The sequence below is a fragment of the Leuresthes tenuis genome, unplaced genomic scaffold (genome assembly GCF_036924035.1).
Source record: "Leuresthes tenuis unplaced genomic scaffold, fLeuTen1.0.hap1 SCAF_47, whole genome shotgun sequence".
Taxonomy (NCBI): domain Eukaryota; kingdom Metazoa; phylum Chordata; class Actinopteri; order Atheriniformes; family Atherinopsidae; genus Leuresthes; species Leuresthes tenuis.
The window spans coordinates 624,869-694,161 of NW_027325401.1; the positions used below are offsets into that span (position 1 = coordinate 624,869).

The 69,293-nt window shown below is 43.2% G+C and overlaps 8 non-coding genes across 8 annotated transcripts; 6 read left to right on the forward strand and 2 right to left on the reverse strand.

The window, feature by feature from the left end:
* Positions 1-33,591: 33,591 nt before the first annotated feature.
* On the forward strand, positions 33,592-33,705 carry LOC140285519 (U5 spliceosomal RNA). The gene has a single exon (XR_011910538.1). It is a non-coding gene; the product is annotated as a U5 spliceosomal RNA (small nuclear RNA).
* Positions 33,706-34,013: 308 nt separating this feature from the next.
* Positions 34,014-34,197, forward strand: LOC140285552 (U2 spliceosomal RNA). The gene has a single exon (XR_011910567.1). It is a non-coding gene; the product is annotated as a U2 spliceosomal RNA (small nuclear RNA).
* Positions 34,198-38,754: 4,557 nt separating this feature from the next.
* On the reverse strand, positions 38,755-38,939 carry LOC140285560 (U2 spliceosomal RNA). Its single transcript, XR_011910574.1, has one exon. It is a non-coding gene; the product is annotated as a U2 spliceosomal RNA (small nuclear RNA).
* A 308-nt stretch (positions 38,940-39,247) lies between these two features.
* Positions 39,248-39,361, reverse strand: LOC140285520 (U5 spliceosomal RNA). The gene has a single exon (XR_011910539.1). It is a non-coding gene; the product is annotated as a U5 spliceosomal RNA (small nuclear RNA).
* Positions 39,362-51,513: 12,152 nt separating this feature from the next.
* Positions 51,514-51,627, forward strand: LOC140285576 (U5 spliceosomal RNA). The gene has a single exon (XR_011910589.1). It is a non-coding gene; the product is annotated as a U5 spliceosomal RNA (small nuclear RNA).
* A 308-nt stretch (positions 51,628-51,935) lies between these two features.
* On the forward strand, positions 51,936-52,119 carry LOC140285553 (U2 spliceosomal RNA). Its single transcript, XR_011910568.1, has one exon. It is a non-coding gene; the product is annotated as a U2 spliceosomal RNA (small nuclear RNA).
* Positions 52,120-54,401: 2,282 nt separating this feature from the next.
* Positions 54,402-54,515, forward strand: LOC140285522 (U5 spliceosomal RNA). Its single transcript, XR_011910541.1, has one exon. It is a non-coding gene; the product is annotated as a U5 spliceosomal RNA (small nuclear RNA).
* A 316-nt stretch (positions 54,516-54,831) lies between these two features.
* Positions 54,832-55,022, forward strand: LOC140285538 (U2 spliceosomal RNA). Its single transcript, XR_011910554.1, has one exon. It is a non-coding gene; the product is annotated as a U2 spliceosomal RNA (small nuclear RNA).
* Positions 55,023-69,293: the final 14,271 nt, after the last annotated feature.

Genomic DNA, 69,293 nt, shown 5'->3' on the forward strand with positions numbered 1-69,293 from the left:
AATCCAAACAAATATGTTGAAAAAGATACACTGGCTTAGGGAATTATCTTCGTTTTGGTCTTAGATTGCCCTGTGGAATGTATTTTGCACATATTTGACCTGCTAGACAAAACTTTATTCATTTATTTATTCTAAAAAAAAAAATTCAATAATTAGTAAAACCATATGCTGTAAAAACCTTGTTCATTATTGCTTCCATCCCTCCTGTTGAGACATGACATGGTCCGTGGCTCAATACTGCAGCATATTTAAACAAATTCTTTGGCAGTATGGTTTTCCTTCCGGTCATTCATACGAGTCTATTGTAGATGGCAATTGAATAACATCTAATAATGCTAAAATATTTGTAGTTTATACATTTAGCTGTGGATGTCAACATACCTGTTTTTCCAATGCTGTGTTAACACATGTACAGTTGAGAAGGCATACTGACTGTCAGTGTAAACGTTAACAACCTTTTTGTTATTTAATTTACAAGCTTCAGTTAAAGCTACCAATTTGACTGCTTGAACAGAGTAATTTTTTGGTAGTGGTTGTTTTAAGAAAACTTCAGTTTCTGTTACTACTGCAAATCCTGTAGCATTTGTGCCATCAGGGTTTTTTGCTTGACCTGTTGAATAAATATAGTTATTTCTGCATTTTCATAACGTATATCAGTTAAGTCTGGCCTGGGTAAAACACTGATGGTTATTTCTGACATGCAATCATGAGGCTTTCCATCTGTGGGGTAGGTAGCAGTGTGGATGGATTAAGTGTAGCACATCTCTCGACAACAAGGTGTGGCTGTGAAAGAAGAACTGTTATGTAGGAGAGATGTCTGGTAAAGATATTTTGTTAAGTAACCATATCACAGCCACTGCATGAGGTACCTTAAGTGTTAATGGGTGAAATAACACCATTATTGTTGATGCCTGCACTGCCAATGGCTTCTGGCCATTGATTCAAAAGTACGATCTCGTCCCTGTTTCCCCCTTTCAGTGGACACTGGCCCCTAATTACCGCAATTCAGCAGGGGGTCTTTCATTAGGAGTACTGGACTCCCCCGTGCACGGTTTCAGCTCCGACCCTGGAAAGCGGAAAAAACGTTGAGATCTGGTTTGAGGACCCAATTGTTGAGAAAAGTCTCTCAATGAGACTCAGAGTTGCTGGAGTCAGTTAATGCAAATGTTTAATCTTGCAGCAAGTTCAAGAATGTGTGTGTGTATGGGTGTATGTGTGCGAACGTGTGTGAGTTTGTGTGTGTGAGAGTTTAAAGAACCTGTTATCCACAGGCAGGTCTTAACTAGTATGGCACAGGTCCAGCCTGTCTCATCTTTTTTGGAAGGTCCAGCGCTCGGCCGTAACCCTTCTGTCTGTTTGGACTCTCACATACATTCAGTTAATCATAGAAAAACGAGAACAAAACTTTTTAGCCCCTTAAATTCATAAAACAGACATGGTGCAGTTATTTCCATTCTAGAAAATAAGAGTAATCACCACCATTCCTATAAATTCTGGATATTCTAACAATCTGAATCTTTTTTAAATGTTCGATGAAGCCCTTTGCTGTTCTGTTTAGAGACTCAGCTGATCATAAACCAAGTTTTGCTCTTGAACCAAGCTTCTAAACTCTTCACCTTTTTCATTTCTCAGTTAGTATTCACTTTAAAACTGATTAAAAGAAAAATTAAATGAATGCCTATCAACAAATGTGGGATCTAAACTCTAGTGCTTTCTCTAAAATAATTTCCTTTCTCAATTCAGAAATGTGTGTGTGTAAGTCACAACACCCGTGACACCAAAACGGCTTTCTTTTCTCTCTTTTCTCTACACTCTGCACTGTGAGCACACACACCAAATCAGAAAGGCTTTTTTCTCTCTTTTCTACATTATGGACTGTGGGGACACAAAACCGCTCTCTCTCTATTTTTTTTTTGATTGTGTGCCAGGGCGTTGTCTCACGTATTAGATTATGCTTAAGATACGAATGGGTTTATCAGTCACATCAGAATCCATACATACTGATCCTCCCGTAATAAAATGGTCGGATCTTATCAAACACACTTTGTTTCTTGTGACAAGTCAGCGAAACAGCGTATACACGTCAAGACACTGAATCAAGTTTGCCACAAGAACTCATAAGTTTGGCAGTATTGCTCTGCCGTCAGCAATCATACACCCATTTTATTTTCATGAGACATGTGCACAAAGCCTGTTCAGCTGCAAGAAGGTCTAAATGTCCATCAATAATTGCTAGAAAACATGAAAGAAAATTTTCGAAAATCAAACCACACATGATCATAAGTGGGAGAGGAGGTGTTCAGCTGCAAGAAGGTGTGAATGTCCACCCATAATACCTGAAAAATGGGTAAAAAAAAGGTGCGAATGCCCAACCATACATCATCAAAAGCAGGAGTGCATGTGTTCGGCTACAAGAAGGTGTGAACGTCCAACCAAAGTTTGTAAAAAGCAGTTAAGAAAAGGTTCGAATATCCAACCATACATAATCAAAAGAGGGAGCGGAGTTGTTCAGCTAAGAGAAGGTGTGAAAGTCCGACCTTGGTTTGTAAAAAGCGGGTAAGAAAAGGTTCGTATGCCCGAATATACACCATCAAAAGCGGAAGCGGAGGTGTTCGGCTGCAAGATATTGTGAACGTCCGACCAAAGTTTGTAAAAAGCAGTTAAGAAAAGGTTCGAATATCTAACCAAACATAATCAAAAGCGGGAGCAGAGCTGTTTGACTGGAAGTAGGTGTGAATGTCAGATCATAATTTGCAAAAAGCTGATGAGAAAGGGTGAGAATGCCCGACTATACACCATCAAATGCGGTAGCGGAGTTGTTCGGCTGTGAGTAGGTGTGAATCTCCAACCATAATTGCTGAAAAATGTGTTAGAAAAGGTAAAAATGCCGGTCCATACATAATCAAAATCGGGAGAGGTGGTGTTCAGCTGCAAGAAGGTCTAACTGTCCATCAATAATTGCTAGAAAACATGAAAGAAAATTTTCGAAAATCAAACCACACATGATCATAAGTGGGAGAGGAGGTGTTCAGCTGCAAGAAGGTGTGAATGTCCACCCATAATACCTGAAAAATGGGTAAAAAAAAAGGTGCAAATGCCCAACCATACATCATCAAAAGCAGGAGTGCATGTGTTCGGCTACAAGAAGGTGTGAACGTCCAACCAAAGTTTGTAAAAAGCAGTTAAGAAAAGGTTCGAATATCCAACCATACATAATCAAAAGCGGGAGCAGAGCTGTTCGACTGCAAGTAGGTGTGAATGTCAGATCATAATTTGCAAAAAGCTGATGAGAAAGGGTGAGAATGCCCGACTATACACCATTAAATGCGGTAGCGGAGTTGTTCGGCTGTGAGTAGGTGTGAATCTCCAACCATAATTGCTGAAAAATGTGTTAGAAAAGGTAAAAATGCCGGTCCATACATAATCAAAATCGGGAGAGGTGGTGTTCAGCTGCAAGAAGGTCTAAATGTCCATCAATAATTGCTAGAAAACATGAAAGAAAATTTTCGAAAATCAAACCACACATGATCATAAGTGGGAGAGGAGGTGTTCAGCTGCAAGAAGGTGTGAATGTCCACCCATAATACCTGAAAAATGGGTAAAAAAAAAGGTGCGAATGCCCAACCATACATCATCAAAAGCAGGAGTGCATGTGTTCGGCTACAAGAAGGTGTGAACGTCCAACCAAAGTTTGTAAAAAGCAGTTAAGAAAAGGTTCGAATATCCAACCATACATAATCAAAAGCGGGAGCAGAGCTGTTCGACTGCAAGTAGGTGTGAATGTCAGATCATAATTTGCAAAAAGCTGATGAGAAAGGGTGAGAATGCCCGACTATACACCATCAAATGCGGGAGCGGAGTTGTTCGGCTGTGAGTAGGTGTGAATCTCCGACCATAATTGCTGAAAAATGTGTTAGAAAAGGTAAGAATGCCGGTCCATACATCATCAAAAGCGAGAGAGGTTGTGTTCGGCTGCAAGTAGGTGTGAATGTCCAGCCATAATTACTCACAAACGGGTAAGAAAAGGTAGTATTGCCAGACCATATATGATCAAAACAGGGAGCGGAGGTGGTTCAGCTGCAAGAAGGTTTGAATGTCCGACTAAAGTTCAAATATATTAACAAAAGCGGGAGGAGAGGTCTTCGGATGAGAGTGGTTGAAAATTTCCAACCATAATGTATAAAATGCGGTGAAAAAAAGGTGTGATAGAACACTAAAAGGTGGAGCGGAAGTGTTCGGCTGCAAGAAGGTGTGAATGTCCGACTATATTTGGTGAAAAGCAGGTGAAGCAAGGTCTGAATGCCCAACCTTACATCATCAAAAGCGAGATCAGAGGTGTTTGGCTGCAAGAAGGCCATAGTTTTCCAAAAGCGGGTAAGGTGCGAATGTCCGACTAAATATCAACAAAATTTTGGGCGGAGGTCTTCGGATGCAAGTGGGTGTGAATGTCCGACTATATTTGGTGAAAAGCAGGTGAAGCAAGGTCTGAAAGCCCAACCTTACATCATCAAAAGCGAGATCAGAGGTGTTTGGCTGCAAGAAGGCCATAGTTTGCCAAAAGCGGGTAAGGTGCGAATGACCGACTAAATATCAACAAAAGTGGGGGCGGAGGTCTTCGGATGCAGGTGGGTGTGAATATCCCACCATACAAGTATGGTGGAGAGGAAGCTGTGAATGGCCGACCATAGTAAAAGGCGGGTGAGAGAAGGTGCGAATGTCAAACCATACATAATCAAAACAGGGAGCGGAGGTGTTCTGCTGTAAGAAGGTGTGAATGTCCAACCATAGTTGGTAAAAAGCGGGTAAGAAAAGGTTAAAATACCCGACTGTACACAATCAATAGCGGGAGCGGAGTTGTTCGGCTACTAAAAGGTGTGAAAGTCCGACCATGGTTTGTAAAAAGCTGGTAAGAAAAGGTGCAAATGCCCGACAATGTATGATCAAAAGAGGGAGTGGAGGTTTTCGGCTGCAAGAAGGTCTGAATGTCCAACCATAATTTGTAAAAACCGGGGAAGAAAAGGCTCGAAAGCCCGACTATACACCATCAAAAGTGGGAGCGGAGGTGTTCAGCTGCAAGACGGTCTGAATGTCCATCAATAATTGCTAGAAAACATGAAAGAAAATTTTCGAATATCAAACTGCACATGATCATAAGCGGGAGAGGAGGTGTTCAGCTGCAAGAAGGTGTGAATGTCTACCCATAATTACTGAAAAATGGGTAAGAAAAGGTGCGAATGCCTAACCATACATCATCAAAAGAGGGAGCGGAGGTGTTCCGCTGTAAGACGGTGTGAATGTCCGACCATAGATGGTAAAAAGCGGGTAAGAAAAGGTTAAATTACCCGACTGTACACAATCAAAAGAGGGAGCGGAGTTGTTCAGCTAAGAGAAGGTGTGAAAGTCTGACCTTGGTTTGTAAAAAGCGGGTAAGAAAAGGTTCGTATGCCCGAATATACACCATCAAAAGCGGAAGCGGAGTTGTTCGGCTGTGAGTAGGTGTGAATCTCCAACGATAATTGCTGAAAAATGTGTTAGAAAAGGTAAAAATGCCGGTCCATACATAATCAAAATCGGGAGAGGTGGTGTTCAGCTGCAAGAAGGTGTGAATGTCCACCCATACATCATCAAAAGCAGGAGTGCATGTGTTCGGCTACAAGAAGGTGTGAACGTCCAACCAAAGTTTGTAAAAAGCAGTTAAGAAAAGGTTCGAATATCCAACCATACATAATCAAAAGCGGGAGCAGAGCTGTTCGACTGCAAGTAGGTGTGAATGTCAGATCATAATTTGCAAAAAGCTGATGAGAAAGGGTGAGAATGCCCGACTATACACCATCAAATGCGGGAGCGGAGTTGTTCGGCTGTGAGTAGGTGTGAATCTCCGACCATAATTGCTGAAAAATGTGTTAGAAAAGGTAAGAATGCCGGTCCATACATCATCAAAAGCGAGAGAGGTTGTGTTCGGCTGCAAGTAGGTGTGAATGTCCAGCCATAATTACTCACAAACGGGTAAGAAAAGGTAGTATTGCCAGACCATATATGATCAAAACAGGGAGCGGAGGTGGTTCAGCTGCAAGAAGGTTTGAATGCCCGACTAAAGTTCAAATATATTAACAAAAGCGGGAGGAGAGGTCTTCGGATGAGAGTGGTTGAAAATTTCCAACCATAATGTATAAAATGCGGTGAAAAAAAGGTGTGATAGAACACTAAAAGGTGGAGCGGAAGTGTTCGGCTGCAAGAAGGTGTGAATGTCCGACTATATTTGGTGAAAAGCAGGTGAAGCAAGGTCTGAATGCCCAACCTTACATCATCAAAAGCGAGATCAGAGGTGTTTGGCTGCAAGAAGGCCATAGTTTGCCAAAAGCGGGTAAGGTGCGAATGTCCGACTAAATATCAACAAAATTTTGGGCGGAGGTCTTCGGATGCAAGTGGGTGTGAATGTCCGACTATATTTGGTGAAAAGCAGGTGAAGCAAGGTCTGAAAGCCCAACCTTACATCATCAAAAGCGAGATCAGAGGTGTTTGGCTGCAAGAAGGCCATAGTTTGCCAAAAGCGGGTAAGGTGCGAATGACCGACTAAATATCAACAAAAGTGGGGGCGGAGGTCTTCGGATGCAGGTGGGTGTGAATATCCCACCATACAAGTATGGTGGAGAGGAAGCTGTGAATGGCCGACCATAGTAAAAGGCGGGTGAGAGAAGGTGCGAATGTCAAACCATACATAATCAAAACAGGGAGCGGAGGTGTTCTGCTGTAAGAAGGTGTGAATGTCCAACCATAGTTGGTAAAAAGCGGGTAAGAAAAGGTTAAAATACCCGACTGTACACAATCAATAGCGGGAGCGGAGTTGTTCGGCTACTAAAAGGTGTGAAAGTCCGACCATGGTTTGTAAAAAGCTGGTAAGAAAAGGTGCAAATGCCCGACAATGTATGATCAAAAGAGGGAGTGGAGGTTTTCGGCTGCAAGAAGGTCTGAATGTCCAACCATAATTTGTAAAAACCGGGGAAGAAAAGGCTCGAAAGCCCGACTATACACCATCAAAAGTGGGAGCGGAGGTGTTCAGCTGCAAGACGGTCTGAATGTCCATCAATAATTGCTAGAAAACATGAAAGAAAATTTTCGAATATCAAACTGCACATGATCATAAGCGGGAGAGGAGGTGTTCAGCTGCAAGAAGGTGTGAATGTCTACCCATAATTACTGAAAAATGGGTAAGAAAAGGTGCGAATGCCTAACCATACATCATCAAAAGAGGGAGCGGAGGTGTTCCGCTGTAAGACGGTGTGAATGTCCGACCATAGATGGTAAAAAGCGGGTAAGAAAAGGTTAAATTACCCGACTGTACACAATCAAAAGAGGGAGCGGAGTTGTTCAGCTAAGAGAAGGTGTGAAAGTCTGACCTTGGTTTGTAAAAAGCGGGTAAGAAAAGGTTCGTATGCCCGAATATACACCATCAAAAGCGGAAGCGGAGTTGTTCGGCTGTGAGTAGGTGTGAATCTCCAACCATAATTGCTGAAAAATGTGTTAGAAAAGGTAAAAATGCCGGTCCATACATAATCAAAATCGGGAGAGGTGGTGTTCAGCTGCAAGAAGGTGTGAATGTCCACCCATACATCATCAAAAGCAGGAGTGCATGTGTTCGGCTACAAGAAGGTGTGAACGTCCAACCAAAGTTTGTAAAAAGCAGTTAAGAAAAGGTTCGAATATCCAACCATACATAATCAAAAGCGGGAGCAGAGCTGTTCGACTGCAAGTAGGTGTGAATGTCAGATCATAATTTGCAAAAAGCTGATGAGAAAGGGTGAGAATGCCCGACTATACACCATCAAATGCGGGAGCGGAGTTGTTCGGCTGTGAGTAGGTGTGAATCTCCGACCATAATTGCTGAAAAATGTGTTAGAAAAGGTAAGAATGCCGGTCCATACATCATCAAAAGCGAGAGAGGTTGTGTTCGGCTGCAAGTAGGTGTGAATGTCCAGCCATAATTACTCACAAACGGGTAAGAAAAGGTAGTATTGCCAGACCATATATGATCAAAACAGGGAGCGGAGGTGGTTCAGCTGCAAGAAGGTTTGAATGCCCGACTAAAGTTCAAATATATTAACAAAAGCGGGAGGAGAGGTCTTCGGATGAGAGTGGTTGAAAATTTCCAACCATAATGTATAAAATGCGGTGAAAAAAAGGTGTGATAGAACACTAAAAGGTGGAGCGGAAGTGTTCGGCTGCAAGAAGGTGTGAATGTCCGACTATATTTGGTGAAAAGCAGGTGAAGCAAGGTCTGAATGCCCAACCTTACATCATCAAAAGCGAGATCAGAGGTGTTTGGCTGCAAGAAGGCCATAGTTTGCCAAAAGCGGGTAAGGTGCGAATGTCCGACTAAATATCAACAAAATTTGGGGCGGAGGTCTTCGGATGCAAGTGGGTGTGAATGTCCGACTATATTTGGTGAAAAGCAGGTGAAGCAAGGTCTGAATGCCCAACCTTACATCATCAAAAGCGAGATCAGAGGTGTTTGGCTGCAAGAAGGCCATAGTTTGCCAAAAGCGGGTAAGGTGCGAATGACCGACTAAATATCAACAAAAGTGGGGGCGGAGGTCTTCGGATGCAGGTGGGTGTGAATATCCCACCATACAAGTATGGTGGAGAGGAAGCTGTGAATGGCCGACCATAGTAAAAGGCGGGTGAGAGAAGGTGCGAATGTCAAACCATACATAATCAAAACAGGGAGCGGAGGTGTTCTGGTGTAAGAAGGTGTGAATGTCCAACCATAGTTGGTAAAAAGCGGGTAAGAAAAGGTTAAAATACCCGACTGTACACAATCAATAGCGGGAGCGGAGTTGTTCGGCTACTAAAAGGTGTGAAAGTCCGACCATGGTTTGTAAAAAGCGGGTAAGAAAAGGTGCGAATGCCCGACAATGTATGATCAAAAGAGGGAGTGGAGGTTTTCGGCTGCAAGAAGGTCTGAATGTCCAACCATAATTTGTAAAAACCGGGGAAGAAAAGGCTCGAAAGCCCGACTATACACCATCAAAAGTGGGAGCGGAGGTGTTCAGCTGCAGGACGGTGGTCTGAATGTCCATCAATAATTGCTAGAAAACATGAAAGAAAATGTTCGAATATCAAACTGCACATGATCATAAGCGGGAGAGGAGGTGTTCAGCTGCAAGAAGGTGTGAATGTCTACCCATAATTACTGAAAAATGGGTAAGAAAAGGTGCGAATGCCTAACCATACATCATCAAAAGAGGGAGCGGAGGTGTTCGGCTACAAGAAGGTGTGAACGTCCAACCAAAGTTTGTAAAAAGCAGTTAAGAAAAGGTTCGAATATCCAACCATACATAATCAAAAGCGGGAGCAGAGCTGTTCGACTGCAAGTAGGTGTGAATGTCAGATCATAATTTGCAAAAAGCTGATGAGAAAGGGTGAGAATGCCCGACTATACACCATCAAATGCGGGAGCGGAGTTGTTCGGCTGTGAGTAGGTGTGAATCTCCGACCATAATTGCTGAAAAATGTGTTAGAAAAGGTAAGAATGCCGGTCCATACATCATCAAAAGCGAGAGAGGTTGTGTTCGGCTGCAAGTAGGTGTGAATGTCCAGCCATAATTACTCACAAACGGGTAAGAAAAGGTAGTATTGCCAGACCATATATGATCAAAACAGGGAGCGGAGGTGGTTCAGCTGCAAGAAGGTTTGAATGTCCGACTAAAGTTCAAATATATTAACAAAAGCGGGAGGAGAGGTCTTCGGATGAGAGTGGTTGAAAATTTCCAACCATAATGTATAAAATGCGGTGAAAAAAAGGTGTGATAGAACACTAAAAGGTGGAGCGGAAGTGTTCGGCTGCAAGAAGGTGTGAATGTCCGACTATATTTGGTGAAAAGCAGGTGAAGCAAGGTCTGAATGCCCAACCTTACATCATCAAAAGCGAGATCAGAGGTGTTTGGCTGCAAGAAGGCCATAGTTTGCCAAAAGCGGGTAAGGTGCGAATGTCCGACTAAATATCAACAAAATTTTGGGCGGAGGTCTTCGGATGCAAGTGGGTGTGAATGTCCGACTATATTTGGTGAAAAGCAGGTGAAGCAAGGTCTGAAAGCCCAACCTTACATCATCAAAAGCGAGATCAGAGGTGTTTGGCTGCAAGAAGGCCATAGTTTGCCAAAAGCGGGTAAGGTGCGAATGACCGACTAAATATCAACAAAAGTGGGGGCGGAGGTCTTCGGATGCAGGTGGGTGTGAATATCCCACCATACAAGTATGGTGGAGAGGAAGCTGTGAATGGCCGACCATAGTAAAAGGCGGGTGAGAGAAGATGCGAATGTCAAACCATACATAATCAAAACAGGGAGCGGAGGTGTTCTGCTGTAAGAAGGTGTGAATGTCCAACCATAGTTGGTAAAAAGCGGGTAAGAAAAGGTTAAAATACCTGACTGTACACAATCAATAGCGGGAGCGGAGTTGTTCGGCTACTAAAAGGTGTGAAAGTCCGACCATGGTTTGTAAAAAGCTGGTAAGAAAAGGTGCAAATGCCCGACAATGTATGATCAAAAGAGGGAGTGGAGGTTTTCGGCTGCAAGAAGGTCTGAATGTCCAACCATAATTTGTAAAAACCGGGGAAGAAAAGGCTCGAAAGCCCGACTATACACCATCAAAAGTGGGAGCGGAGGTGTTCAGCTGCAAGACGGTCTGAATGTCCATCAATAATTGCTAGAAAACATGAAAGAAAATTTTCGAATATCAAACTGCACATGATCATAAGCGGGAGAGGAGGTGTTCAGCTGCAAGAAGGTGTGAATGTCTACCCATAATTACTGAAAAATGGGTAAGAAAAGGTGCGAATGCCTAACCATACATCATCAAAAGAGGGAGCGGAGGTGTTCCGCTGTAAGACGGTGTGAATGTCCGACCATAGATGGTAAAAAGCGGGTAAGAAAAGGTTAAATTACCCGACTGTACACAATCAAAAGAGGGAGCGGAGTTGTTCAGCTAAGAGAAGGTGTGAAAGTCTGACCTTGGTTTGTAAAAAGCGGGTAAGAAAAGGTTCGTATGCCCGAATATACACCATCAAAAGCGGAAGCGGAGTTGTTCGGCTGTGAGTAGGTGTGAATCTCCAACCATAATTGCTGAAAAATGTGTTAGAAAAGGTAAAAATGCCGGTCCATACATAATCAAAATCGGGAGAGGTGGTGTTCAGCTGCAAGAAGGTGTGAATGTCCACCCATACATCATCAAAAGCAGGAGTGCATGTGTTCGGCTACAAGAAGGTGTGAACGTCCAACCAAAGTTTGTAAAAAGCAGTTAAGAAAAGGTTCGAATATCCAACCATACATAATCAAAAGCGGGAGCAGAGCTGTTCGACTGCAAGTAGGTGTGAATGTCAGATCATAATTTGCAAAAAGCTGATGAGAAAGGGTGAGAATGCCCGACTATACACCATCAAATGCGGGAGCGGAGTTGTTCGGCTGTGAGTAGGTGTGAATCTCCGACCATAATTGCTGAAAAATGTGTTAGAAAAGGTAAGAATGCCGGTCCATACATCATCAAAAGCGAGAGAGGTTGTGTTCGGCTGCAAGTAGGTGTGAATGTCCAGCCATAATTACTCACAAACGGGTAAGAAAAGGTAGTATTGCCAGACCATATATGATCAAAACAGGGAGCGGAGGTGGTTCAGCTGCAAGAAGGTTTGAATGCCCGACTAAAGTTCAAATATATTAACAAAAGCGGGAGGAGAGGTCTTCGGATGAGAGTGGTTGAAAATTTCCAACCATAATGTATAAAATGCGGTGAAAAAAAGGTGTGATAGAACACTAAAAGGTGGAGCGGAAGTGTTCGGCTGCAAGAAGGTGTGAATGTCCGACTATATTTGGTGAAAAGCAGGTGAAGCAAGGTCTGAATGCCCAACCTTACATCATCAAAAGCGAGATCAGAGGTGTTTGGCTGCAAGAAGGCCATAGTTTGCCAAAAGCGGGTAAGGTGCGAATGTCCGACTAAATATCAACAAAATTTGGGGCGGAGGTCTTCGGATGCAAGTGGGTGTGAATGTCCGACTATATTTGGTGAAAAGCAGGTGAAGCAAGGTCTGAATGCCCAACCTTACATCATCAAAAGCGAGATCAGAGGTGTTTGGCTGCAAGAAGGCCATAGTTTGCCAAAAGCGGGTAAGGTGCGAATGACCGACTAAATATCAACAAAAGTGGGGGCGGAGGTCTTCGGATGCAGGTGGGTGTGAATATCCCACCATACAAGTATGGTGGAGAGGAAGCTGTGAATGGCCGACCATAGTAAAAGGCGGGTGAGAGAAGGTGCGAATGTCAAACCATACATAATCAAAACAGGGAGCGGAGGTGTTCTGGTGTAAGAAGGTGTGAATGTCCAACCATAGTTGGTAAAAAGCGGGTAAGAAAAGGTTAAAATACCCGACTGTACACAATCAATAGCGGGAGCGGAGTTGTTCGGCTACTAAAAGGTGTGAAAGTCCGACCATGGTTTGTAAAAAGCGGGTAAGAAAAGGTGCGAATGCCCGACAATGTATGATCAAAAGAGGGAGTGGAGGTTTTCGGCTGCAAGAAGGTCTGAATGTCCAACCATAATTTGTAAAAACCGGGGAAGAAAAGGCTCGAAAGCCCGACTATACACCATCAAAAGTGGGAGCGGAGGTGTTCAGCTGCAGGACGGTGGTCTGAATGTCCATCAATAATTGCTAGAAAACATGAAAGAAAATGTTCGAATATCAAACTGCACATGATCATAAGCGGGAGAGGAGGTGTTCAGCTGCAAGAAGGTGTGAATGTCTACCCATAATTACTGAAAAATGGGTAAGAAAAGGTGCGAATGCCTAACCATACATCATCAAAAGAGGGAGCGGAGGTGTTCGGCTACAAGAAGGTGTGAACGTCCAACCAAAGTTTGTAAAAAGCAGTTAAGAAAAGGTTCGAATATCCAACCATACATAATCAAAAGCGGGAGCAGAGCTGTTCGACTGCAAGTAGGTGTGAATGTCAGATCATAATTTGCAAAAAGCTGATGAGAAAGGGTGAGAATGCCCGACTATACACCTTCAAATGCGGGAGCGGAGTTGTTCGGCTGTGAGTAGGTGTGAATCTCCGACCATAATTGCTGAAAAATGTGTTAGAAAAGGTAAGAATGCCGGTCCATACATCATCAAAAGCGAGAGAGGTTGTGTTCGGCTGCAAGTAGGTGTGACTGTTCGACTAAAGTTTGTAAAAAGTGGGTAAGACAAGGTGCGAATGCCTGACAATGTATGATCAAAAGCGGGAGCGGAGGTGTTCAGCTGCAAGAAGGTCTACATGTCCATCAATAATTGCTAGAAAACATGAAAGAAACTTTTCGAAAATCAAACCGCACATGATCATAAGTGGGACAGGAGGTGTTCAGCTGCAAGGTGTGAATGTCCACCCATAATTCCTAAAAAATGGGCAAAAAAAAGGTGTGAATGCCCAACCATACATCATCAAAAGCAGGAGTGGAAGTGTTCGGCAACAAGAAGGTGTGAACGTCCAACCAAAATATGTAAAACGAAGTCAAGAAAAGGTTCGAATATCCAACCAAACATAATCAAAAGCGGGAGCAGAGCTGTTCGACTGGAAGTAGGTGTGAATGTCAGATCATAATTTGCAAAAAGCTGATGAGAAAGGGTGAGAATGCCCGACTATACACCTTCAAATGCGGGAGCGGAGTTGTTCGGCTGTGAGTAGGTGTGAATCTCCGACCATAATTGCTGAAAAATGTGTTAGAAAAGGTAAGAATGCCGGTCCATACATCATCAAAAGCGAGAGAGGTTGTGTTCGGCTGCAAGTAGGTGTGAATGTCCAGCCATAATTACTCACAAACGGGTAAGAAAAGGTAGTATTGCCAGACCATATATGATCAAAACAGGGAGCGGAGGTGGTTCAGCTGCAAGAAGGTTTGAATGTCCGACTAAAGTTCAAATATATTAACAAAAGCGGGAGGAGAGGTCTTCGGATGAGAGTGGTTGAAAATTTCCAACCATAATGTATAAAATGCGGTGAAAAAAAGGTGTGATAGAACACTAAAAGGTGGAGCGGAAGTGTTCGGCTGCAAGAAGGTGTGAATGTCCGACTATATTTGGTGAAAAGCAGGTGAAGCAAGGTCTGAATGCCCAACCTTACATCATCAAAAGCGAGATCAGAGGTGTTTGGCTGCAAGAAGGCCATAGTTTGCCAAAAGCGGGTAAGGTGCGAATGTCCGACTAAATATCAACAAAATTTTGGGCGGAGGTCTTCGGATGCAAGTGGGTGTGAATGTCCGACTATATTTGGTGAAAAGCAGGTGAAGCAAGGTCTGAAAGCCCAACCTTACATCATCAAAAGCGAGATCAGAGGTGTTTGGCTGCAAGAAGGCCATAGTTTGCCAAAAGCGGGTAAGGTGCGAATGACCGACTAAATATCAACAAAAGTGGGGGCGGAGGTCTTCGGATGCAGGTGGGTGTGAATATCCCACCATACAAGTATGGTGGAGAGGAAGCTGTGAATGGCCGACCATAGTAAAAGGCGGGTGAGAGAAGATGCGAATGTCAAACCATACATAATCAAAACAGGGAGCGGAGGTGTTCTGCTGTAAGAAGGTGTGAATGTCCAACCATAGTTGGTAAAAAGCGGGTAAGAAAAGGTTAAAATACCTGACTGTACACAATCAATAGCGGGAGCGGAGTTGTTCGGCTACTAAAAGGTGTGAAAGTCCGACCATGGTTTGTAAAAAGCTGGTAAGAAAAGGTGCAAATGCCCGACAATGTATGATCAAAAGAGGGAGTGGAGGTTTTCGGCTGCAAGAAGGTCTGAATGTCCAACCATAATTTGTAAAAACCGGGGAAGAAAAGGCTCGAAAGCCCGACTATACACCATCAAAAGTGGGAGCGGAGGTGTTCAGCTGCAAGACGGTCTGAATGTCCATCAATAATTGCTAGAAAACATGAAAGAAAATTTTCGAATATCAAACTGCACATGATCATAAGCGGGAGAGGAGGTGTTCAGCTGCAAGAAGGTGTGAATGTCTACCCATAATTACTGAAAAATGGGTAAGAAAAGGTGCGAATGCCTAACCATACATCATCAAAAGAGGGAGCGGAGGTGTTCCGCTGTAAGACGGTGTGAATGTCCGACCATAGATGGTAAAAAGCGGGTAAGAAAAGGTTAAATTACCCGACTGTACACAATCAAAAGAGGGAGCGGAGTTGTTCAGCTAAGAGAAGGTGTGAAAGTCTGACCTTGGTTTGTAAAAAGCGGGTAAGAAAAGGTTCGTATGCCCGAATATACACCATCAAAAGCGGAAGCGGAGTTGTTCGGCTGTGAGTAGGTGTGAATCTCCAACCATTATTGCTGAAAAATGTGTTAGAAAAGGTAAAAATGCCGGTCCATACATAATCAAAATCGGGAGAGGTGGTGTTCAGCTGCAAGAAGGTGTGAATGTCCACCCATACATCATCAAAAGCAGGAGTGCATGTGTTCGGCTACAAGAAGGTGTGAACGTCCAACCAAAGTTTGTAAAAAGCAGTTAAGAAAAGGTTCGAATATCCAACCATACATAATCAAAAGCGGGAGCAGAGCTGTTCGACTGCAAGTAGGTGTGAATGTCAGATCATAATTTGCAAAAAGCTGATGAGAAAGGGTGAGAATGCCCGACTATACACCATCAAATGCGGGAGCGGAGTTGTTCGGCTGTGAGTAGGTGTGAATCTCCGACCATAATTGCTGAAAAATGTGTTAGAAAAGGTAAGAATGCCGGTCCATACATCATCAAAAGCGAGAGAGGTTGTGTTCGGCTGCAAGTAGGTGTGAATGTCCAGCCATAATTACTCACAAACGGGTAAGAAAAGGTAGTATTGCCAGACCATATATGATCAAAACAGGGAGCGGAGGTGGTTCAGCTGCAAGAAGGTTTGAATGCCCGACTAAAGTTCAAATATATTAACAAAAGCGGGAGGAGAGGTCTTCGGATGAGAGTGGTTGAAAATTTCCAACCATAATGTATAAAATGCGGTGAAAAAAAGGTGTGATAGAACACTAAAAGGTGGAGCGGAAGTGTTCGGCTGCAAGAAGGTGTGAATGTCCGACTATATTTGGTGAAAAGCAGGTGAAGCAAGGTCTGAATGCCCAACCTTACATCATCAAAAGCGAGATCAGAGGTGTTTGGCTGCAAGAAGGCCATAGTTTGCCAAAAGCGGGTAAGGTGCGAATGTCCGACTAAATATCAACAAAATTTGGGGCGGAGGTCTTCGGATGCAAGTGGGTGTGAATGTCCGACTATATTTGGTGAAAAGCAGGTGAAGCAAGGTCTGAATGCCCAACCTTACATCATCAAAAGCGAGATCAGAGGTGTTTGGCTGCAAGAAGGCCATAGTTTGCCAAAAGCGGGTAAGGTGCGAATGACCGACTAAATATCAACAAAAGTGGGGGCGGAGGTCTTCGGATGCAGGTGGGTGTGAATATCCCACCATACAAGTATGGTGGAGAGGAAGCTGTGAATGGCCGACCATAGTAAAAGGCGGGTGAGAGAAGGTGCGAATGTCAAACCATACATAATCAAAACAGGGAGCGGAGGTGTTCTGGTGTAAGAAGGTGTGAATGTCCAACCATAGTTGGTAAAAAGCGGGTAAGAAAAGGTTAAAATACCCGACTGTACACAATCAATAGCGGGAGCGGAGTTGTTCGGCTACTAAAAGGTGTGAAAGTCCGACCATGGTTTGTAAAAAGCGGGTAAGAAAAGGTGCGAATGCCCGACAATGTATGATCAAAAGAGGGAGTGGAGGTTTTCGGCTGCAAGAAGGTCTGAATGTCCAACCATAATTTGTAAAAACCGGGGAAGAAAAGGCTCGAAAGCCCGACTATACACCATCAAAAGTGGGAGCGGAGGTGTTCAGCTGCAGGACGGTGGTCTGAATGTCCATCAATAATTGCTAGAAAACATGAAAGAAAATGTTCGAATATCAAACTGCACATGATCATAAGCGGGAGAGGAGGTGTTCAGCTGCAAGAAGGTGTGAATGTCTACCCATAATTACTGAAAAATGGGTAAGAAAAGGTGCGAATGCCTAACCATACATCATCAAAAGAGGGAGCGGAGGTGTTCGGCTACAAGAAGGTGTGAACGTCCAACCAAAGTTTGTAAAAAGCAGTTAAGAAAAGGTTCGAATATCCAACCATACATAATCAAAAGCGGGAGCAGAGCTGTTCGACTGCAAGTAGGTGTGAATGTCAGATCATAATTTGCAAAAAGCTGATGAGAAAGGGTGAGAATGCCAGACTATACACCATCAAATGCGGGAGCGGAGTTGTTCGGCTGTGAGTAGGTGTGAATCTCCGACCATAATTGCTGAAAAATGTGTTAGAAAAGGTAAGAATGCCGGTCTATACATCATCAAAAGCGAGAGAGGTTGTGTTCGGCTGCAAGTAGGTGTGAATGTCCAGCCATAATTACTCACAAACGGGTAAGAAAAGGTAGTATTGCCAGACCATATATGATCAAAACAGGGAGCGGAGGTGGTTCAGCTGCAAGAAGGTTTGAATGTCCGACTAAAGTTCAAATATATTAACAAAAGCGGGAGGAGAGGTCTTCGGATGAGAGTGGTTGAAAATTTCCAACCATAATGTATAAAATGCGGTGAAAAAAAGGTGTGATAGAACACTAAAAGGTGGAGCGGAAGTGTTCGGCTGCAAGAAGGTGTGAATGTCCGACTATATTTGGTGAAAAGCAGGTGAAGCAAGGTCTGAATGCCCAACCTTACATCATCAAAAGCGAGATCAGAGGTGTTTGGCTGCAAGAAGGCCATAGTTTGCCAAAAGCGGGTAAGGTGCGAATGTCCGACTAAATATCAACAAAATTTTGGGCGGAGGTCTTCGGATGCAAGTGGGTGTGAATGTCCGACTATATTTGGTGAAAAGCAGGTGAAGCAAGGTCTGAAAGCCCAACCTTACATCATCAAAAGCGAGATCAGAGGTGTTTGGCTGCAAGAAGGCCATAGTTTGCCAAAAGCGGGTAAGGTGCGAATGACCGACTAAATATCAACAAAAGTGGGGGCGGAGGTCTTCGGATGCAGGTGGGTGTGAATATCCCACCATACAAGTATGGTGGAGAGGAAGCTGTGAATGGCCGACCATAGTAAAAGGCGGGTGAGAGAAGATGCGAATGTCAAACCATACATAATCAAAACAGGGAGCGGAGGTGTTCTGCTGTAAGAAGGTGTGAATGTCCAACCATAGTTGGTAAAAAGCGGGTAAGAAAAGGTTAAAATACCTGACTGTACACAATCAATAGCGGGAGCGGAGTTGTTCGGCTACTAAAAGGTGTGAAAGTCCGACCATGGTTTGTAAAAAGCTGGTAAGAAAAGGTGCAAATGCCCGACAATGTATGATCAAAAGAGGGAGTGGAGGTTTTCGGCTGCAAGAAGGTCTGAATGTCCAACCATAATTTGTAAAAACCGGGGAAGAAAAGGCTCGAAAGCCCGACTATACACCATCAAAAGTGGGAGCGGAGGTGTTCAGCTGCAAGACGGTCTGAATGTCCATCAATAATTGCTAGAAAACATGAAAGAAAATTTTCGAATATCAAACTGCACATGATCATAAGCGGGAGAGGAGGTGTTCAGCTGCAAGAAGGTGTGAATGTCTACCCATAATTACTGAAAAATGGGTAAGAAAAGGTGCGAATGCCTAACCATACATCATCAAAAGAGGGAGCGGAGGTGTTCCGCTGTAAGACGGTGTGAATGTCCGACCATAGATGGTAAAAAGCGGGTAAGAAAAGGTTAAATTACCCGACTGTACACAATCAAAAGAGGGAGCGGAGTTGTTCAGCTAAGAGAAGGTGTGAAAGTCTGACCTTGGTTTGTAAAAAGCGGGTAAGAAAAGGTTCGTATGCCCGAATATACACCATCAAAAGCGGAAGCGGAGTTGTTCGGCTGTGAGTAGGTGTGAATCTCCAACCATAATTGCTGAAAAATGTGTTAGAAAAGGTAAAAATGCCGGTCCATACATAATCAAAATCGGGAGAGGTGGTGTTCAGCTGCAAGAAGGTGTGAATGTCCACCCATACATCATCAAAAGCAGGAGTGCATGTGTTCGGCTACAAGAAGGTGTGAACGTCCAACCAAAGTTTGTAAAAAGCAGTTAAGAAAAGGTTCGAATATCCAACCATACATAATCAAAAGCGGGAGCAGAGCTGTTCGACTGCAAGTAGGTGTGAATGTCAGATCATAATTTGCAAAAAGCTGATGAGAAAGGGTGAGAATGCCCGACTATACACCATCAAATGCGGGAGCGGAGTTGTTCGGCTGTGAGTAGGTGTGAATCTCCGACCATAATTGCTGAAAAATGTGTTAGAAAAGGTAAGAATGCCGGTCCATACATCATCAAAAGCGAGAGAGGTTGTGTTCGGCTGCAAGTAGGTGTGAATGTCCAGCCATAATTACTCACAAACGGGTAAGAAAAGGTAGTATTGCCAGACCATATATGATCAAAACAGGGAGCGGAGGTGGTTCAGCTGCAAGAAGGTTTGAATGCCCGACTAAAGTTCAAATATATTAACAAAAGCGGGAGGAGAGGTCTTCGGATGAGAGTGGTTGAAAATTTCCAACCATAATGTATAAAATGCGGTGAAAAAAAGGTGTGATAGAACACTAAAAGGTGGAGCGGAAGTGTTCGGCTGCAAGAAGGTGTGAATGTCCGACTATATTTGGTGAAAAGCAGGTGAAGCAAGGTCTGAATGCCCAACCTTACATCATCAAAAGCGAGATCAGAGGTGTTTGGCTGCAAGAAGGCCATAGTTTGCCAAAAGCGGGTAAGGTGCGAATGTCCGACTAAATATCAACAAAATTTGGGGCGGAGGTCTTCGGATGCAAGTGGGTGTGAATGTCCGACTATATTTGGTGAAAAGCAGGTGAAGCAAGGTCTGAATGCCCAACCTTACATCATCAAAAGCGAGATCAGAGGTGTTTGGCTGCAAGAAGGCCATAGTTTGCCAAAAGCGGGTAAGGTGCGAATGACCGACTAAATATCAACAAAAGTGGGGGCGGAGGTCTTCGGATGCAGGTGGGTGTGAATATCCCACCATACAAGTATGGTGGAGAGGAAGCTGTGAATGGCCGACCATAGTAAAAGGCGGGTGAGAGAAGGTGCGAATGTCAAACCATACATAATCAAAACAGGGAGCGGAGGTGTTCTGCTGTAAGAAGGTGTGAATGTCCAACCATAGTTGGTAAAAAGCGGGTAAGAAAAGGTTAAAATACCCGACTGTACACAATCAATAGCGGGAGCGGAGTTGTTCGGCTACTAAAAGGTGTGAAAGTCCGACCATGGTTTGTAAAAAGCGGGTAAGAAAAGGTGCGAATGCCCGACAATGTATGATCAAAAGAGGGAGTGGAGGTTTTCGGCTGCAAGAAGGTCTGAATGTCCAACCATAATTTGTAAAAACCGGGGAAGAAAAGGCTCGAAAGCCCGACTATACACCATCAAAAGTGGGAGCGGAGGTGTTCAGCTGCAGGACGGTGGTCTGAATGTCCATCAATAATTGCTAGAAAACATGAAAGAAAATGTTCGAATATCAAACTGCACATGATCATAAGCGGGAGAGGAGGTGTTCAGCTGCAAGAAGGTGTGAATGTCTACCCATAATTACTGAAAAATGGGTAAGAAAAGGTGCGAATGCCTAACCATACATCATCAAAAGAGGGAGCGGAGGTGTTCCGCTGTAAGACGGTGTGAATGTCCGACCATAGATGGTAAAAAGCGGGTAAGAAAAGGTTAAATTACCCGACTGTACACAATCAAAAGAGGGAGCGGAGTTGTTCAGCTAAGAGAAGGTGTGAAAGTCCGACCTTGGTTTGTAAAAAGCGGGTAAGAAAAGGTTCGTATGCCCAAATATACACCATCAAAAGCGGAAGCGGAGGTGTTCGGCTGCAAGATATTGTGAACGTCCGACCAAAGTTTGTAAAAAGCAGTTAAGAAAAGGTTCGAATATCTAACCAAACATAATCAAAAGCGGGAGCAGAGCTGTTCGACTGGAAGTAGGTGTGAATGTCAGATCATAATTTGCAAAAAGCTGATGAGAAAGGGTGAGAATGCCCGACTATACACCATCAAATGCGGGAGCGGAGTTGTTCGGCTGTGAGTAGGTGTGAATCTCCAACCATAATTGCTGAAAAATGTGTTAGAAAAGGTAAAAATGCCGGTCCATACATCATCGAAATCGGGAGAGGTGGTGTTCAGCTGCAAGAAGGTCTAAATGTCCATCAATAATTGCTAGAAAACATGAAAGAAAATTTTCGAAAATCAAACCACACATGATCATAAGTGGGAGAGGAGGTGTTCAGCTGCAAGAAGGTGTGAATGTCCACCCATAATACCTGAAAAATGGGTAAAAAAAAGGTGCGAATGCCCAACCATACATCATCAAAAGCAGGAGTGCATGTGTTCGGCTACAAGAAGGTGTGAACGTCCAACCAAAGTTTGTAAAAAGCAGTTAAGAAAAGGTTCGAATATCCAACCAAACATAATCAAAAGCAGGAGCAGAGCTGTTCGACTGCAAGTAGGTGTGAATGTCAGATCATAATTTGCAAAAAGCTGATGAGAAAGGGTGAGAATGCCCGACTATACACCTTCAAATGCGGGAGCGGAGTTGTTCGGCTGTGAGTAGGTGTGAATCTCCGACCATAATTGCTGAAAAATGTGTTAGAAAAGGTAAGAATGCCGGTCCATACATCATCAAAAGCGAGAGAGGTTGTGTTCGGCTGCAAGTAGGTGTGACTGTTCGACTAAAGTTTGTAAAAAGTGGGTAAGACAAGGTGCGAATGCCTGACAATGTATGATCAAAAGCGGGAGCGGAGGTGTTCAGCTGCAAGAAGGTCTACATGTCCATCAATAATTGCTAGAAAACATGAAAGAAACTTTTCGAAAATCAAACCGCACATGATCATAAGTGGGACAGGAGGTGTTCAGCTGCAAGGTGTGAATGTCCACCCATAATTCCTAAAAAATGGGCAAAAAAAAGGTGTGAATGCCCAACCATACATCATCAAAAGCAGGAGTGGAAGTGTTCGGCAACAAGAAGGTGTGAACGTCCAACCAAAATATGTAAAACGAAGTTAAGAAAAGGTTCGAATATCCAACCAAACATAATCAAAAGCGGGAGCAGAGCTGTTCGACTGGAAGTAGGTGTGAATGTCAGATCATAATTTGCAAAAAGCTGATGAGAAAGGGTGAGAATGCCCGACTATACACCTTCAAATGCGGGAGCGGAGTTGTTCGGCTGTGAGTAGGTGTGAATCTCTGACCATAATTGCTGAAAAATGTGTTAGAAAAGGTAAGAATGCCGGTCCATACATCATCAAAAGCGAGAGAGGTTGTGTTCGGCTGCAAGTAGGTGTGACTGTTCGACTAAAGTTTGTAAAAAGTGGGTAAGACAAGGTGCGAATGCCTGACAATGTATGATCAAAAGCAGGAGCGGAGGTGTTCAGCTGCAAGAAGGTCTACATGTCCATCAATAATTGCTAGAAAACATGAAAGAAACTTTTCGAAAATCAAACCGCACATGATCATAAGTGGGATAGGAGGTGTTCAGCTGCAAGGTGTGAATGTCCACCCATAATTCCTAAAAAATGGGCAAAAAAAAGGTGTGAATGCCCAACCATACATCATCAAAAGCAGGAGTGGAAGTGTTCGGCTACAAGAAGGTGTGAACGTCCAACCAAAATATGTAAAAAGAAGTTAAGAAAAGGTTCGAATATCCAACCAAACATAATCAAAAGCGGGAGCAGAGCTGTTCGACTGCAAGTAGGTGTGAATGTCAGATCATAATTTGCAAAAAGCTGATGAGAAAGGGTGAGAATGCCCGACTATACATCATCAAATGCGGGAGCGGAGTTGTTCGGCTGTGAGTAGGTGTGAATCTCCGACCATAATTGCTGAAAAATGTGTTAGAAAAGGTAAAAATGCCGGTCCATACATCATCAAAAGCGAGAGGGGTTGTGTTCGGCTGCAAGTAGGTGTGAATGTCCAGCCATAATTACTCACAAACGGGTAAGAAAAGGTAGTATTGCCAGACCATAATATGATCAAAACAGGGAGCGGAGGTGGTTCAGCTGCAAGAAGGTTTGAATGTCCGACTAAAGTTCAAATATATTAAAGAAAGCGGGAGGAGAGGTCTTCGGATGAGAGTGGTTGAAAATTTCCGACCATAATGTATAAAATGCGGTGAAAAAAAGGTGTGATAGAACACTAAAAGGTGGAGCGGAAGTGTTCGGCTGCAAGAAGGTGTGAATGTCCGACTATATTTGGTGAAAAGCAGGTGAAGCAAGGTCTGAATGCCAAACCTTACATCATCAAATGCGAGATCAGAGGTGTTTGGCTGCAAGAAGGCCATAGTTTGCCAAAAGCGGGTAAGGTGCGAATGTCCGACTAAATATCAAAAAAATTTGGGGCAGAGGTCTTCGGATGCAAGTGGGTGTGAATATCCAACCATACAAGTATGGTGGAGAGGAAGCTGTGAATAGCCGACCATAGTTTGGAAAAAGCGGGTAAGAAAAGGTTTGAATACCCGAACATACACCATCAAAAGAGGGAGCGGAGGTGTTCCGCTGTACGAAGGTGTGAATGTCCGACCATAGTTGGTAAAAAGCGGGTAAGAAAAGGTTAAAATACCCGACTGTACACAATCAATAGCGGGAGCGGATGTGTTCGGCTACAAGAAGGTGTGAAAGTCCGACCATGGTTTGTAAAAAGCGGGTAAGAAAAGGTGCGAATGTCCGACAATGTATGATCAAAAGAGAGAGCGGAGGTTTTCGGATACAAGAAGGTTTGAATGTCCCACCATAGTTTGTAAAAAGCGGGTAAGAAAAGGTTCGAATGCCCGACTATACACCATCAAAAGCGGGAGCAGAGGTGTTCCGCTGTAAGACGGTGTGAATGTCCGACCATAGTTGGTAAAAAGCGGGTAAGAAAAGGTTAAAATACCCCACTGTACACAATCAATAGCAGGAGCGGAGTTGTTCGGCTACAAGAAGGTGTGAAAGTCCGACCATGGTTTGTAAAAACCGGGAAGAAAAGGCTCGAAAGCCCGACTATACACCATCAAAAAGAAGGTTTGAATGTCCATCAATAATTGCTTTAAAACAAGAAAGTAAATTTTCGAATATCAAACCGTACATGATCATAAGCGGGAGAGGAGGTGTTCCGCTGTAAGACGGTGTGAATGTCCGACCATAGTTGTTAAAAAGCGGGTAAGAAAAGGTTAAAATACCCGACTGTACACAATCAATAGCGGGAGCGGAGTTGTTCGGCTACTAAAAGGTGTGAAAGTCCGACCCTGGTTTGTAAAAAGCGGGTAAGAAAAGGTTCGAATGCCCAAACATACACCATCAAAAGAGGGAGCGGAGGTGTTCCGCTGTAAGACGGTGTGAATGTCCGATCATAGTTGGTAAAAAGCAGGTAAGAAAAGGTTAAAATACCCGACTGTACACAATCAAAAGAGGGAGCGGAGTTGTTCAGCTAAGAGAAGGTGTGAAAGTCCGACCATGGTTTGTAAAAAGCGGGTAAGAAAAGGTTCGTATGCCCTAATATACACTATCAAAACCGGAAGTGTAGGTGTTCGGCTGCAAGAAGGTGTGAACGTCCGACCAAAGTTTGTAAAAAAGCAGTTAAGAAAATGTTCGAATATCTAACCAAACATAATCAAAAGCGGGAGCAGAGCTGTTCGACTGGAAGTAGGTGTGAATGTCAGAGAATAATTTGCAAAAAGCTGATGAGAAAGGGTGAGAAATCCCGACTATACACCATCAAATGCGGTAGCGGAGTTGTTCGGCTGTGAGTAGGTGTGATTCTCCAACCATAATTGCTGAAAAATGTGTTAGAAAAGGTAAGAATGCCGGTCCATACATCATCAAAAGCGGGAGAGGTGATGTTCGGCTGCAAGTAGGTGTGAATGTCCATTAATAATTGCTTTAAAACATGAAAGAAAATTTTCGAATATCAAACCTTACATGATCATTAGCGGGAGAGGAGGTGTTCAGCTGCAAGAAGATGTGAATATCCACCTATAATTACTGAAAAATGGGTAGGAAAAGATGCAAATGTCCAACCATAAATCATCAAAAGCAGGAGTGGAGTTGTTCAGCTACAAGAAGGTATGAAAGTCCAACCATGGTTTGTAAAAAGCGGGTAAGAGAAGGTTCGAATACCCGAATATATACCATCAAAAGCGGAAGCGGGGGTGTTCGGCTGCAAGAAGGTGTGAACGTCCGACCAAAGTTTGTAAAAAGCAGTTAAGAAAAGGTTTGAATATCCAACCGAACATAATCAAAAGCGGGAGCAGAGCTGTTCGACTGCAAGTAGGTGTGAATGTCAGATCATAATTGCTGAAAAATGTGATAGAAAAGACTAGAATGCCGGACAATACATCATCAAAAGCGGGAGAGGTGGTTTTTCGGCTGCAAGTAGGTGTGAATGTCCAGCCATAATTACTCACAAACGGGGGAAGAAAAGGTAGTATTTCCAGACCACACATGATCAAAACAGGGAATGGAGGTGGTTCAGCTGCAAGGTGTGAATGTCTGACTAAAGTTTGTAAAAACCGTGTAAGACAAGGGGCGAATGCCCGACAATGTATGATCAAAAGAGGGAGCGGAGGTTTTCGGCTGCAAGGTCTGAATGTCCAACCATAATTTGTAAAAATCGGGGAAGAAACGGCTCGAAAGCCCGACTATACACCATCAAAAGCGGGAGCAGAGGTGTTCAGGTGCAAGAAGGTCTGAATGTCCGACCAATAATTACTGAAAAATGGGTAAGAAAAGGTGCAAATGCCAAATCATACATCATCAAAAGCAGGAGCGGATGTGTTCGGCTACAAGAAGGTTTGAATGTCCAACCATAGTAAGTAATAGGTGGGTAAGAAAAGGCTCGAATGCCCGACTATACACCATCAAAAGCGGAAGCGGAGGTGTTCGGCTGCAAGACGGTGTGAACGTCCGACCAAAGTTTGTAAAAAGCATTAAGAAAATGTTCGAATATCCAACCAAACATAATCAAAAGCGGGAGCAGAGCTGTTCGACTTCAAGTAGGTGTGAATATCAGATCATAATTTGCAAAAAGCTGATAAGAAAGGGTGAGAATGCCCGACTATACACTATCAAATGTGGGAGCGGAGGTGTTCGTCTGTGAGTAGGTGTGAATGTCCAACCATAATTGCTGAAAAATGTGTTAGAAAAGGTAAGAAGGCCGGACCATATATCATCAAAAGCGGGAGAGGTTGTGTTCGGCTGCAAGAAGGTGTGAATGTCCAGCCATAATTACTCACAAACGGGTAAGAAAAGGTACTATTGCCAGACCATATATGATCAAAACAGGGAGCGGAGGTGGTTCAGCTGCAAGAAGGTTTGAATGTCCAACTAAAGTTTGTAAAAAGCGGGTAAGACAAGGTGTGAATGCCCGACAATGTATGATCAAAAGAGGAGCGGAGGTTTTCGGCTGCAAGAAGGTCTGAATGTCCACCCATAATTACTGAAATGGGTAAGAAAAGGTGCGAAAGCCCAACCGCACATGATCATAAGTGGATGAGAAGGTGTTCGACTGCAAGTAGGTGTGAATGTAATCAATGTCTAGATAGATTTCAACAAAAAACAACGTTTTACTTTGCAGTAAAAGAAAGTGCAAATCAAAAGTTTTAGGAATCCGAGAATAAGCTTATTTTCATGAGTTCTGCACGATTTCGGATTTTATGTATAAAATGAATTTCTTCACGCAAACTAAGTTAACACTGCTTTGTCCTTCATATGTACCCATTTCTACATATATTTCAAGCATAAACTTCCTCATATTACCCTGAATGAGAAAGAGCCACACTTGTGATTAAGCCATACCTCCCTTTTGAGGAGTTCTGCATGATTTGGGATTTTATCTATAAAATTAATTCCTTCACTCAAACTATGTTAAAACGGCTTTTACCTTCATATATATCAATGTCTCGATAGATTTAAACAAAAAAACAACGTTGTACTTTGCAATAAAAGAAAGAGCAAATCAAAAGTTTTAGGAATCCGACAATAAGCTTATTTTCATGAGTTCTGCACGATTTCGGATTTTATGTATAAAATGAATTCATTCACTCAAACCAAGTTAAAACTGCTTTTTCCTTCATATTTATCAATGTCTAGATCGACTTCAACAAAGAACAACATTGTATTTTGCAGTAGAAGAAAGAGCAAAATTGAAGGATCAGGAATCCGAGAATAAGCTTCTTTTCATACGTTCTGCATTATTTGGGATTTTATGTATAAAATGAATTCCTTCACTCAAACTAAGTTAACACTGCTTTGTCCTTCATATGTACCCATTTCTACATATATTTCAAGCATAAACTTCCTCATACTACCCCGAATGAGAAAGAACCACACTTGTGATTAAGCCATACGCCCCTTTTGAGGAGTTCTGCATGATTTGGGATTTTATCTATAAAATCAATTCCTTCACTCAAACTATGTTAAAACGGCTTTTACCTTCATATATATCAATGTCTCGATAGATTTAAACAAAAAAACAACGTTGTACTTTGCAATAAAAGAAAGAGCAAATCAAAAGTTTTAGGAATCCGACAATAAGCTTATTTTCATGAGTTCTGCACGATTTCGGATTTTATGTATAAAATGAATTCATTCACTCAAACCAAGTTAAAACTGCTTTTTCCTTCATATTTATCAATGTCTAGATCGACTTCAACAAAGAACAACATTGTATTTTGCAGTAGAAGAAAGAGCAAAACTGAAGGATCAGGAATCCGAGAATAAGCTTCTTTTCATACGTTCTGCATGATTTGGGATTTTATGTATAAAATGAATTCCTTCACTCAAACTAAGTTAACACTGCTTTGTCCTTCATATGTACCCATTTCTACATATATTTCAAGCATAAACTTCCTCATACTACCCCGAATGAGAAAGAACCACACTTGTGATTAAGCCATACGCCCCTTTTGAGGAGTTCTGCATGATTTGGGATTTTATCTATAAAATCAATTCCTTCACTCAAACTATGTTAAAACGGCTTTTACCTTCATATTTATCAATGTCTCGATATATTTAAACAAAAAAAACAACGTTGTACTTTGCAGTAAAAGAAAGAGCCAATCAAAAGTTTTAGGAATCCGAGAATAAGCTTATTTTCATGAGTTCTGCACGATTTCGGATTTTATGTATAAAATGAATTCATTCACTCAAACCAAGTTAAAACTGCTTTTTCCTTCATATTTATCAATGTCTAGATCGACTTCAACAAAGAACAACATTGTATTTTGCAGTAGAAGAAAGAGCAACACTGAAGGATCAGGAATCCGAGAATAAGCTTATTTTCTTATGGGCAAGTGGGAACTGCTTTGTCCTTCATATTTATCAATGTGTAGATGGATTTCAACTTCTTCTACTGCAAAGTCCAATGTTTTTCTTTGTTGAAGTCGATCTAGACATTGATGAATATGGAAGGACAAAGCAGTTTTAACTTGGTTTGAGCAAAGCAATTCATTTTATAGCAATAAATATGATCGGGCATTTGAACCTTTTTTTACCCGCCTTTTACAAACCATTGTCGGACTTTCACACCTTCTTGCAGCGGAACACCACCTCTCCCGCTTTTGATGATGTATGGTCCAGTATTCTTACCTTTTCTAACACATTTTTCAGCAATTATGGTCGGACATTCACACCTACTCACAGCCGGACACCTCCGCTCCCGCTTTTGATCATACAATGTCGGGACATCGCTCCTTGTCTTACCAGCTTTTTACAAACTTTAGTCGAACATTCACACCTTCTTGCAGCTGAACACCTCCGCTCCCGCTTTTGATGATGTATAGTCGGGCTTTCGAGCCTTTTCTTACCCGGTTTTTACAAATTATGGTTGGACATTCAGACCTTGCAGCCGAACACCTCCGCTCTCTCTTTTGATCATACATTGTTGGGCATTCGCACCTTGTCTTACCCGCTTTTTACAAACTATAGTCAGACATTAACACCTTGCAGCTGAACCTCCGCTCCCTGTTTTGATCATGTATGGTCTGGCAATACTACCTTTTCTTCCCCCGTTTGTTAGTAATTGTGGCTGGACATTCACACCTACTTGCAGTCGAACAGCTCTGCTCCCGCTTTTGATTATGTTTGGTTGGATATTCGAGCCTTTTCTTAACTGCTTTTTACAAACCATGGTTGGACTTTCACACCTTCTTGTAGCCGAACAACTCCGCTCCCGCTATTGATTGTGTACAGTCGGGTATTTTAACCTTTTCTTACCCGCTTTTTACCAACTATGGTCGGACATTCACACCGTCTTACAGCGGAACACCTCCGCTCCCGCTTTTTATGGTGTATAGTCGGGCATTCGAACCTTTTCTTACCCGCTTTTTACAAACTATGGTAGGACATTCAAACCTTCGTGTATCCGAAAACCTCCGCTCTCTCTTTTGATCATACATTGTCGGACATTCGCACCTTTTCTTACCCGCTTTTTACAAACCATGGTCGGACTGTCACACCTTCTTGTAGCCGAACACATCCGCTCCCGCTATTGATTGTGTACAGTCGGGTATTTTAACCTTTTCTTACGCGCTTTTTACCAAGTATGGTCGGACATTCACACCTTCGTACAGCGGAACACCTCCGCTCCCTCTTTTGATGGTGTATGTTCGGGCATTCAAACCTTTTCTTACACGCTTTTTCCAAACTATGGTCGGCTATTCACAGCATCCTCTCCACCATACTTGTATGGTGGGATATTCACAACCACTTGCATCCGAAAACCTCCGCCCCAAATTTTGTTGATATTTAGTCGGACATTCGCACCTTACCCGCTTTTGGCAAACTTTGGCCTTCTTGCAGCCTAACAACTCTGATCTTGCTTTTGATGATGTAAGGTTGGGCATTCAGACCTTGCTTCACCTGCTTTTCACCAAATATAGTCGGACATTCACACCTTCTTGCAGCCGAACACTTCCGCTCCACCTTTTAGTGTTCTATCACACCTTTTTTTCACCGCATTTTATACATTATGGTTGGAAATTTTCAACCACTCTCATCCGAAGACCTCTCCTCCCGCTTTTGTTAATATATTTGAACTTTAGTCGGGCATTCAAACCTTCTTGCAGCTGAACCACCTCCGCTCCCTGTTTTGATCATATATGGTCTGGCAATACTACCTTTTCTTACCCGTTTGTGAGTAATTATGGCTGGACATTCACACCTACTCACAGCCGAACAACTCCGCTCCCGCATTTGATGATGTATAGTCGGGCATTCTCACCCTTTCTCATCAGCTTTTTGCAAATTATGATCTGACATTCACACCTACTTGCAGTCGAACAGCTCTGCTCCCGCTTTTGATTATGTTTGGTTGGATATTCGAACCTTTTCTTAACTTCTTTTTACATATTTTGGTTGGACGTTCACACCTTCTTGTAGCCAAACACTTCCACTCCTGCTTTTGATGATGTATGGTTGGGCATTCACACCTTTTTTTTGCCCATTTTTCAGCAATTATGGTTTGACATTCACACCTACTCACAGCCGAACACTTCCGCTTTTGATTATGTTTGGTTGGATATTCGAAACTTTTCTTCACTGCTTTTTACAAACTTTGGTCGGACATTCACACCTTCTTGCAGCCGAACACCTCCGCTTCCGCTTTTGATGGTATATATTCGGGCATTCGAACCTTTTCTTACCCGCTTTTTACAAACCATGGTCGGACTTTCACACCTTCTTGCAGCCGAACACCTCCGCTTCCGCTTTTGATTGTGTACAGTCGGGTATTTTAACCTTTTCTTACCCGCTTTATACCAACTATTGTTGGACATTCACACCGTCTTACAGCGGAACACCTCCGCTCCCTCTTTTGATGGTGTATGTTCGGGCATTCGAACCTTTTCTTACCCGCATTTTACGAACTATGGTCGGACATTCAAACCTTCTTTTAGCCGAACACATCCACTCCTGCTTTTGATGATGTATGGTTGAGCATTCGCACCTTTTCTTACCCATTTTTTACAAACTATGGTCGGACATTCACACCTTCTTGCAGCTGAACACCTCCTCTCCCGCTTATGATGATGTGTGGTTTGATATTCGAAAATTTTCTTTCATTTTTTCTAGCAATTATTGATGGACATTCAGACCTTCTTGCAGCTGAACACCTCCGCTCCCGCTTTTGATGATGTATAGTCGGGCTTTCGAGCCTTTTCTTCCCCGGTTTTTACAAAATTATTGTTGGACATTCAGACCTTCTTGCAGCCGAAAACCTCCGCTCCCTCTTTTGATCATACATTGTCGGGCATTCGCACCTTCTCTTACCCGCTTTTTACAAACCAGGGTCGGACTTTCACACCTTTTAGTAGCCGAACAACTCCGCTCCCGCTATTGATTGTGTACAGTCGGGTATTTTCACCTTTTCTTACCCGCTTTTTACCAACTATGGTCAGACATTCACACCTTCTTACAGTGGAACACCTCCGCTCCCTCTTTTGATGGTGTATGTTCGGGCATTCGAACCTTTTCTTACCCGCTTTTTACAAATTATGGTCGAACATTCACACCTACTTGCAGCCGAACACCTCCGCTCCCGCTTTTGATGGTGTATAGTCGGGCTTTCGAGCCTTTTCTTCCCCGGTTTTTACAAATTATGGTTGGACATTCAGACCTTGCAGCCGAAAACCTCCGCTCCCTCTTTTGATCATACATTGTCAGGCATTCGCACCTACTTGCAGCCGAATACTTCCGCTCCACCTTTTAGTGATGTATGGTTGGCATTTGCACCTTTTCTTACCCTTTCTTACCCTACTGATTGCTTAAGATGAAGTTGTTTTTTCTCAAACTACAACATTTTTTTAATTGTTGAAACTTGATTTGAAGTGGATAAATAAGGAGGACAAACAGTTTTAAGTCAGGCTGATAGAAGGAATTAATTTTATAGCAAAATCTGTATTTCGTCATATGTCGAGAGATGCTTATTGCTGAAGAAGTTCTTTCTCATTCTACAAAGTTTGTTGTTTATTGTTGAAACTTCATCAGAAGTGAAGAAATAAATGAATGCCTATCAACAAATGTGGGATCTAAACTCTAGTGCTTCCTCTAAAATAATTTCCTTTCTCAATTCAGAAATGTGTGTGTGTAAGTCACAACACCCGTGACACCAAAACGGCTTTCTTTTCTCTCTTTTCTCTACACTCTGCACTGTGAGCACACACACCAAATCAGAAAGGCTTTTTTCTCTCTTTTCTACATTATGGACTGTGGGGACACAAAACCGCTCTCTCTTTTTTTTTTGATTGTGTGCCAGGGCGTTGTCTCACGTATTAGATTATGCTTACGATACGAATGGGTTTATCAGTCACATCAGAATCCATACATACTGATCCTCCCGTAATAAAATGGTCGGATCTTATCAAACACACTTTGTTTCTTGTGACAATCAAGTCAGCGAAACAGCGTATACACGTCAAGACACTGAATCAAGTTTGCCACAAGAACTCATAAGTTTGGCAGTATTGCTCTGCCGTCAGCAATCATACACCCATTTTATTTTCGTGAGACATGTGCAGGCACCTGTTCATCTACTGTTCTATCACTATGAATTAGTTTATCTATTATCAATAAGGATACTTCTACAACTACTATCAAAGTATGTCCAGACTTCTTATGTTGTCAGTTGCTATATATGAATAAGTGGGTAGCTACTGACAAGCATTAAGCATGTCACACAGCCCAAACATATAACATTTCAGGACACACCACACAGTTAACAACCACAGTGAAGTGTCAAAGCCCAAACATGTAACATTCAACAGGACACTTACACAACACATTCAAATCAAACAGTCAGACAACATACAAGAACATATACCCCAGCCGGCATTGCTCCCTGCCTATTTTCCTACAGCTCACTATGTGTGCGCACACCTTTATTCACAAACTCTTCAACTTATACTCTTTTACCAAAGCTGCTACAGCTCGATTGGCCGAATACCCTTAGATCCTATTTCGGTGAATTTGACATCTGCCTTACATGTAACAGATTAGCGGTTTAGCAGTTTTAATTTAGTTTGAGTGAAGGAATTCATTTTATAGCAAAATCCGAAATCGTGAAGAACTCATGAAAGTAAGCTTATTCTCGGATTCCTGAAACTTTAGATTTGCTCTTTCTTTTTCTGCAAAGTACAACGTTGTTTTTTTTTGTTTAAATCTTTCTAGACATGGTAAATATGAAGGACAAAGCAGTTTTAACATAGTTTGAGTGAAGGAATTCATTTTATAGATAAAATCCCAAGAGTCTGCTGAGAAAAGAGAGTGAATGCGAAGTAGACTTTAACACGGCTCTGGGAGCGAGCCGAGTGTGGGCTAACCGGGAGAATTGCTTGAAAGAAACGCGACACCGAATGAGAGGTCAGAACAAAGCCTCAATACGGTGTTCCCGTGGTGTTTTTGTTGCTGCCTTGTCGATTGCACAGGGTCAAGCGTTTCAACCAAGCAACGCTCACCATGGGGAAGGTGGCTATGGCAACTAGCCTGATGCCCTGCTCCCGCAGTGACGGATAATCGTACTCTGGTTTCTCTTCATAACATACAAGTCTTTCGCCTTTTACTAAAGACTTTCGTGGAGAGCAGCACTAATGAGTTGTTTCTATTTTTGGCAGGCTTTACCTTTGCGGGTGAAGCCCTTTCTGTCTGTGCAAAAGAAATCTTGTTACTGTGCAGAGTGACTTCTCTGAGTAGAGTCGCCTTACTTGTTGCGATTGTGCCGATGTTCGAAGCTGGAGTGCAAAGTTGTTGCTTGAATGGTGCTTGCTGGAGCATGCGGGAGTGCAAAGTTATACCATTTAAAAGGGCTGAAGAGTGCTCAGTGCAGCGGGTGGGCGGAGGTGCAACGTGACACTCTGGCCACCTATGGCCATAAAAAGAACACTGCTACAAGTGCGCATTGTGCCAGCAAGGGCCCTCGGACCTGAAACAGTGGACAGTTATCGCTTCTCGGCCTTTTGGCTAAGATCAAGTGTAGTATCTGTTCTTATCAGTTTAATATGTCCTCTATACGAGGACTACATATTAAATGGATTTTTAAGAATAGGAGTTGAAAAAGAAGCTTGCTCCGTTCACTCCAAGCATTGACCCAGTACTGCAGTGCCGCTGGGAACGGTGCGCTCTTCTCTGCTCTTGTGAAAAAGCAAACAGCGGTGCAGGATGCAAGTTTCAGGGAGCCCAAGATGAAACTTTCTTTTAATCTGCTGAGAAAAGAGAGTGAATGCGAAGTAGACTTTAACACAGCTCTGGGAGCGAGCCGAGTGCGGGCTAACCGGGAGAATTGCTTGAAAGAAACGCCATACCAAATGAGCGGTCAGAACAAAGCCTCAATACGGTGTTCCCGTTGTGTTTTTGTTGCTGCCGCTGTTTTTTTTTTCACAAGAGCGCACCTGTTGAGGGGGGGCCTGGGGGGGCCTGGGTGATGGTGGGTCTCAGGCCCGGGCTGCTGCGACTGGTGTGACCGGGTGGTTTGTTTGTTTGTTTTTTGTTGTTGTTTGTTTGTTTTTTGTAGAGGTCCTTCGGAGTGGGGTTGGGTTGAGTGGGGTGGGGCGGGATGGGTACCTTCTGGGGGTACAGTAGCTCCCAGAATATGGTCGCTGCAGGCCCCTGGCCTGGTGGACATCAGGCCCTCCTGTCCTGTGTTGGCTCCCTGGTAGCGGGGATGCCTATTGCAGCCAGTCCCTGGCTGCCCCCAGTGTATATCCCCATACCCCTCTCCCTTCTGGCTCCTGTACACAGCACACACTCACACATGAAGGGTTTTGGGGGCGTGTGTGTTCGGTGGGGTGTAGTGGACTCTGCAGTAGTTGCCCTCTGCAGTTCCCACCCCTGTTTTAATTACACCTTAGACATTACTACTTATCAAACACACTCACACACACACATTAGGTCTTGGGGGGTGGTTACACTGAGTGGCATCTGGTGGGCGGGGCTCTTTGGGTATGTAGGCTGCCCAGAGGGCCACGCTCCCAGTTCTACAAATTTGGCTGCCCCTCAATTTTAATTGCTCACTATTAGAAAATATTGAAGAGCCAGAAGGGTGAGGGGAGGGGTCTTCTTCGCACACCCCTGCTTCCTGGTTGCTGCTCGGGGCGGGAGGGGCCAGGAGGATTAATTAATTGTTCTGCTGGTTTGGGGTCTGTGGTGGCTGGGGGGCTGCTGGCCCCCTGGTGTGCCCGCTGCACTACACCCCAGCGGAGTCGAGGGAGGGAGGACGTGTAGATGTATGGGACATGAAAGTGTGTGTGGTAATGATTGGGCCTGGATCTTGGACTTGCTGTCGCCTGGCCTGCCTGTGCTTCTCCCGATGGGGGGGGCGGCGTGGCCTCTCTCCGCTGCTCGCGACTTCACCCACCTGTGGGCACGTCTTGACTCCCAGGGCACTTGGCCAGGGGTGCTGGGGCAGGCACTGACCCACTGTGTGGCTGTCTGGGGCGCTTGGCCCTCCTGGGTATTGGGTGGGGCCTCTGCCGGGGGGTTTGGGGGCGCTCGGGCTCCTGGGGCCCGGATCCAGTGCACGGCCCATGTCTGGGCGGCTGGGGCCTGGCGACGTCGGTGGGCTGTTGCCCCTGGCTCCCGGAGGGCCTCTGCCCTATGCTTATGGGGGCTCTTTCCGGGGGCTTCCTCTGCAGTCTTCTGGGTGGATGCGTGGTTGCCCCTGCGGTGGGCTTCCTGGGTTCTGTGCTCTGTGGGGGAACCTTTTCTTAACTGCTTTTTTACAAACTTTGGTCGGACGTTCACACCTTCTTGCAGCCGAACACCTACACTTCCGGTTTTGATAGTGTATATTCGGGCATACGAACCTTTTCTTACCCGCTTTTTACAAACCATGGTCGGACTTTCACACCTTCTCTTAGCTGAACAACTCCGCTCCCTCTTTTGATTGTGTACAGTCGGGTATTTTAACCTTTTCTTACCCGCTTTTTACCAACTATGATCGGACATTCACACCGTCTTACAGCGGAACACCTCCGCTCCCTCTTTTGATGGTGTATGTTCGGGCATTCGAACCTTTTCTTACCCGCTTTTTACAAACCAGGGTCGGACTTTCACACCTTTTAGTAGCCGAACAACTCCGCTCCCGCTATTGATTGTGTACAGTCGGGTATTTTAACCTTTTCTTACCCGCTTTTTACCAACTATGGTCGGACATTCACACCGTCTTACAGCGGAACACCTCCTCTTCCGCTTATGATCATGTATGGTTTGATATTCGAAAATTTACTTTCTTGTTTTAAAGCAATTATTGATGGACATTCAAACCTTCTTTTTGATGGTGTATAGTCGGGCTTTCGAGCCTTTTCTTCCCGGTTTTTACAAACCATGGTCGGACTTTCACACCTTCTTGTAGCCGAACAACTCCACTCCTGCTATTGATTGTGTACAGTCGGGTATTTTAACCTTTTCTTACCCGCTTTTTACCAACTATGGTCGGACATTCACACCGTCTTACAGCGGAACACCTCCGCTCCCGCTTTTGATGGTGTATAGTCGGGCATTCGAACCTTTTCTTACCCGCTTTTTACAAACTATGGTGGGACATTCAAACCTTCTTGTATCCGAAAACCTCCGCTCTCTCTTTTGATCATACATTAACGGACATTCACACCTTTTCTTACCCGCTTTTTACAAACCATGGTCGGACTTTCACACCTTCTTGTAGCCGAACACATCCGCTCCCGCTATTGATTGTGTACAGTCGGGTATTTTAACCTTTTCTTACCCGCCTTTTACCAACTATGGTCGGACATTCACACCTTCGTACAGCGGAACACCTCCGCTCCCTCTTTTGATGGTGTATGTTCGGGTATTCAAACCTTTTCTTACCCGCTTTTTCCAAACTATGGTCGGCTATTCACAGCTTCCTCTCCACCATACTTGTATGGTTGGATATTCACACCCACTTGCATCCGAAGACCTCTAATCCAAATTTTTTTGATAATTAGTCGGACATTCGCACCTTACCCGATTTTGGCAAACTATGGCCTTCTTGCAGCCAAACACCTCTGATCTCGCATTTGATGATGTAAGGTTTGGCATTCAGACCTTGCTTCACCTGCTTTTCACCAAATATAGTCGGACATTCACACCTTCTTGCAGCCGAACACTTCCGCTCCACCTTTTAGTGTTCTATCACACCTTTTTTTCACCGCATTTTATACATTATGGTCGGAAATTTTCAACCACTCTCATCCGAAGACCTCTCCTCCCGCTTTTGTTAATATATTTGAACTTTAGTTCCGCTCCCTGTTTTGATCATATATGGTCTGGCAATACTACCTTTTCTTACCCGTTTGTGAGTAATTATGGCTGGACATTCACACCTACTTGCAGCCGAACACAACCCCTCTCGCTTTTGATGATGTATGGACCGGCATTTTTACCTTTTCTAACACATTTTTCAGCAATTATGGTCGGAGATTCACACCTACTCACAGCCGAACAACTCCGCTCCCGCATTTGATGATGTATAGTCGGGCATTCTCACCCTTTCTCATCAGCTTTTTGCAAATTATGATCTGACATTCACACCTACTTGCAGTCGAAAAGCTCTGCTCCCGCTTTTGATTATGTTTGGTTGGATATTCGAACCTTTTCTTAACTGCTTTTTACATATTTTGGTTGGACGTTCACACCTTCTTGTAGCCGAACACTTCCACTCCTGCTTTTGATAATGTATGGTTGGGCATTCACACCTTTTTTTTGCCCATTTTTCAGGAATTATGGGTGGACATTCACACCTTGCAGCTGAACACCTCCTATCCCACTTATGATCATGTGCGGTTTGATTTTGGAAAAGTTTCTTTCATGTTTTCTAGCAATTATTGATGGACATTTAGACCTTCTTGCAGCTGAACACCACCTCTCCCGATTTTGATTATGTATGGACCGGCATTTTTACCTTTTCTAACACATTTCTAAATTGAGAAAGGAAATTATTTTAGAGGAAGCACTAGAGTTTAGATCCCACATTTGTTGATAGGCATTCATTTATTTCTTCACTTCTGATAAAAATGATAAGACTGACCTAAAGAATTGGAGGCCCATCACACTTTTAAACTTTGACTGTAAACTTTTTAGCAAGGTTTTAACGACACGGATGTCCTCTGTTTTAGAGGAGGTAATTCACCCAGACCAGGCTTGTGCCATCTCAGAGAGACAACTCACCGACAGCCTCGTACTGATTCGAGACATCATTGATTACGCTAGAGACAGAAACACCCGGCTTGTCATCTTAAATTTAGACTTTGAAAAAGCTTTTGATCGGGTCTCGCATCAATATCTCTTTCAGGTGTTGCAGCCATCGAATAGGGCCCGATTGTTCCTACTTGGTGAGATTTGCTTGGTTGAGACGCTTGCTCCCCCCCCTTGCTCCTCGGCTGACCAAGTAGGAACAATCGGGCCCTATTCGATGGCTGCCTTGTCTTTTACTCTGTGCAAAAGACAAGGCAGCCACAAACACCACGGGAACACCGTATTGAGGCTTTGTTCTGACCACTCATTCGGTGTCGCGTTTCTTTCAAGCAATTCTCCCGGTTAGCCCACACTCGGCTCGCTCCCAGAGCTGTGTTAAAGTCTACTTCGCATTCACTCTCTTTTCTCAGCAGATTAAAAGAAAGTTTCATCTTGGGCTCCCTGAAACTTCCATCCTGCACCGCTGTTTGCTTTTTCACAAGAGCAGAGAAGAGCGCACCGTTCCCAGCGGCACTGCAGTACTGGGTCGATGCTTGGAGTGAACGGAGCAAAGCTTCTTTTTCAACTCCTATTCTTAAAAATCCATTTAATATGTAGTCCTCGTATAGAGGACATATTAAACTGATAAGAACAGATACTACACTTGATCTTAGCCAAAAGGCCGAGAAGCGATAACTGTCCACTGTTTCAGGTCCGAGGGCCCTTGCTGGCACAATGCGCACTTGTAGCAGTGTTCTTTTTATGGCCATAGGTGGCCAGAGTGTCACGTTGCACCTCCGCCCACCCGCTGCACTGAGCACTCTTCAGCCCTTTTAAATGGTATAACTTTGCACTCCCGCATGCTCCAGCAAGCACCATTCAAGCAACAACTTTGCACTCCAGCTTCGAACATCGGCACAATCGCAACAAGTAAGGCGACTCTACTCAGAGAAGTCACTCTGCACAGTAACAAGATTTCTTTTGCACAGACAGAAAGGGCTTCACCCGCAAAGGTAAAGCCTGCCAAAAATAGAAACAACTCATTAGTGCTGCTCTCCACGAAAGTCTTTAGTAAAAGGCGAAAGACTTGTATGTTATGAAGAGAAACCAGAGTACGATTATCCGTCACTGCGGGAGCAGGGCATCAGGCTAGTTGCCATAGCCACCTTCCCGATGGTGAGCGTTGCTTGGTTGAAACGCTTGCCCCTGTGCAATCGACAAGGCAGCAACAAAAACACCACGGGAACACCGTATTGAGGCTTTGTTCTGACCGCTCATTCGGGTGTCGCGTTTCTTTCAAGCAATTCTCCCGGTTAGCCCACACTCGGCTCGCTCCCAGAGCCGTGTTAAAGTCTACTTCGCATTCACTCTCTTTTCTCAGCAGACTCTTGGGATTTTATCTATAAAATGAATTCCTTCACTCAAACTATGTTAAAACTGCTTTGTCCTTCATATTTACCATGTCCAGAAAGATTTAAACAAAAAAAAACAACGTTGTACTTTGCAGTAAAAGAAAGAGCAAATCTAAAGTTTCAGGAATCCGAGAATAAGCTTACTTTCATGAGTTCTTCACGATTTCGGATTTTGCTATAAAATGAATTCCTTCACTCAAACTAAATTAAAACTGCTAAACCGCTAATCTGTTACATGTAAGGCAGATGTCAAATTCACCGAAATAGGATCTAAGGGTATTCGGCCAATCGAGCTGTAGCAGCTTTGGTAAAAGAGTATAAGTTGAAGAGTTTGTGAATAAAGGTGTGCGCACACATAGTGAGCTGTAGGAAAATAGGCAGGGAGCAATGCCGGCTGGGGTATATGTTCTTGTATGTTGTCTGACTGTTTGATTTGAATGTGTTGTGTAAGTGTCCTGTTGAATGTTACATGTTTGGGCTTTGACACTTCACTGTGGTTGTTAACTGTGTGGTGTGTCCTGAAATGTTATATGTTTGGGCTGTGTGACATGCTTAATGCTTGTCAGTAGCTACCCACTTATTCATATATAGCAACTGACAACATAAGAAGTCTGGACATACTTTGATAGTAGTTGTAGAAGTATCCTTATTGATAATAGATAAACTAATTCATAGTGATAGAACAGTAGATGAACAGGTGCCTGCACATGTCTCACGAAAATAAAATGGGTGTATGATTGCTGACGGCAGAGCAATACTGCCAAACTTATGAGTTCTTGTGGCAAACTTGATTCAGTGTCTTGACGTGTATACGCTGTTTCGCTGACTTGATTGTCACAAGAAACAAAGTGTGTTTGATAAGATCCGACCATTTTATTACGGGAGTATCAGTATGTATGGATTCTGATGTGACTGATAAACCCATTCGTATCGTAAGCATAATCTAATACGTGAGACAACGCCCTGGCACACAATCAAAAAAAAAAAGAGAGAGCGGTTTTGTGTCCCCACAGTCCATAATGTAGAAAAGAGAGAAAAAAGCCTTTCTGATTTGGTGTGTGTGCTCACAGTGCAGAGTGTAGAGAAAAGAGAGAAAAGAAAGCCGTTTTGGTGTCACGGGTGTTGTGACTTACACACACACATTTCTGAATTGAGAAAGGAAATTATTTTAGAGGAAGCACTAGAGTTTAGATCCCACATTTGTTGATAGGCATTCATTTATTTCTTCACTTCTGATGAAGTTTCAACAATAAACAACAAACTTTGTATTATGAGAAAGAACCAGACTCATTCTTCAGGAATCCGAAAATAAGCTCTATTTTACGAGTTATGCACGAATTCGGATTCTCCTATAAAACGAATTCCTTAACTCTAACCAAGTTAAGACTGCTTTGTCCTTCATATTTATTCATGTCTAATCAAGTTTCAACGATAAACAACGTTGTACTTTGTAGAATGAGAAAGAACTTCTTCAGCAATAAGCATCTCTCGACATATGACGAAATACAGATTTTGCTATAAAATTAATTCCTTCTATCAGCCTGACTTAAAACTGTTTGTCCTCCTTATTTATCCACTTCAAATCAAGTTTCAACAATTAAAAAAATGTTGTAGTTTGAGAAAAAACAACTTAATCTTAAGCAATCAGTAGGGTAAGAAAGGGTAAGAAAAGGTGCAAATGCCAACCATACATCACTAAAAGGTGGAGCGGAAGTATTCGGCTGCAAGTAGGTGCGAATGCCTGACAATGTATGATCAAAAGAGGGAGCGGAGGTTTTCGGCTGCAAGGTCTGAATGTCCAACCATAATTTGTAAAAACCGGGGAAGAAAAGGCTCGAAAGCCCGACTATACACCATCAAAAGCGGGAGCGGAGGTGTTCGGCTGCAAGAAGGTGTGAATGTCTGACCATAGTTTGTAAAAAGCGGGTAAGAAAAGGTTCGAATGCCCGAACATACACCATCAAAGGAGGGAGCGGAGGTGTTCCGCTGTAAGAAGGTGTGAATGTCCGACCATAGTTGGCAAAAAGCAGGTAAGAAAAGGTTAAAATACCCGATTGTACACAATCAATAGCGGGAGCAGAGTTGTTCCACTACTAAAAGGTGTGAAAGTCCGACCATGGTTTGTAAAAAGCGGGTAAGAAAAGGTGCGAATGCCCGACAATGTATGATCAAAAGAGGGAGCGGAGGTTTTCGGCTGAAACAACGTCTGAATGTCCATCCATATTTTGTAAAAATCTGGGAAGAAAAGGCTCGAAAGCCCGACTATACACCATCAACAGCTGGAGCGGAGGTGTTCAGCTGCAAGAAGGTCTGAATGTCCATCAATAATTGCTAGAAAACATGGAAGAGAATTTTCGAATATCAAACCGCACATGATCATAAGCGGGAGAGGAGGTGTTCAAATGCAAGAAGGTGTGAATGTCCACCCATAATTACTGCAAAATGGGTAAGAAAAGGTACGAATGCCCAACCATACATGATCCTCACAGGGAGCGGAGGTGTTTGGCTGCGACAAGGTGTGTATGTCCACCCATAATTAATGAAAAGCGGGCAACAAGTAGGTTTGAATACCCATCATCAAAAGCAGGAGTGGATGTGTTCGGCTACAAGAAGGTTTGAATGTCTGACCATAGTTTGTAAAAAGCGGGTAGGAAAAGGTTCGAATGCCCGAACATACACCATCAAAGGAGGGAGCGGAGGTGTTCCGCTGTAAGAAGGTGTGAATGTCCAACCATAATTGGCAAAAAGCAGGTAAGAAAAGGTTAAAATACCCTATTGTACACAATCAATAGCGGGAGCAGAGTTGTTCCGCTACTAAAAGGTGTGAAAGTCCGACCATGAATTGTAAAAACGGGTAAGAAAAGGTGCGAATGCCCGACAATGTATGATCAAAAGAGGGAGTGGAGGTTTTCGGCTGAAAGAAGGTCTGAATGTCCATCCATAATTTGTAAAAATCGGGGAAGAAAAGGCTCGAAAGCCCGACTATACACCATCAACAGCTGGAGCGGAGGTGTTCAGCTGCAAGAAGGTCTGAATGTCCATCAATAATTGCTAGAAAACATGGAAGAGAATTTTCGAATATCAAACCGCACATGATCATAAGCGGGAGAGGAGGTGTTAAAATGCAAAATGGTGTGAATTTCCACCCATAATTACTGCAAAATGGGTAAGAAAAGGTACGAATGCCCAACCATACATCATCAAAAGCAGGAGTGGATGTGTTCGGCTACAAGAAGGTTTTAATGTCCGACCATAGTTTGTAAAAAGCGGGTTAGAAAAGGTTCGAATGCCCGAACATACACCATCAAAAGAGGGAGCGGAGGTGTTCCACTGTAAGAAGGTGTGAATGTCTGACCATAGTTGGTAAAAAGCGGGTAAGAAAAGGTGAAAATACCCGACTGTACACAATCAATAGCGGGAGCGGAGTTGTTCGGCTACTAAAAGGTGTGAAAGTCCGACCCTGGTTTGTAAAAAGCGGGTAAGAGAAGGTGCGAATGCCCGACAATGTATGATCAAAAGAGGGAGCGGAGGTTTTCGGCTGCAAGAAGGTCTGAATGTCCAACAATAATTTTGTAAAAACCGGGGAAGAAAAGGCTTGAAAGCCCGACTATACATCATCAAAAGCGGGAGCGGAGGTGTTCAGCTGCAAGAAGGTCTGAATGTCCATCAATAATTGCTAGAAAACATGAAAGAAAATTTTCGAATATCAAACCACACATCATCATAAGCGGGAGAGGAGGTGTTCAGCTGCAAGAAGGTGTGAATGTCCGACCATAGTTTGTAAAAAATGGGTAAGAAAAGGTTCGAATGCTCAACCATACATCATCAAAAGCAGGAGTGGATGTGTTCGGCTAAAAGAAGGTTTGAATGTCCGACCATAGTTCGTAAAATGCGGGTAAGAAAAGGTTCGAATGCCCGAACATACACCCTCAAAAGAGGGAGCGGAGTTGTTCGGCTACAAGAAGGTGTGAAAGTCCGACCATGGTTTGTAAAAAGCGGGTAAGAAAAGGTTCGAATGCCCGAATATATACCATCAAAAGCGGAAGCCGGGGTGTTCGGCTGCAAGAAGGTGTGAACGTCCGACCAAAGTTTGTAAAAAGCAGTGAAGAAAAGTTTCGAATATCCAACCAAACATAATCAAAAGCGGGAGCAGAGCTGTTCGACTGCAAGTAGGTGTGAATGTCAGATCATAATTTGCAAAAAGCTGATGAGAAAGGGTGAGAATGCCCGACTATACACCATCAAATGCGGGAGCGGAAGTGTTCGGCTGTGAGTAGGTGTGAATATCAAACCATAATTGCTGAACAATGTGTTAGAAAAGACTAGAATCCTTGACCATACATCATCAAAAGTGGGAAAAGTGGTGTTCGGCTGCAAGTAGGAGTGAATGTCCAGCCATAATTACTCACAAACCGGTAAGAAAAGGTAGTATTGCCAGACCATACATTATCAAAACAGGGAGCGGAGGTGGTTCAGCTGCAAGGTGTGAATGTCTGACTAAAGTTTATAAAAAGCGGGTAAGACAAGGTGCGAATGCCTGACAATGTATGATCAAATGAGGGAGCGGAGGTTTTCGGCTGCAAGGTCTGAATGTACAACCATAATTTGTAAAAACCGGGGAAGAAAAGGCTCGAAAGCCCGACTATACACCATCAAAAGCGGGAGCGGAGGTGTTCGGCTGCAAGTAGGTGTGAATGTTCGACCATAATTTGTAAAAAGCGGGTAAGAAAAGGTTTGAAACCAAACTATATATTAACAAAAGCAGGAGGAGAGGTCTTCGGATAAGAGTGGGTGAGAATTTCCAACCATAATCAATAAAATAAGGTGAAAAAAAAGGTGTGAATACCCCATAGAACACTAAAAGGTGGAGCAGAAGTGTTCGGCTGCAAGAAGGTGTGACTGTTCGACTATATTTGGTGAAAAGCAGGTGAAGCAAGGTCTGAATGCCCAACCTTACATCATCAAAAACGAGATCAGAGGTGTTTGGCTGAAAGAAGGCCATAGTTTGCCAAAAGCGGGTAAGCTGCGAATGACCGACTAAATATCAACAAAAGTGGGGGCGGAGGTCTTCGGATGCAAGTGGGTGTGAATATCCCACCATACAAGTATGGTGGAGAGGAAGCTGTGAATGGCCGACCATAGTAAAAAGCGGGTGAGAAAAGGTGCGAATGTCCAATCATACATGATCAAAACAGGAAGCGGAGGTGTTTGGCACCGACAAGGTGTGTATGTCCACCCATAATTAATGAAAAGCGGGCAACAAGTAGGTTTGAATACCCATCATCAAAAGCAGGAGTGGATGTGTTCGGCTACAAGAAGGTTTGAATGTCTGACCATAGTTTGTAAAAAGCGGGTAAGAAAAGGTTCGAGTGCCCGAACATACACCATCAAAAGAGGGAGCGGAGGTGTTCCGCTGTACGAAGGTGTGAATGTCCGACCATACTTGGTAAAAAGCGGGTAAGAAAAGGTTAAAATACCCGACTGTACACAATCAATAGCGGGAGCGGATGTGTTTGGCTACAAGAAGGTGTGACAGTCCGACCATGGTTTGTAAAAAGCGGGTAAGAAAAGGTGCGAATGTCCGACAATGTATGATCAAAAGAGAGAGCGGAGGTTTTCGGATACACGAAGGTTTGAATGTCCTACCATAGTTTGTAAATAGCGGGTAAGAAAAGGTTCGAATGCCCGACTATACACCATAAAAAGCAGGAGCGGAGGTGTTCCGCTGTAAGACGGTGTGAATGTCCGACCATAGTTGGTAAAAAGCGGGTAAGAAAAGGTTAAAATACCCTACTGTACACAATCAATAGCGGGAGCGGAGGTGTTCCATTACAAGAAGGTGTGAAAGTCCGACCATGGTTTTTAACCAAGTTAAAACTGCTTTGTCCTTCCATATTCATCAATGTCTAGATCGACTTCTACAAAGAAAAACATTGGACTTTTCAGTAGAAGAAGTTGAAATCCATCTACACATTGATAAATATGAAGGACAAAGCAGTTCCCACTTGCCCATAAGAAAATAAGCTTATTCTCGGATTCCTGATCCTTCAGTGTTGCTCTTTCTTCTACTGCAAAATACAATGTTGTTCTTTGTTGAAGTCGATCTAGACATTGATAAATATGAAGGAAAAGGCAGTTTTAACTTGGTTTGAGTGAATGAATTCATTTTATACATAAAATCCGAAATCGTGCAGAACTCATGAAAATAAGCTTATTCTCGGATTCCTAAAACTTTTGATTGGCTCTTTCTTTTACTGCAAAGTACAACGTTGTTTTTTTGTTTAAATCTATCGAGACATTGATAAATATGAAGGTAAAAGCCGTTTTAACATAGTTTGAGTGAAGGAATTGATTTTATAGATAAAATCCCAAATCATGCAGAACTCCTCAAAAGGGGCGTATGGCTTAATCACAAGTGTGGTTCTTTCTCATTCAGGGTAGTATGAGGAAGTTTATGCTTGAAATATATGTAGAAATGGGTACATATGAAGGACAAAGCAGTGTTAACTTAGTTTGAGTGAAGGAATTCATTTTATACATAAAATCCCAAATCATGCAGAACGTATGAAAAGAAGCTTATTCTCGGATTCCTGATCCTTCAGTTTTGCTCTTTCTTCTACTGCAAAATACAATGTTGTTCTTTGTTGAAGTCGATCTAGACATTGATAAATATGAAGGAAAAAGCAGTTTTAACATGGTTTGAGTGAATGAATTCATTTTATACATAAAATCCGAAATCGTGCAGAACTCATGAAAATAAGCTTATTCTCGGATTCCTAAAACTTTTGATTTGCTCTTTCTTTTATTGCAAAGTACAACGTTGTTTTTTGTTTAAATCTATCGAGACATTGATAAATATGAAGGTAAAAGCCGTTTTAACATAGTTTGAGTGAAGGAATTAATTTTATAGATAAAATCCCAAATCATGCAGAACTCCTCAAAAGGGAGGTATGGCTTAATCACAAGTGTGGCTCTTTCTCATTCAGGGTAATATGAGGAAGTTTATGCTTGAAATATATGTAGAAATGGGTACATATGAAGGACAAAGCAGTGTTAACTTAGTTTGCGTGAAGAAATTCATTTTATACATAAAATCCAAAATCGTGCAGAACTCATGAAAATAAGCTTATTCTCGGATTCCTAAAACTTTTGATTTGCACTTTCTTTTACTGCAAAGTACAACGTTGTTTTTTGTTGAAATCTATCTAGACATTGATAAATACCAGCCGAAACTCTGCTGCCGCTTTTGATAATTTATGGTTGGGCATTCTTACCTTTTCTTACCCGCTTTTTACAAATTATGATCTTACATTCACACCTACTTGGAGTCGAACACCTTCTCATCCACTTATGATCATGTGCGGTTGGGCTTTCGCACCTTTTCTTAACCATTTTTCAGTAATTATGGGTGGACATTCAGACCTTCTTGCAGCCGAAAACCTCCGCTCCTCTTTTGATCATACATTGTCGGGCATTCACACCTTGTCTTACCCGCTTTTTACAAACTTTAGTCGGACATTCAAACCTTCTTGCAGCTGAACCACCTCCGCTCCCTGTTTTGATCATATATGGTCTGGCAATAGTACCTTTTCTTACCCGTTTGTGAGTAATTATGGCTGGACATTCACACCTTCTTGCAGCCGAACACAACCTCTCCCGCTTTTGATGATATATGGTCCGGCATTCTTACCTTTTCTAACACATTTTTCAGCAATTATGGTCGGACATTCACACCTACTCACAGACGAACACCTCCGCTCCCACATTTGACAGTGTATAGTCGGGCATTCTCACCCTTTCTCATCAGCTTTTTGCAAATTATGATCTGATATTCACACCTACTTGCAGTCGAACAGCTCTGCTCCCGCTTTTGATTATGTTCGGTTGGATATTCGAACCTTTTCTTAATGCTTTTTACAAACTTTGGTTGGACGTTCACACCGTCTTGCAGCCGAACACCTCCGCTTCCGCTTTTGATGGTGTATAGTTGGGCATTCGAGCCTTTTCTTACCCACCTATTACTTACTATGGTTGGACATTCAAACCTTCTTGTAGCCGAACACATCCGCTCCTGCTTTTGATGATGTATGATTTGGCATTCGCACCTTTTCTTACCCATTTTTCAGTAATTGTTGGTCGGACATTCAGACCTTCTTGCACCTGAACACCTCTGCTCCCGCTTTTGATGGTGTATAGTCTGGCTTTCGAGCCTTTTCTTCCCCGATTTTTACAAATTATGGTTGGACATTCAGACCTTGCAGCCGAAAACCTCCGCTCCCTCTTTTGATCATACATTGTCGGGCATTCGCCCCTTGTCTTACACGGTTTTTACAAACTTTAGTCAGACATTCACACCTTGCAGCTGAACCACCTCCATTCCCTGTTTTGATCATGTGTGGTCTGGAAATACTACCTTTTCTTCCCCCGTTTGTGAGTAATTATGGCTGGACATTCACACCTACTTGCAGCCGAAAAACCACCTCTCCCGCTTTTGATGATGTATTGCCCGGCATTCTAGTCTTTTCTATCACATTTTTCAGCAATTATGATCTGACATTCACACCTACTTGCAGTCGAACAACTCTGCTCCCGCTTTTGATTATGTTCGGTTGGATATTCAAACCTTTTCTTAACTGCTTTTTACAAACTATGGTCGGACGTTCACACGTTCTTGCAGCCGAACACCCCGGCTTCCGCTTTTGATGGTATATATTCGGGTATTCGAACCTTCTCTTACCCGCATTTTACAAACCATGGTTGGACTTTCATACCTTCTTGTAGCCGAACAACTCCACTCCTGCTTTTGATGATTTATGGTTGGACATTCGCATCTTTTCCTACCCATTTTTCAGTAATTATGGGTGGATATTCACATCTTCTTGCAGCTGAACACCTCCTCTCCCGCTAATGATCATGTAAGGTTTGATATTCGAAAATTTTCTTTCATGTTTTAAAGCAATTATTAATGGACATTCACACCTACTTGCAGCCGAACACCACCTCTCCCGCTTTTGATGATGTATGGACCGGCATTCTTACCTTTTCTAACACATTTTTCAGCAATTATGGTTGGAGAATCACACCTACTCACAGCCGAACAACTCCGCTCCCGCATTTGATGGTGTATAGTCGGGATTTCTCACCCTTTCTCATCAGCTTTTTGCAAATTATTCTCTGACATTCACACCTACTTGCAGTCGAACAGCTCTGCTCCCGCTTTTGATTATGTTTGGTTAGATATTCGAACCTTTTCTTAACTGCTTTTTTACAAACTTTGGTCGGACGTTCACACCTTCTTGCAGCCGAACACCTACGCTTCCGGTTTTGATAGTGTATTTTCGGGCATACGAACCTTTTCTTACCCGCTTTTTACAAACCATGGTCGGACTTTCACACCTTCTCTTAGCTGAACAACTCCGCTCCCTCTTTTGATTGTGTACAGTCGGGTATTTTACCCTTTTCTTACCCGCTTTTTACCAACTATGATCGGACATTCACACCGTCTTACAGCGGAACACCTCCGCTCCCTCTTTGATGGTGTATGTTCGGGTATTCAAACCTTTTCTTACCCGCTTTTTCCAAACTATGGTCGGCTATTCACAGCTTCCTCTCCACCATACTTGTATGGTTGGATATTCACACCCACTTGCATCCGAAGACCTCTGCCCCAAATTTTGTTGATATTTAGTCGGACATTCGCACCTTACCCGCTTTTGGCAAACTATGGCCTTCTTGCAGCCAAACACCTCTGATCTCGCTTTTGATGATGTAAGGTTGGGCATTCAGACCTTGCTTCACCTGCTTTTCACCAAATATAGTCGGACATTCACACCTTCTTGCAGCCGAACACTTCCGCTTTTAGTGTTCTATGAGGCATTCACATATTTTTTTTCACCGTATTTTATAGATTATGGTTGGAAATTCTCACCCACTCTCATCCGAAGACCTCTCCTCCCGCTTTTGTTAATATATAGTCGGGCATTCGAACCTTTTCTTACCCGCTTTTTACAAATTATGGTCGAACATTCACACCTACTTGCAGCTGAATACTTCCGCTCCACCTTTTAGGTATGTATGGTTGGCATTTGCACCTCTTTTTATACTGATTGCTGAAGATTAAGTTGTTCTTTCTCAAACTACAAATTTTTTTTAATTGTTGTAACTTGATTTGAAGTGGATAAATAAGGAGGACAAACAGTTTTAAGTCAGGCTGATAGAAGGAATTAATTTTATAGCAAAATCTGTATTTCGTCATATGTCGAGAGATGCTTATTGCTGAAGAAGTTCTTTCTCATAATACAAAGTTTGTTGTTTATTGTTGAAACTTCATCAGAAGTGAAGAAATAAATGAATGCCTATCAACAAATGTGGGATCTAAACTCTAGTGCTTCCTCTAAAATAATTTCCTTTCTCAATTTAGAAATGTGTGTGTGTAAGTCACAACACCCGTGACACCAAAACGGCTTTCTTTTCTCTACACTCTGCACTATGAGCATACACACCAAATCAGAAAGGCTTTTTTCTCTCTTTTCTACATTATGGACAGTGGGGACACAAAACCGCTCTCTCTCTTTTTTTTTTTTTATCGTGTGCCAGGGCGTTGTCTCACGTATTAGATTATGCTTAAGATACGAATGGGTTTATCAGTCACATCAGAATCCATACATACTGATCCTCCCGTAATAAAATGGTCGGATCTTATCAAACACACTTTGTTTCTTGTGACAATCAAGTCAGCGAAACAGCGTATACACGTCAAGACACTGAATCAAGTTTGCCACAAGAACTCATAAGTTTGGCAGTATTGCTCTGCCGTCAGCAATCATACACCCATTTTATTTTCGTGAGACATGTGCAAGCACCTGTTCATCTACTGTTCTATCACTATGAATTAGTGATCTATTATCAATAAGGATACTTCTACAACTACTATCAAAGTATGTCCGGACTTCTTATGTTGTCAGTTGCTATATATGAATAAGTGGGTAGCTACTGACAAGCATTAAGCATGTCACACAGCACAAACATATAACATTTCAGGACACACCACACAGTTAACAACCACAGTGAAGCGTGTCAAAGCCCAAACATGTAACATTCAACAGGACACTTACACAACACATTCAAATCAAACAGTCAGACAACATACAAGAACATATACCCCAGCCGGCATTGCTCCCTGCCTATTTTCGTACAGCACACTATGTGTGCGCACACCTTTATTCACAAACTCTTCAACTTATACTCTTTTACCGAAGCTGCTACAGCTCGATTGGCCGAATACCCTTAGATCCTATTTCGGTGAATTTGACATCTGCCTTACATGTAACAGATTAGCGGTTTAGCAGTTTTAATTTAGTTTGAGTGAAGGAATTCATTTTATAGCAAAATCCGAAATCTTGAAGAACTCATGAAAGTAAGCTTATTCTCGGATTCCTGAAACTTTAGATTTGCTCTTTCTTTTACTGCAAAGTACAACGTTGTTTTTTTTTTGTTTAAATCTTTCTAGACATGGTAAATATGAAGGACAAAGCAGTTTTAACATAGTTTGAGTGAAGGAATTCATTTTATAGATAAAATCCCAAGAGTCTGCTGAGAAAAGAGAGTGAATGCGAAGTAGACTTTAACACGGCTCTGGGAGCGAGCCGAGTGTGGGCTAACCGGGAGAATTGCTTGAAAGAAACGCGACACCGAATGAGCGGTCAGAACAAAGCCTCAATACGGTGTTCCCGTGGTGTTTTTGTTGCTGCCTTGTCGATTGCACAGGGGCAAGCGTTTCAACCAAGCAACGCTCACCATGGGGAAGGTGGCTATGGCAACTAGCCTGATGCCCTGCTCCCGCAGTGACGGATAATCGTACTCTGGTTTCTCTTCATAACATACAAGTCTTTCGCCTTTTACTAAAGACTTTCGTGGAGAGCAGCACTAATGAGTTGTTTCTATTTTTGGCAGGCTTTACCTTTGCAGGTGAAGCCCTTTCTGTCTGTGCAAAAGAAATCTTGTTACTGTGCAGAGTGACTTCTCTGAGTAGAGTCGCCTTACTTGTTGCGATTGTGCCGATGTTCGAAGCTGGAGTGCAAAGTTGTTGCTTGAATGGTGCTTGCTGGAGCATGCGGGAGTGCAAAGTTATACCATTTAAAAGGGCTGAAGAGTGCTCAGTGCAGCGGGTGGGCGGAGGTGCAACGTGACACTCTGGCCACCTATGGCCATAAAAAGAACACTGCTACAAGTGCGCATTGAGCCAGCAAGGGCCCTCGGACCTGAAACAGTGGACAGTTATCGCTTCTCGGCCTTTTGGCTAAGATCAAGTGTAGTATCTGTTCTTATCAGTTTAATATGTCCTCTATACGAGGACTACATATTAAATGGATTTTTAAGAATAGGAGTTGAAAAAGAAGCTTGCTCCGTTCACTCCAAGCATTGACCCAGTACTGCAGTGCCGCTGGGAACGGTGCGCTCTTCTCTGCTCTTGTGAAAAAGCAAACAGCGGTGCAGGATGGAAGTTTCAGGGAGCCCAAGATGAAACTTTCTTTTAATCTGCTGAGAAAAGAGAGTGAATGCGAAGTAGACTTTAACACAGCTCTGGGAGCGAGCCGAGTGTGGGCTAACCGGGAGAATTGCTTGAAAGAAACGCGACACCGAATGAGTGGTCAGAACAAAGCCTCAATACGGTTTTCCCGTGGTGTTTGTGGCTGCCTTGTCTTTTGCACAGAGTAAAAGACAAGGCAGCCATCGAATAGGGCCCAATTGTTCCTACTTGGTCAGCCGAGGAGCAAGGGGGGGGAGCAAGCGTCTCAACCAAGCAAATCTCACCAAGTAGGAACAATCGGGCCCTATTCGATGGCTGCAACACCTGAAAGAGATATTGATGCGAGACCCGATCAAAAGCTTTTTCAAAGTCTAAATTTAAGATGACAAGCCGGGTGTTTCTGTCTCTAGCGTAATCAATGATGTCTCGAATCAGTACGAGGCTGTCGGTGAGTTGTCTCTCTGAGATGGCACAAGCCTGGTCTGGGTGAATTACCTCCTCTAAAACAGAGGACATCCGTGTCGTTAAAACCTTGCTAAAAAGTTTACAGTCAAAGTTTAAAAATGTGATGGGCCTCCAATTCTTTAGGTCAGTCTTATCATTTTTATCAGAAGTGAAGAAATAAATGAATGCCTATCAACAAATGTGGGATCTAAACTCTAGTGCTTCCTCTAAAATAATTTCCTTTCTCAATTTAGAAATGTGTGTGTGTAAGTCACAACACCCGTGACACCAAAACGGCTTTCTTTTCTCTACACTCTGCACTATGAGCACACACACCAAATCAGAAAGGGTTTTTTCTCTCTTTCCTACATTATGGACTGTGGGGACACAAAACCGCTCTCTCTTTTTTTTTTTATCGTGTGCCAGGGCGTTGTCTGACGTATTAGATTGTGCTTAAGATACGAATGGGTTTATCAGTCACATCAGAATCGGTACATACTGATCCTCCCGTAATAAAATGGTCGGATCTTATCAAACACACTTTGTTTCTTGTGACAATCAAGTCAGCGAAACAGCGTATACACGTCAAGACACTGAATCAAGTTTGCCACAAGAACTCATAAGTTTGGCAGTATTGCTCTGCCGTCAGCAATCATACATCCATTTTATTTTCGTGAGACATGTGCAGGCACCTGTTCATCTACTGTTCTATCACTATGAATTAGTTTATCTATTATCAATAAGGATACTTCTACAACTACTCTATCAAAGTATGTCCGGACTTCTTACGTTGTCAGTTGCTATATATGAATAAGTGGGTAGCTACTGACAAGCATTAAGCATGTCACACAGCCCAAACATATAACATTTCAGGACACACCACACAGTTAACAACCACAGTGAAGCGTGTCAAAGCCCAAACATGTAACATTCAACAGGACACTTACACAACACATTCAAATCAAACAGTCAGACAACATACAAGAACATATACCCCAGCCGGCATTGCTCCCTGCCTATTTTCCTACAGCTCACTATGTGTGCGCACACCTTTATTCACAAACTCTTCAACTTATACTCTTTTACCGAAGCTGCTACAGCTCGATTGGCCGAATACCGAATAATCCTAATTCGGTGAATTTGACATCTGCCTTACATGTAACAGATTAGCGGTTTAGCAGTTTTAATTTAGTTTGAGTGAAGGAATTCATTTTATAGCAAAATCCGAAATCGTGAAGAACTCATGAAAGTAAGCTTATTCTCGGATTCCTGAAACTTTAGATTTGCTATTTCTTTTACTGCAAAGTACAACGTTGGTTTTTTTGTTTAAATCTTTCTAGACATGGTAAATATGAAGGACAAAGCAGTTTTAACATAGTTTGAGTGAAGGAATTGATTTTATTGATAAAATCCCAAGAGTCTGCTGAGAAAAGAGAGTGAATGCGAAGTAGACTTTAACACGGCTCTGGGAGCGAGCCGAGTGCGGGCTAACCGGGAGAATTGCTTGAAAGAAACGCGACACCGAATGAGCGGTCAGAACAAAGCCTCAATACGGTTTTCCCGTGGTGTTTTTGTTGCTGCCTTGTCTTTTGCACAGAGTAAAAGACAAGGCAGCCATCGAATAGGGCCCGATTGTTCCTACTTGGTCAGCCGAGGAGCAAGGGGGGGGGGGGGGGGGGGGGGGCAAGCGTCTCAACCAAGCAAAGCTCACCATGGGGAAGGTGGCTATGCCAACTAGCCTGATGCCCTGCTCCCGCAGTGACGGATAATCGTACTCTGGTTTCTATTCATAACGTACAAGTCTTTCGCCTTTTACTAAAGACTTCTGTGGAGAGCAGCACTAATGAGTTGTTTCTATTTTTGGCAGGCTTTACCTTTGCGGGTGAAGCCCTTTCTGTCTGTGCAAAAGAAATCTTGTTACTGTGCAGAGTGACTTCTCTGAGTAGAGTCGCCTTACTTGTTGCGACTGTGCCGATGTTCGAAGCTGGAGTGCAAAGTTGTTGCTTGAATGGTGCTTGCTGGAGCGTGCGGGAGTGCAAAGTTATACCATTTAAAAGGGCTGAAGAGTGCTCAGTGCAGCAGGTGGGCGGAGGTGCAAAGTGACACTCTGGCCACCTATGGCCATAAAAAGAACAGGGGTGTTAGCGGACAAGTGCGCATTGTGCCAGGAAGGGCCCTCGGACGTGAACCAGTGGACAGTTGTCGCTTCTCGGCCTTTTGGCTAAGATCAAGTGTAGTATCTGTTCTTATCAGTTTAATATCTGATATGTCCTCTATACGAGGACTACATATTAAATGGATTTTTAGCAATAGGAGTTGAAAAATTAGCTTGCTCCGTTCACTCCAAGCATTGACCCCGTACTGCAGTGCCGCTGGGAACGGTGCACTCTTCTCTACTCTTGTGAAAAAGCAAACAGCGGTGCAGGATGCAAGTTTCAGGGAGCCCAAGATGAAACTTTCTTTTAGTCTGCTGAGAAAAGAGAGTGAATGCGAAGTAGACTTTAACACGGCTCTGGGAGCGAGCCGAGTGCGGGCTAACCGGGAGAATTGCTTGAAAGAAACGCCATACCAAATGAGCGGTCAGAACAAAGCCTCAATACGGTGTTCCCGTTGTGTTTTTGTTGCTGCCGCTGTTTGCTTTTTCACAAGAGCGCACCTGTTGAGGGGGGGCCTGGGGGGGCCTGGGTGATGGTGGGTCTCAGGCCCGGGCTGCTGCGACTGGTGTGACCGGGTGGTTTGTTTGTTTGTTTTTTGTTGTTGTTTGTTTGTTTTTTGTAGAGGTCCTCCGGAGTGGGGTTGGGTTGAGTGGGGTGGGGCGGGATGGGTACCTTCTGGGGGTACAGTAGCTCCCAGAATATGGTCGCTGCAGGCCCCGAGCCTGGTGGACATCAGGCCCTCCTGTCCTGTGTTGGCTCCCTGGTAGCGGGGATGCCTATTGCAGCCAGTCCCTGGCTGCCCCCAGTGTATATCCCCATACCCCTCTCCCTTCTGGCTCCTGTACACAGCACACACTCACACATGAAGGGTTTTGGGGGCGTGTGTGTTCGGTGGGGTGTAGTGGACTCTGCAGTAGTTGCCCTCTGCAGTTCCCACCCCTGTTTTAATTACACCTTAGACATTACTACTTATCAAACACACTCACACACACACATTAGGTCTTGGGGGGTGGTTACACTGAGTGGCATCTGGTGGGCGGGGCTCTTTGGGTATGTAGGCTGCCCAGAGGGCCACGCTCCCAGTTCTACAAGTTTGGCTGCCCCTCAATTTTAATTGCTCACTATTAGAAAATATTGAAGAGCCAGAAGGGTGAGGGGAGGGGTCTTCTTCGCACACCCCTGCTTCCTGGTTGCTGCTCGGGGCGGGAGGGGCCAGGAGGATTAATTAATTGTTCTGCTGGTTTGGGGTCTGTGGTGGCTGGGGGGCTGCTGGCCCCCTGGTGTGCCCGCTGCACTACACCCCAGCGGAGTCGAGGGAGGGAGGACGTGTGGATGTATGGGACATGAAAGTGTGTGTGGTAATGATTGGGCCTGGATCTTGGACTTGCTGTCGCCTGGCCTGCCTGTGCTTCTCCCGATGGGGGGGGCGGCGTGGCCTCTCTCCGCTGCTCGCGACTTCACCCACCTGTGGGCACGTCTTGACTCCCAGGGCACTTGGCCAGGGGTGCTGGGGCAGGCACTGACCCACTGTGTGGCTGTCTGGGGCGCTTGGCCCTCCTGGGTATTGGGTGGGGCCTCTGCCGGGGGGTTTGGGGGGCGCTCGGGCTCCTGGGGCCCGGATCCAGTGCACGGCCCATGTCTGGGCGGCTGGGGCCTGGCGACGTCGGTGGGCTGTTGCCCCTGGCTCCCGGAAGGCCTCTGCCCTATGCTTATGGGGGCTCTTTCCGGGGGCTTCCTCTGTAGTCTTCTGGGTGGATGCGTGGTTGCCCCTGCGGTGGGCTTCCTGGGTTCTGTGCTCTGTGGGGGCTGCTGGTGGCCTGGGTCTTGTGGCCCTCTCTGCCTGCTTCTGATTGCTTGGGGGGGCTGTGGATTGTGGCCCTGTACGCTTATACACTCATAACTAAGCACGGTTATCATGTAGGTCCTGTGCCATGGGTGTTGCATGTTCTCACACACACACAACCACATTCATTAGTCCAGTAGCATGGTCGCTAAGCAGTTGATGTATTATCATGTCGTCTCAGGTCATCTATATCCACAGCTGTGTTGTATGCGATGTATGTTCTGTTTTTCTCTTCTTTCCTCTTCTTCTTCTTCTTCTTTCCTTGTCCCCCGGTCCGGTTCAGTTCTATTACATGTCATATATTGTAAACAGAAATAAATATATTTATTATATATATAAAAATCATATTTACCATGTCTTGAAAGATTTAAACAAAAAAACCAACGTTGTACTTTGCAGTAAAAGAAATAGCAAATCTAAAGTTTCAGGAATCCAAGAATAAGCTTACTTTCATGAGTTCTTCACGATTTCGGATTTTGCTATAAAATGAATTCCTTCACTCAAACTAAATTAAAACTGCTAAACCGCTAATCTGTTACATGTAAGGCAGATGTCAAATTCACCGAAATAGGATCTAAGGGTATTCGGCCAATCGAGCTGTAACAGCTTTGGTAAAAGAGTATAAGTTGAAGAGTTTGTGAATAAAGGTGTGCGCACACATAGTGAGCTGTAGGAAAATAGGCAGGGAGCAATGCCGGCTGGGGTATATGTTCTTGTATGTTGTCTGACTGTTTGATTTGAATGTGTTGTGTAAGTGTCCTGTTGAATGTTACATGTTTGGGCTTTGACACTTCACTGTGGTTGTTAACTGTGTGGTGTGTCCTGAAATGTTATATGTTTGGGCTGTGTGACATGCTTAATGCTTGTCAGTAGCTACCCACTTATTCATATATAGCAACTGACAACATAAGAAGTCTGGACATACTTTGATAGTAGTTGTAGAAGTATCCTTATTGATAATAGATAAACTAATTCATAGTGATAGAACAGTAGATGAACAGGTGCCTGCACATGTCTCACGAAAATAAAATGGGTGTATGATTGCTGACGGCAGAGCAATACTGCCAAACTTATGAGTTCTTGTGGCAAACTTGATTCAGTGTCTTGACGTGTATACGCTGTTTCGCTGACTTGATTGTCACAAGAAATAAAGTGTGTTTGATAAGATCCGACCATTTTATTACGGGAGGATCAGTATGTATGGATTCTGATGTGACTGATAAACCCATTCGTATCTTAAGCATAATCTAATACGTGAGACAACGCCCTGGCACACAATCAAAAAAAAAAAGAGAGAGCGGTTTTGTGTCCCCACAGTCCATAATGTAGAAAAGAGAGAAAAAAGCCTTTCTGATTTGGTGTGTGTGCTCATAGTGCAGAGTGTAGAGAAAAGAGAGAAAAGAAAGCCGTTTTGGTGTCACGGGTGTTGTGACTTACACACACACATTTCTGAATTGAGAAAGAAAATTATTTTAGAGGAAGCACTAGAGTTTAGATCCCACATTTGTTGATAGGCATTCATTTATTTCTTCACTTCTGATGAAGTTTCAACAATAAACAACAAACTTTGTATTATGAGAAAGAACCAGACTCATTCTTCAGGAATCCGAAAATAAGCTCTATTTTACGAGTTATGCACGAATTCGGATTCTCCTATAAAACGAATTCCTTAACTCTAACCAAGTTAAGACTGCTTTGTCCTTCATATTTATTCATGTCTAATCAAGTTTCAACGATATACAACGTTGTACTTTGTAGAATGAGAAAGAACTTCTTCAGCAATAAGCATCTCTCGACATATGACGAAATACAGATTTTGCTATAAAATTAATTCCTTCTATCAGCCTGACTTAAAACTGTTTGTCCTCCTTATTTATCCACTTCAAATCAAGTTTCAACAATTAAAAAAATGTTGTAGTTTGAGAAAAAACAACTTCATCTTAAGCAATCAGTAGGGTAAGAAAGGGTAAGAAAAGGTGCAAATGCCAACCATACATCACTAAAAGGTGGAGCGGAAGTATTCGGCTGCAAGTAGGTGCGAATGCCTGACAATGTATGATCAAAAGAGGGAGCGGAGGTTTTCGGCTGCCAGGTCTGAATGTCCAACCATAATTTGTAAAAACCGGGGAAGAAAAGGCTCGAAAGCCCGACTATACACCATCAAAAGCGGGAGCGGAGGTGTTCGGCTGCAAGTAGGTGTGAATGTTCGACCATAATTTGTAAAAAGCGGGTAAGAAAAGGTTTGAATGCCCGACTATATATTAACCAAAGCAGGAGGAGAGGTCTTCGGATACGAGTGGGTGAGAATTTACAACCATAATCTATAAAATGCGGTGAAAAAAAAGGTGTGAATACCCCATAGAACACTAAAAGGTAGAGCGGAAGTGTTCGGCTGCAAGAAGGTGTGAATGTCTGACCATAGTTTGTAAAAAGCGGGTAAGAAAAGGTTCGAATGCCCGAACATACACCATCAAAGGAGGGAGCGGAGGTGTTCCGCTGTAAGAAGGTGTGAATGTCCGACCATAGTTGGCAAAAAGCAGGTAAGAAAAGGTTAAAATACCCGATTGTACACAATCAATAGCGGGAGCAGAGTTGTTCCACTACTAAAAGGTGTGAAAGTCCGACCATGGTTTGTAAAAAGCGGGTAAGAAAAGGTGTGAATGCCCGACAATGTATGATCAAAAGAGGGAGAGGAGGTTTTCGGCTGAAACAAGGTCTGAATGTCCATCCATATTTTGTAAAAATCTGGGAAGAAAAGGCTCGAAAGCCCGACTATACACCATCAACAGCTGGAGCGGAGGTGTTCAGCTGCAAGAAGGTCTGAATGTCCATCAATAATTGCTAGAAAACATGGAAGAGAATTTTCGAATATCAAACCGCACATGATCATAAGCGGGAGAGGAGGTGTTCAAATGCAAGAAGGTGTGAATGTCCACCCATAATTACTGCAAAATGGGTAAGAAAAGGTACGAATGCCCAACCATACATGATCCTAACAGGGAGCGGAGGTGTTTGGCTGCGACAAGGTGTGTATGTACACCCATAATTAATGAAAAGCGGGCAACAAGTAGGTTTGAATACCCATCATCAAAAGCAGGAGTGGATGTGTTCGGCTACAAGAAGGTTTGAATGTCTGACCATAGTTTGTAAAAAGCGGGTAAGAAAAGGTTCGAATGCCCGAACATACACCATCAAAGGAGGGAGCGGAGGTGTTCCGCTGTAAGAAGGTGTGAATGTCCAACCATAATTGGCAAAAAGCAGGTAAGAAAAGGTTAAAATACCCTATTGTACACAATCAATAGCGGGAGCAGAGTTGTTCCGCTACTAAAAGGAGGTTTTCGGCAGAAAGAAGGTCTGAATGTCCATCCATAATTTGTAAAAATCGGGGAAGAAAAGGCTCGAAAGCCCGACTATACACCATCAACAGCTGGAGCGGAGGTGTTCAGCTGCAAGACGGTCTGAATGTCCATCAATAATTGCTAGAAAACATGGAAGAGAATTTTCGAATATCAAACCGCACATAATCATAAGCGGGAGAGGAGGTGTTAAAATGCAAAAAGGTGTCAATGTCCACCCATAATTACTGCAAAATGGGTAAGAAAAGGTACGAATGCCCAACCATACATCATCAAAAGCAGGAGTGGATGTGTTCGGCTACAAGAAGGTTTTAATGTCCGACCATAGTTTGTAAAAAACGGGTAAGAAAAGGTTCGAATGCCCGAACATACACCATCAAAAGAGGGAGCGGAGGTGTTCCACTGTAAGAAGGTGTGAATGTCTGACCATAGTTGGTAAAAAGCGGGTAAGAAAAGGTGAAAATACCCGACTGTACACAATCAATAGCGGGAGCGGAGTTGTTCGGCTACTAAAAGGTGTGAAAGTCCGACCCTGGTTTGTAAAAAGCGGGTAAGAGAAGGTGCGAATGCCCGACAATGTATGATCAAAAGAGGGAGCGGAGGTTTTCGGCTGCAAGAAGGTCTGAATGTCCAACAATAATTTTGTAAAAACCGGGGAAGAAAAGGCTCGAAAGCCCGACTATACATCATCAAAAGCGGGAGCGGAGGTGTTCACCTGCAAGAAGGTCTGAATGTCCATCAATAATTGCTAGAAAACATGAAAGAAAATTTTCGAATATCAAACCACACATCATCATAAGCGGGAGAGGAGGTGTTCAGCTGCAAGAAGGTGTGAATGTCCGACCATAGTTTGTAAAAAATGGGTAAGAAAAGGTGCGAATGCTCAACCATACATCATCAAAAGCAGGAGTGGATGTGTTCGGCTAAATGAAGGTTTGAATGTCCGACCATAGTTCGTAAAATGCGGGTAAGAAAAGGTTCGAATGCCCAAACATACACCATCAAAAGAGGGAGCGGAGGTGTTCCGCTGTAAGACGGTGTGAATGTCCAACAATAGTTGGTATAAAGTGGGTAAGAAAAGGTTAAAATACCCGACTGTACACAATCAATAGCGGGAGCGGAGTTGTTCGGCTACAAGAAGGTGTGAAAGTCCGACCATGGTTTGTAAAAAGCGGGTAAGAAAAGGTTCGAATGCCCGAATATATACCATCAAAAGCGGAAGCGGAGGTGTTCGTCTGCAAGAAGGTGTGAATGTCCGACCAAAGTTTGTAAAAAGCAGTGAAGAAAAGTTTCGAATATCCAACCAAACATAATCAAAAGCGGGAGCGGAAGTGTTCGGCTGTGAGTAGGTGTGAATGTCAAACCATAATTGCTGAAAAATGTGTTAGAAAAGACTAGAATGCCGGACCATACATCATCAAAAGCGGGAAAAGTGGTGTTCGACTGCAAGTAGGTGTGAATGTCCAGCCATAATTACTCACAAACCGGTAAGAAAAGGTAGTATTGCCAGACCATACATTATCAAAACAGGGAGCGGAGGTGGTTCAGCTGCAAGGTGTGAATGTCTGACTAAAGTTTATAAAAAGCGGGTAAGACAAGGTGCGAATGCCTGACAATGTATGATCAAATGAGGGAGCGGAGGTTTTCGGCTGCAAGGTCTGAATGTACAACCATAATTTGTAAAAACCGGGGAAGAAAAGGCTCGAAAGCCCGACTATACACCATCAAAAGCGGGAGCGGAGGTGTTCGGCTGCAAGTAGGTGTGAATGTTCGACCATAATTTGTAAAAAGCGGGTAAGAAAAGGTTTGAATGCCCGACTATATATTAACAAAAGCAGGAGGAGAGGTCTTCGGATAAGAGTGGGTGAGAATTTCCAACCATAATCAATAAAATGCGGTGAAAAAAAAGGTGTGAATACCCCATAGAACACTAAAAGGTGGAGCAGAAGTGTTCGGCTGCAAGAAGGTGTGACTGTTCGACTATATTTAGTGAAAAGCAGGTGAAGCAAGGTCTGAATGCCCAACCTTACATCATCAAAAACGAGATCAGAGGTGTTTGGCTGCAAGAAGGCCATAGTTTGCCAAAAGCGGGTAAGCTGCGAATGACCGACTAAATATCAACAAAAGTGGGGGCGGAGGTCTTCGGATGCAAGTGGGTGTGAATATCCCACCATACAAGTATGGTGGAGAGGAAGCTGTGAATGGCCGACCATAGTAAAAAGCGGGTGAGAAAAGGTGCGAATGTCCAATCATACATGATCAAAACAGGGAGCGGAGGTGTTTGGCTGCGACAAGGTGTGTATGTCCACCCATAATTAATGAAAAGCGGGCAACAAGTAGGTTTGAATACCCATCATCAAAAGCAGGAGTGGATGTGTTCGGCTACAAGAAGGTTTGAATGTCTGACCATAGTTTGTAAAAAGCGAGTAAGAAAAGGTTCGAGTGCCCGAACATACACCATCAAAAGAGGGAGCGGAGGTGTTCCGCTGTAAGACGGTGTGAATGTCCAACAATAGTTGGTAAAAAGCGGGTAAGAAAAGGTTAAAATACCCGACTGCACACAATCAATAGCGGGAGCGGAGTTGTTCGGCTACAAGAAGGTGTGAAAGTCCGACCATGGTTTGTAAAAAGCGGGTAAGAAAAGGTGCGAATGCCCGACAATGTATGATCAAAAGAGGGAGTGGAGGTTTTCGGCTGCAAGAAGGTCTGAATGTCCAACCATAATTTGTAAAAACCGGGGAAGAAAAGGCTCGAAAGCCCGACTATACACCATCAAAAGTGGGAGCGGAGGTGTTCAGCTTCAAGACGGTGTTCAGCTTCAAGACGGTCTGAATGTCCATCAATAATTGCTAGAAAACATGAAAGAAAATTTTCAAATATCAAACTGCACATGATCATAAGCAGGAGAGGAGGTGTTCAGCTGCAAGAAGGTGTGAATGTCTACCCATAATTACTGAAAAATGGGTAAGAAAAAGTGCGAATGCCTAACCATACATCATCAAAAGAGGGAGCGGAGGTGTTCCGCTGTAAGACGGTGTGAATGTCCGACCATAGATGGTAAAAAGCGGGTAAGAAAAGGTTAAATTACCCGACTGTACACAATCAAAAGAGGGAGCGGAGTTGTTCAGCTAAGAGAAGGTGTGAAAGTCCGACCTTGGTTTGTAAAAAGCGGGTAAGAAAAGGTTCGTATGCCCGAATATACACCATCAAAAGCGGAAGCGGAGGTGTTCGGCTGCAAGATATTGTGAACGTCCGACCAAAGTTTGTAAAAAGCAGTTAAGAAAAGGTTTGAATATCCAACCATACATAATCAAAAGCGGGAGCAGAGCTGTTCGACTGCAAGTAGGTGTGAATGTCCAACCATAATTGCTGAAGAATGTGTTAGAAAAGGTAAGAATGCTGGACTATACATCATCAAAAGCGGTAGAGGTGGTGTTCGGCTGCAAAAAGGTGTGACTGTTCGACTAAAGTTTGTAAAAAGTGGGTAAGACAAGGTGCGAATGCCTGACAATGTATGATCAAAAGCGGGAGCGGAGGTGTTCAGCTGCAAGAAGGTCTACATGTCCATCAATAATTGCTAGAAAACATGAAAGAAACTTTTCGAAAATCAAACCGCACATGATCATAAGTGGGAGAGGAGGATTTCAGCTGCAAGGTGTGAATGTCCACCCATAATTCCTGAAAAATGGGCAAAAAAAAGGTGTGAATGCCCAACCATACATCATCAAAAGCAGGAGTGGAAGTGTTCGGCTACAAGAAGGTGTGAACGTCCAACCAAAATATGTAAAAAGAAGTTAAGAAAAGGTTCGAATATCCAACCAAACATAATCAAAAGCGGGAGCAGAGCTGTTCGACTGCAAGTAGGTGTGAATGTCAGATCATAATTTGCAAAAAGCTGATGAGAAAGGGTGAGAATGCCCGACTATACATCATCAAATGCGGGAGCGGAGTTGTTCGGCTGTGAGTAGGTGTGAATCTCCGACCATAATTGCTGAAAAATGTGTTAGAAAAGGTAAAAATGCCGGTCCATACATTATCAAAAGCGAGATAGGTTGTGTTCGGCTGCAAGTAGGTGTGAATGTCCAGCCATAATTACTCACAAACGGGTAAGAAAAGGTAGTATTGCCAGACCATATATGATCAAAACAGGGAGCGGAGGTGGTTCAGCTGCAAGAAGGTTTGAATGTCAAACTAAAGTTCAAATATATTAACAAAAGCGGGAGGAGAGGTCTTCGGATGAAAGTGGTTGAAAATTTCCAACCATAATGTATAAAATGCGGTGAAAAAAAAGGTGTGATAGAACACTAAAAGGTGGAGCGGAAGTGTTCGGCTGCAAGAAGGTGTGAATGTCCGACTATATTTGGTGAAAAGCAGGTGAAGCAAGGTCTGAATGCCCAACCTTACATCATCAAAAGCAAGATCAGAGGTGTTTGGCTGCAAGAAGGCCATAGTTTGCCAAAAGCGGGTAAGGTGCGAATGTCCGACTAAATATCAACAAAATTTGGGGCGGAGGTTTTTGGATGCAAGTGGGTGTGAATATCCCACCATACAAGTATGGTGGAGAGGAAGCTGTGAATAGCCGACCATAGTTTGGAAAAAGCGGGTAAGAAAAGGTTTGAATGCCCGAACATACACCATCAAAAGAGGGAGCGGAGGTGTTCCGCTGTACGAAGGTGTGAATGTCCGACCATACTTGGTAAAAAGCGGGTAAGAAAAGGTTAAAATACCCGACTGTACACAATCAATAGCGGGAGCGGATGTGTTCGGCTACAAGAAGGTGTGACAGTCCGACCATGGTTTGTAAAAAGCGGGTAAGAAAAGGTGCGAATGTCCGACAATGTATGATCAAAAGAGAGAGCGGAGGTTTTCGGATACACGAAGGTTTGAATGTCCTACCATAGTTTGTAAAAAGCGGGTAAGAAAAGGTTCGAATGCCCGACTATACACCATAAAAAGCGGGAGCGGAGGTGTTCCGCTGTAAGACGGTGTGAATGTCCGACCATAGTTGGTAAAAAGCGGGTAAGAAAAGGTTAAAATACCCGACTGTACACAATCAATAGCGGGAGCGGAGTTGTTCGGCTACAAGAAGGTGTGAAAGTCCGACCATGGTTTGTAAAAAGCAGTTAAGAAAAGGTTCGAATATCCAACCAAACATAATCAAAAGCGGGAGCAGAGCTGTTCGACTGCAAGTAGGTGTGAATGTCCAGCCATAATTACTCACAAACGGGGGAAGAAAAGGTAGTATTGCCAGACCATACATGATCAAAACAGGTAGCGGAGGTTTGCTGCAAGGTGTTAATGTCTGACTATAGTTTGTAAAAAGCGGGTAAGACAAGGTGCGAATGCCCAACAATGTATGATCAAAAGAGAGAGCGGAGGTGTTCGGCTGCAAGGTCTGAATGTCCAACCATAATTTGTAAAAACCGGGTAAGAAAAGGCTCGAAAGCCCGACTATACATCATCAAAAGCGGGAGCGGAGGTGTTCAGCTGCAAGAAGGTGTGAATGTTCGACTAAAGTTTGTAAAAAGCTGGTAAGACAAGGAGCGATGTCCCGACATTGTATGATCAAAAGCGGGAGCGGAGGTGTCCGGCTGTGAGTAGGTGTGAATGTCCGACCATAATTGCTGAAAAATGTGTTAGAAAAGGTAAGAATACTGGACCATACATCATCAAAAGCGGGAGAGGTGGTGTTCGGCTGCAAGAAGGTGTGAAAGTCCGACAATGGTTTGTAAAAAGCGGGTAAAAAAAGGTTCAAATGCCCGAATATACATCATCAAAAGCGGAAGCGGAGGTGTTCGGATGCAAGAAGGTGTGAACGTCCGACCAAAGTTTGTAAAAAGCAGTGAAAAGCGAGAAAAAGCATTTCGTGAGTTCTGCATGATTTGGGATTTTGCTTATAAAATGCATTACTTCACTCAAACTATGTTAAAACTGATTTGTCCTTCATATTTACCATGTCTAGAAATATTTAAACAAAAAAACAACGTTGTACTTTGCAGTAAAAGAAAGAGCAAATCTAAAGTTTCAGGAATCCGAGTATAAGCCTGCTTTCATGAGTTCTGCACGATTTCGGATTTTGCTATAAAATGAATTGCTTTGCTCAAACCAAGTTAAAACTGCTTTGTCCTTCCATATTCATCAATGTCTAGATCGACTTCAACAAAGAAAAACATTGGACTTTGCAGTAGAAGAAGTTGAAATCCATCTACACATTGATAAATATGAAGGACAAAGCAGTTCCCACTTGCCCATAAGAAAATAAGCTTATTCTCGGATTCCTGATCCTTCAGTGTTGCTCTTTCTTTTACTGCAAAGTACAACGTTGTTTTTTTTGTTTAAATATATCGAGACATTGATAAATATGAAGGTAAAAGCAGTTTTAACTTGGTTTGAGTGAAGGAATTGATTTTATAGATAAAATCCCAAATCATGCAGAACTCCTCAAAAGGGGCGTATGGCTTAATCACAAGTGTGGTTCTTTCTCATTCAGGGTAGTATGAGGAAGTTTATGCTTGATATATATGTAGAAATGGGTACATATGAAGGACAAAGCAGTGTTAACTTAGTTTGAGTGAAGGAATTCATTTTATACATAAAATCCCAAATCATGCAGAACGTATGAAAAGAAGCTTATTCTCGGATTCCTGATCCTTCAGTTTTGCTCTTTCTTCTACTGCAAAATACAATGTTGTTCTTTGTTGAAGTCGATCTAGACATTGATAAATATGAAGGAAAAAGCAGTTTTAACTTGGTTTGAGTGAATGAATTCATTTTATACATAAAATCCGAAATCGTGCAGAACTCATGAAAATAAGCTTATTCTCGGATTCCGAAAACTTTTGATTTGCACTTTCTTTTACTGCAAAGTACAACGTTGTTTTTTGTTGAAATCTATCTAGACATTGATTACATTCACACCTACTTGCAGTCGAACACCTTCTCATCCACTTATGATCATGTGCGGTTGGGCTTTCGCACCTTTTCTTACCCATTTTTCAGTAATTATGGGTGGACATTCAGACCTTCTTGCAGCCGAAAACCTCCGCTCCTCTTTTGATCATACATTGTCGGGCATTCACACCTTGTCTTACCCGCTTTTTACAAACTTTAGTCGGACATTCAAACCTTCTTGCAGCTGAACCACCTCCGCTCCCTGTTTTGATCATATATGGTCTGGCAATAGTACCTTTTCTTACCCGTTTGTGAGTAATTATGGCTGGACATTCACACCTTCTTGCAGCTGAACACAACCTCTCCTGCTTTTGATGATATATGGTCCGGCCTTCTTACCTTTTCTAACACATTTTTCAGCAATTATGGTCGGACATTCACACCTACTCACAGACGAACACCTCCGCTCCCACATTTGATAGTGTATAGTCGGGCATTCTCACCCTTTCTCATCAGCTTTTTGCAAATTATGATCTGATATTCACACCTACTTGAAGTCGAACAGCTCTGCTCCCGCTTTTGATTAAGTTTGGTTGGATATTCGAACCTTTTCTTAATGCTTTTTACAAACTTTGGTCGGACGTTCACACCGTCTTGCAGCCGAACACCTCCGCTTCCGCTTTTGATGGTGTATAGTCGGGCATTCGAGCCTTTTCTTACCCACCTATTACTTACTATGGTTGGACATTCAAACCTTCTTGTAGCCGAACACATCCGCTCCTGCTTTTGATGATGTATGATTTGGCATTCGCACCTTTTCTTACCCATTTTTCAGTAATTATTGGTCGGACATTCAGACCTTCTTGCACCTGAACACCTCTGCTCCCGCTTTTGATGGTGTCTAGTCGGGCTTTCGAGCCTTTTCTTCACCGATTTTTACAAATTATGGTTGGACATTCAGACCTTGCAGCCGAAAACCTCCGCTCCCTCTTTTGATCATACATTGTCGGGCATTCGCCCCTTGTCTTACACGGTTTTTACAAACTTTAGTCATACATTCACACCTTGCAGCTGAACCACCTCCATTCCCTGTTTTGATCATGTGTGGTCTGGAAATACTACCTTTTCTTCCCCCGTTTGTGAGTAATTATGGCTGGACATTCACACCTACTTGCAGCCGAAAAACCACCTCTCCCGCTTTTGATGATGTATTGTCCGGCATTCTAGTCTTTTCTATCACATTTTTCAACAATTATGATCTGACATTCACACCTACTTGCAGTCGAACAGCTCTGCTCCCGCTTTTGATTATGTTCGGTTGGATATTCAAACCTTTTCTTAACTGCTTTTTACAAACTTTGGTCGGACGTTCACACCTTCTTGCAGCCGAACACCCCCGCTTCCGCTTTTGATGGTATATATTCGGGTATTCGAACCTTCTCTTACCCGCTTTTTACAAACCATGGTTGGACTTTCATACCTTCTTGTAGCTGAACAACTCCACTCCTGCTTTTGATGATTTATGGTTGGACATTCGAATCTTTTCCTACCCATTTTTCAGTAATTATAGGTGGATATTCACATCTTCTTGCAGCTGAACACCTCCTCTCCCGCTAATGATCATGTAAGGTTTGATATTCGAAAATTTTCTTTCATGTTTTAAAGCAATTATTAATGGACATTCACACCTACTTGTAGCCGAACACCACCTCTCCCGCTTTTGATGATGTATGGACCGGCATTCTTACCTTTTCTAACACATTTTTCAGCAATTATGGTTGGAGAATCACACCTACTCACAGCCGAACAACTCCGCTACCGCATTTGATGGTGTATAGTCGGGATTTCTCACCCTTTTTCATCAGCTTTTTCTTTTCTTTTCTTTTCTTTTCTTTACCTTTTCTTAACTGCTTTTTTACAAACTTTGGTCGGACGTTCACACCTTCTTGCAGCCGAACACTTACACTTCCGGTTTTGATAGTGTATATTCGGGCATACGAACCTTTTCTTACCCGCTTTTTACAAACCATGGTCGGACTTTCACACCTTCTCTTAGCTGAACAACTCCGCTCCCTCTTTTGATTGTGTACAGTCGGGTATTTTAACCTTTTCTTACCCGCTTTTTACCAACTATGATCGGACATTCACACCGTCTTACAGCGGAACACCTCCGCTCCCTCTTTTGATGGTGTATGTTCGGGCATTCGAACCTTTTCTTACCCGCTTTTTACAAACCAGGGTTGGACTTTCACACCGTCTTACAGCGGAACACCTCCTCTCCCGCTTATGATCATGTACGGTTTGATATTCGAAAATTTACTTTCTTGTTTTAAAGCAATTATTGATGGACATTCAAACCTTCTTTTTGATGGTGTATAGTCGGGCTTTCGAGCCTTTTCTTCCCGGTTTTTACAAAC